This window comes from Lepidochelys kempii, chromosome 22 (assembly GCF_965140285.1).
Source record: "Lepidochelys kempii isolate rLepKem1 chromosome 22, rLepKem1.hap1, whole genome shotgun sequence".
Taxonomy (NCBI): domain Eukaryota; kingdom Metazoa; phylum Chordata; order Testudines; family Cheloniidae; genus Lepidochelys; species Lepidochelys kempii.
Genome location: NC_136401.1, coordinates 10,268,987 through 10,338,985, shown reverse-complemented (window position 1 = coordinate 10,338,985; position 69,999 = coordinate 10,268,987). Strand labels below are relative to the sequence as shown.

General features: G+C 43.5%; 2 protein-coding genes and 1 pseudogene across 3 annotated transcripts; all 3 read right to left on the bottom strand.

Annotated features, from left to right (window-relative positions):
- Window positions 1-12,284: 12,284 nt before the first annotated feature.
- On the bottom strand, window positions 12,285-21,751 carry LOC140901556 (transmembrane protein 45B-like; annotated as a pseudogene).
- An 11,427-nt stretch (window positions 21,752-33,178) lies between these two features.
- On the bottom strand, window positions 33,179-37,502 carry LOC140901681 (transmembrane protein 45B). The gene is made up of 5 exons (XM_073320925.1): window positions 37,319-37,502; window positions 36,714-36,926; window positions 35,297-35,481; window positions 33,943-34,088; window positions 33,179-33,308 (listed from the first exon to the last, which is right to left on the bottom strand). Exons 1-5 carry the CDS (start codon window positions 37,500-37,502, stop codon window positions 33,179-33,181), a joined length of 858 nt encoding a protein of 285 aa, XP_073177026.1.
- A 13,892-nt stretch (window positions 37,503-51,394) lies between these two features.
- LOC140901629 (transmembrane protein 45B) lies at window positions 51,395-58,885 on the bottom strand. 2 transcript variants are annotated; one of them, XM_073320827.2, is made up of 5 exons: window positions 58,687-58,885; window positions 57,601-57,813; window positions 55,289-55,473; window positions 54,644-54,789; window positions 51,395-52,002 (listed from the first exon to the last, which is right to left on the bottom strand). In XM_073320827.2, the coding sequence occupies exons 1-5, from the start codon at window positions 58,868-58,870 to the stop codon at window positions 51,885-51,887; spliced, it is 846 nt and encodes a 281-aa protein (XP_073176928.1). In that variant the 5' UTR covers window positions 58,871-58,885; the 3' UTR covers window positions 51,395-51,884. The 2 variants fall into 2 exon arrangements, with proteins under 2 accessions (XP_073176928.1, XP_078705988.1); XM_078849862.1 differs by having other exon boundaries at window positions 51,395-51,950; window positions 54,598-54,789; window positions 58,687-58,870.
- Window positions 58,886-69,999: the final 11,114 nt, after the last annotated feature.

Here is a 69,999-nt window from a genome sequence, read left to right as displayed (position 1 = left end):
GTCCCTGCCCACTGAATGGGAAGATGGCACCTCAGGTAGGGATTCACAAAAGCCAGCACACCAGATTGTACCTCACCTAAGCTAGCCAATGGCAGGTGCCAGCTAAGGGTGTGCACTAAGCCCCACCCCTATCTGAAATTGGGCTGCTGCAAGGCAAGCCCTTTGCTATTCTAGGCTGCAAACCCTCTCTTTTCAGAGTAACAGCCGTGTTAGTCTGTATTCGCAAAAAGAAAAGGAGGACTTGTGGCACCTTAGAGACTAACCAATTTATTTGAGCATAAGCTTTCGTGAGCTACAGCTCACTTCATCGGATGCATACCGTGGAAACTGCAGCAGACTTTATAGACACACACATCATAAAACAATACCTCCTCCCACCCCACTGTCCTGCTGGTAATAGCTTATCTAAAGTGATCATCAAGTTGGGCCATTTCCAGCACAAATCCAGGTTTTCTCACCCTCTACCCCCCCCCACACACAAACTCACTCTCCTGCTGGTAATAGCCCATCCAAAGTGACAACTCTCTACACAATGTGCATGATAATCAAGGTGGGCCATTTCCTGCACAAATCCAGGTTCTCTCACCCCCCTCCAAAAAACACACACACAAAGCCCGTTGCCAACTGTGCCCACATATCTATTCAGGGGACACCATCACAGGGGCTAATATCAGCCACACTATCAGAGGCTCATTCACCTGTACATCCACCAAGGTGATATATGCCATCATGTGCCAGCAATGCCCCTCTGCCATTTACATTGGTCAAACTGGACAGTCTCTACATAAGAGTAAATGGACACAAATCAGATGTCAAGAATTATAACATTCATAAACCAGTTGGAAAACACTTCAATCTCTCTGGTCACGCAATCACAGACATGAAGGTCGCTATCTTAAAACAAAAAAACTTCAAATCCAGACTCCAGCGAGAAACTGCTGAATTGGAATTCATTTGCAAATTGACAGGTTTCAGAGTAACAGCCGTGTTAGTCTGTATTCGCAAAAAGAAAAGGAGTACTTGTGGCACCTTAGAGACTAACCAATTTATTTGAGCATGAGCTTTCGTGAGCTACAGCTCACTTCATCGGATGCATACCATGGAAACTGCAAATTGGATACTATTAATTTAGGCTTAAATAGAGACTGGGAGTGGCTAAGTCATTATGCAAGGTAGCCTATTTCCCCTTGTTTTTTCCTACCCCCACCCCCAGACATTCTGGTTAAACTTGGATTTAAACTTGGAGAGTGGTCAGTTTGGATGAGCTATTGCCAGCAGGAGAGTGAGTTTGTGTGTGTATGGGGGTGGGGGGGTGAGAAAACCTGGATTTGTGCAGGAAATGGCCCACTTTGATTATCATGCACATTGTGTAGAGAGTTGTCACTTTGGATGGGCTATTACCAGCAGGAGAGTGAGTTTGTGTGTGGTGGGGGGGGGGTGGAGGGTGAGAAAACCTGGATTTGTGCTGGAAATGGCCCAACTTGATGATCACTTTAGATAAGCTATTACCAGCAGGACAGTGGGGTGGGAGGAGGTATTGTTTTATGATCTCTGTGTGTCTATAAAGTCTGCTGCAGTTTCCACGGTATGCATCCGATGAAGTGAGCTGTAGCTCACGAAAGCTCATGCTCAAATAAATTGGTTAGTCTCTAACGTGCCACACATACTCCTTTTCTTTTTGCAAACCCTCTCTTGGCATCCGGCATGTATGCAGTTTTAGCAAGAAGCTTAAGGGGGAAGGAGACCTTCCTTGTAACTGGGTGCAACGGTCAGGGTACTTACCTGGGATGTGGGACATCCTGCTTCAAGCTTCCCCCTTTCCTGCTGGAGAAAAGGGATTTGTCCTGGGATCTGCCATATCCCTGGTGAGTTCCCTGGGGCAGGCAGGGGTCTCCCTCAGTCTCCTGTCAAAGCTGTTCCCCTGTTGAGCAATAATGAAATAACTGAAACTGAGCACAAAACCATGAGTGATGCTTTAGTCTGCTGCTTAGAGCATGTATGCGGGAGATGGGAGACCCAGGATCCAGCAGAACAGCTTCAGCAGCTCAGACTGCCCCATAGCCCAGGGGCTCTCACTCTTTTCCTTTCTGAGCTCCGCCCCTCTCCCTCCAACATGCTCTTAAAAATTCCACAGCCCAGTTGTGCCACAACCGTTTTTCTGCATATAAACGCCAGGGCCGGTGTTAAAGGGTAGCAAGGAGGGGAATTGCCTGGGGCCCCAAACTAAAGGGGGAACTGCAAAGCTAAGGTGCTCAGGCTTCAGCTTCAGCCCTGGGTGGTGAGACTCGGGGCCCCAGGCTACAGTTCCATGTGGCAGGGCTTTGGCTTTCTGCCCTGGGGCCTAGCGAGTCTAATGCCAGCCAAGCTTGGCAGACCCCACCCGGAGCCTTGGTTGAGGAGCACATTGGTTAGAGCCCGGACCTGAGAGGTGGCAGATCCCAGTTCAAATCCCTGCTGCCCTGCAGGTGGTAGGGGAACTTGAGCCGGGTGGGGGGGGGTGTCTCACACACCCCTCATGAGTACCCAAACACCTGGGCTACAAGTTATGAGGTAGCAACTCCTCCTCTGTTTTGGGTCATCTCACCGATAGGGGCCCAATCCAGCAGACGAGGTCTGAATGTGCTTACCAGCACAGTCCCCACAGGGAAGAGTCAGAGGAGCAATCTCTCTTTCTCCATCCTTGCTGAGGGGCTGCAAGGTGCTTGCTCAGAAACAGGGGCACCTGCAGGGCGTGGGAGCAGGTGAGCAAGGTTTGGTGAATCCCAGCAGGGCCTAAGTCCTTTTGTGAATCCAGCCCACTGTCTAGGTGTGGGTGTGTGTGTGTGTATTGTGGGTCACTGAGTAGCACCATGGCTAGTTAGTATAATCCGTACACACCACATTATTCTCCCACTTTGCCCCCACTGCCCAGCTCATGCCAGAAAACAATGGCGTCATTGAAGACAACAATGAGGAGTTTCAGAGTAACAGCCGTGTTAGTCTGTATTCGCAAAAAGAAAAGGAGTACTTGTGGCATCTTAGAGACTAACCAATTTATTTGAGCATAAGCTTTTTCACGAAAGCTTATGCTCAAATAAATTGGTTAGTCTCTAAGGTGCCACAAGTCCTCCTTTGCTTTTAACAATGAGAGTAGCAGCCACATAGTGCCAGCAGACGCACCTGGTGCTGAGCATGATGTTTCCATCATCCGTCTGGTCCCCGTCCGGCCATTCCCATGGTGGGTAGAGCACAAATAAAATCAGTTAAAATAAAGTGGTATGTTATTTTCTGGAGAAAAGAACCTAACCTAGCCTCACAGGTATTTAGGCTCCTAACTTCCATTGGTTTCAACGAATGAGCATCTGGGTTTTGGTCTGCAAAGCAATCACACCTGTGTGTTTGGCATCAGCATCTCACCCATGACCGTTATTTTGTTGGCACAAATTCAGCTTTAGGATTTCACTGTGCAGATCAAATGCTGGAAGCAGCTGGATGGGGAGAGAAGCCCTTGTTTGCAACACACAACAACTGTCAAACCTAGTCGTAAATAGTTACAAAGAGGATGTGAAGGGTAAGTGGAGTTAAATGTGGAAATCCTATATTGGGAAGTGTACAAATCTCACTAACCCCAACCCTTGGAAGCTAATAAATAATGTACTGGAGGGTGGGGACACGGGACTGCCTCCCCCACTTTTGGCCCTAGCTCTGCAAGTTGTGGGAATAGGGAAGCTAATGTCTGGGAGGGGTCTGATCAACCACTGGTTTCACATCACTGATTCTGGCCTGGTCTGACCTGGAGGCAGAGAATACAGGGAGCGTTCTTCCTAAGACGAGCCTGCCTCTTGTTGCCATGGGGAATACCCATTGTGAAGACTGACTGACAAGGGGGGGGATTCATCTAACATTAATTATTTTATATACTTTTATCCGGTCATGTCCTCCATCTCCCCCCAGAGTGCTCAACAGGGTCACAACCAGGATGATGTTACGGGAACAGAATGACTGACCTGCCAGAACCAGGATCCAGCCTGAGGAGAGCATGGGTGCTGAAGAGCTGCAGGACAGGGGTGGTGTGGGATGAACACTTCCAGCCAAAGGCTGAGGGCATCACCGCACAGGGCAACGATCAACAGCAAGTGGACGTGCTGCTGCAGGGCGGAGCGGTTACAGACGTGAAAGTGGAAGAGGAAGTCTGCCAAAATTCAAACCCTGTTGTTCAAGTAATAATGTCACTGAGCTGGTGAATCACCATGGACTGGTTCCCAAGTGTGCATGGGGGTTGGGCTACCATAATGGTGTTGCTGTGTTTTTTCCCCCCCGGTGCATGCATGTGCAAACTGCTCCTCAGGAAAGGTAAATGAGCATGCCACATGCTCAAGTGTGATGGAACAAATCATAGAGGGGATGGGTGCCCCCCCAGAGATAGTCTACTCGCGTTGTAGGGAAAGGGGTAACCCATCCTACATGCTAAGAAAAGCACCACCACCACATTATTTACTGTACCTGCAGCCATGTGGTTTGACTGTTTCCCCTCTATGTGAAAACCCCGTAGTGATACACTGGGTTACTAACCTTCAACAAACGTAGCCTGGGAGAATAGAAAGCGATCCAGCCCCCGGGGCTACTTGAGATGGAAATAGGTGAGCATGTCCACCTTGCCTGGGAATAGGAAGGAGAGGTACATAGTCGAATGCTGCCAGGTGTTCATGGGAACCCAGGTACGCTCCTTCCCAGGGTACAGATGCAACTGGAGGCCAGTGAGGACAAACTGCTCAGCCAGCATGCCTAGGGATAGAGGCAAACTCAGGGTAGAGCAATAGTCTAGCTTTGGCAACTCCATGCCAGGACAGGGTGACAGAGGATTAATATCCATTAGCTCAAATGCATATACCATAGGTAGTGTTTCAAGGCACTTCATGGGTTGGGTTGCAAAGGAGGAAGGAAAGCATCGGTACTTTCCTCAGGCTCCACCCACTTAAGAGGTTTCTTGCTGTGAATGGTGTAGGTCTTTATAATATGGTCATTCCCCATCTGTCTTGCAAGTACTAATATTTAGGACACTTTACATGCCAGCATCCATGACAGAACTTGCCAGCATTGGCAAAGGATGCTAACAAACATGTGTTTTAAATACTCGTATTTATATGGAATGTAGGAACCTAGGTTCCATTGAACTTCATTGGGATTTAGGCTCCCAAATCATGTAGGGGCCCTTTTGAAAAATGTTATCCATAGTCTAAATTTTCAAGAGAGATTAGTGATTTTGAGTGCCTCTGTTTTCAGGTGAGATGAATAGGGCGCAGTTTTCAGAAAACAATGAGCCGTCTGAAAGAACAGGCCCCTTTAAGAGGCATTTTGAATCCATAGTTAGGCACTTAATGGGATGATTTTTGGAAGTGGCTGAAAATTATACTTAGATGCATGTTGAGAATAATTTTCCTAAGATTTACCATGACTCAGTTTCCACACAAGCATTCCTCTATTAATGTTGGGTGCATCCAAAATATCAATATATGCATATACACCCTTATAGTGTATATCCTAGTAACAATACAGTTATAAGCATTGGCCAAATATTCATAACTGCATCGGGTCTGGGAGACACCTTCCCACCATGGCGTGACTCCAGAGGAGTAAGGAAAAGCTCTGACAAAGAATCCCTAGAAAGAATTGTTTTTATATACACTATAATGAACAAATGTCGTCGTTACTAGACTTGAGCTAAAGTCAGCTGAAGCAGTTTTAGGGTTGCACTCTGCTATCTTCAAGGTTTTCCCCTTTTCTCACTTTGCCATATTTTTTCCAGCTACTGGACTAAGCATTTCTAATCAATAATTTACTGTACTGGTTGCCCAATTAACCATGTTTTTTTATTTCCCAAACCTTAAATAAGATAACACTGGTATTCCAAAGGGTCGCTACAAAGTTTAACACACACAATCCTGCTTTCTCGTGAGTCCATTTCTTTTGGTCACATGCTTTGGGCCCATTTCTCCCGGTCATAGCCAAAGTCAATTTAAAACCATAGTTCACTCAGGCCAAATACGGACCATGTCCCTGCAGTGCACACAAATCCCATTGAAACTTCTTTTTGCTATCAATGAGATTTGTGCTCCATAAATCACTTTAGGAGCTTTTGAAAATTGCACTGTAATTATGGAGTGATGGGCCTCTTCTTGAAAATTCTGGCCATGTGTTAGGTTGGGCACCCAAAAGCAGAGGCACCAAAAATGGCTACTGACTTTGAAAATGAATTATTATTATTATTATGGGTAAAATTTTCAACAGGACCTAAATAACTTAGCAGCCAAAGTCCCATTTTCAGAAAGGACTTAGGCGCTGAGGAGCCGAAACTCAGTGCTCCTGTCATTTAGATGCTTTTGAAAATATTACGCTATATTTTATACGCCCACACAAAATATCAATAGAATTAAAGTACCCCGACGTATGGCATTTTTTTAAGCAGGCCATGCTTGGGGAGTTTGAAGAGTTAGCAACAAGCCATTTTTAAGATATCGGGATCCAGAGCCATACTGGACACCTTGAATCCAATATTTTACAGCACCTTTATAACATTATACCTAACACACAGGTTAAACAGTTTACTTCATACTTTCAGAAACATAATTTTGCATATAGCCTGAGAGGCACTATGAACACAGAGGCCCAACGCATTTTTTGCTATGCCAAGTCATAAGGGAAGGTGTAAATAAGACATTTAATGGAACCTTGACCACAACATTGAAGAATGGAGACACTAATTGTCCCTCTATAATACTAATACATACACAGGTGCCCTCTCCTGGTAAACTATGGGGCGTTATGGGTCAGTTTTGTATATTGCTGTGTCTCAGCATGTTTTTTTGGTAGTAAACATTATGTTAGATTAATATGAATTTGCTTACTGGCAGCAGGCAAGAATTTAAGAAACTTACCCACAAAGGAGAAAATAAGTTTGCCAGCAGCGTCAACAAACTCCCGACTCTGGTAACACCTGTTTGTGCAGCAGGTTTTATTTAGTCTCATCAGCGGGTAGTTCAGAGACCACCACAATCCAAGCATAAGGATTAAAGCATCAGGAAGGGCGTGGCCACCAAAAATTCCTCAGCTCTACGCCAGCTCACTGGAAACCTGGACCTAAAAGGCAAAACCAGGCATTTCAATAGCTCCATGTACAGTAGTGCTGAGCAAATAATGGATTGATTTTTTTTTTTTGATTGAAGCTGACCCTGGGAATCCAGGGGAAAATAAAAATCCAGGGAAATTTGAACAAAAACCAGTTTTTTTTGCTATTTTTTGTCAAATCAAAAATCTTGAAAACATTTGATTTTGAATCAACTAAACCATTTCAAACAGATTTGAACAGAATTTTGGAGAGTTTTCTGTTTGTTTCCAGTTAATCAAAACGTTTTGAAATTAATCAAAATGAATTTGACAAAAATGCTCTTGATTTTTTTGGTCCAAAAAAAAAAAAAAAAAAGAGTCGTCAAAAAAAGGTCATCCAGGTCTACTGTTCAGAAGCCTTAATTTCTTGATTTCCAACGTTTGGCTTCTGACAGATAAAACCTTCAGAGCAAAAGAAAGGAAAATGCCTGAATAAGGTAAATTCTGCCCTTTAAAAACAAATCCTTTAGGAATAGGCGGGGCAGCATCACTAGGATTATAGACATTGTGAAAGGACAATGGGAATATGTTCTTGTGAGCTCTGTAATTAATGTTCTCCTTTATGATGTTCCCATGACTCTTACCGGAATCAGCAAAGTGATAAACACTGGATGGAAACATGCCCATTCCCTGTGGTAGCGCAAAGAATAAGGACTCAGGTAGGGTCCCCTCTAAGGAAATCCATCATGTCATTTAGGGTGAGAAAGGAACCATCTTTTTGTTGTGTGTTTGTACAGCGCCTAGCACAATGAGGTCCTGGTCCGTAACTGGGGCTCCTAAACGCTACAGTAATACAAATCATAAATAGCTTTATTCAAGTTGACCCCTCTTTAGGGGGCAGTTCTGGGAGAAGACAATACTCAAATGACAAGTGTCTGATTTTCTAATGTGATTGACATCATTAGCTGTGTTTTCTTCAGTTTATTGCTCTGTTGACATTTTTAACCAGGCGGAAACACAGGCCCAAAGTCAGGGTTTGCTGTAGGCAGCATTGTTTTGGCAAGTCAATTTTTTTCCTTTCAATTCTTCTTCTGTCCACCAAAAGGGAAAGGCTGGGAGGGGCCTGGGCAGCATAACCAATAAATACATCTGATCAAAACCAGCCAGAGAGACCCTGGGTAGTCCCTGTGCCCATCACGAGAGGCTGGAAGAGGCTGCCTGCCTCAGCTACACTGTTTAGATGGCAAGGCAAGCACCCGGTGCGTGAATGGGGTGTATGTGTGGGGTGGTCACCCCCTCAACCCAGTCTCTGAGAACTCCTCTTGAGTACTTATATGGATAAACAGCATATCCAAAGTTACAGCAGTTAGTACTAGGAAGAAGAGCATGGGAGTAGAGCTAAAACTTCATGTTTCTATGTACCCCCATCTTACAGAATCTCTCGACCTCAAACCCCACACACTTTGGCTGAGGGCTATGTGCATATGAGTGAATTTTGAAATCAGGTGACTCTGCATAGGCATCACTGGCCTAATTAAATGGACTTCCCCAGGGATGTCTCACCACCCAGGCTCTTCACTCCAGATCCATCCTAAGGGCAAACAGTCCTGTCAAACAAACCTGGTTCTTCAGAAAGTCTCCAGCACATCCTTCGTAGCTATTAGTGCCAACTCCCTGGCCCTTCCCGTTCCCTTACAGGGCTTTCAGAACCAGCCCAGGACTTAGAGTCCCTTTTATATGGGAAGAGATTTACCAGTGCTGCCTTTGCTACTCTGGACACTTTTTCTCCAATGCAGAGACCTAGGCTGTCATAAATATAAAGGGAAGGGTGAACACCTTTAAATCGCTCCTGGCCAGAGGAAAAACCCTTGTCACCTCTAAAGGGTTAAGAAGCTAGGATAACCTCGCTGGCACCTGACCACAATGACCAATGAGGAGACAAGATACTTTCAAAGCTGGAGGTGGGGAGAAACAAAGGTTCTCCCTGTCTGTGTGATCCTTTTGCCGGGAACAGAAAAGGAATGGAGTCTTAGAACTTAGTAAGTAATCTAGCTAGAAATGCGTTAGATTCTGTTTTGTTTAAATGACTGATAAAATAAGCTGTGCTGAAGGGAATGTATATTCCTGTTTTTGTGTCTTTTTGTAACTTAAGGTTTTGCCTAGAGGGATTCTCTATGTTTTGAATCCGATTATCCTGTAAGGTATTTACCATCCTGATTTTACAGAGGTGATTCTTTTACTTTTTCTTCAATTAAAATTCTTCTTTTAAGAACCTGATTGCTTTTTCATTGTTCTTAAGATCCAAGGGTTTGGGTCTATGTTCACCAATGCAAATTGGTGAGGATTTTTATCAAGCCTTCCCCAGGAAAGGGGGTGTAGGTTTTGGGAGGATTTTTTGGGGAAAGACGTTTCCAAGCGGGCTCTTTCCCTGTTATATATTTGTTAGATGCTTGGTGGTGGCAGCAATAAAGTCCAAGGGCAAAAGGTAAAATAGTTTGTACTTTGGGGAAGTTTTAACCTAAGCCGGTAAAAATAAGCTTAGGGGGTTTTCCATGCAGGTCCCCACATCTGTACCCTAGAGTTCAGAGTGGGGAAGGAACCTTGACAGTAGGGAAAATAACTGAAATAATTTAAGTTATTTTCAGTTATTTCACTGGTGTCTGTGAAAAGCCAGCATGTGCGCTGTGAAGTTAGGCCATTCTGGATACCACAGCATCAGTTCAGTCCCTGTTTATGCATGTTTCATCTTTTCATCCTAGTTTCCATGTTCAGTCCAGAAAACAATAAATCTTGGTGTCCTTTAAGCAACATTTTTGGTATCTTTCTGAGGTTTTCATTGTCTTGATATCTTAGAAATATATCACTGTTTGCTTCTGAAGTTTCTTTTGAGTTAGCCTTTGATTTTAATGCTCTGTGTGCTCTTTTGACTTCAGGATTTGGGACATCAGCTTCTCCGCTAACACAGTTTTCAACATGTTGTGGATAAAGATAAACATTAGGCTCCCCTTCCTCTTTCTAGTAGGTGGAAATTAAAATTTCTGCTCCAGTCTTCCAGCTCATTGGATTCTAGCTTCAAAAAGTTGCCACCTTCCTTGGGCCTTTGAATATCTATTTCATTTCCTACTTCTGCTGTCTAAGCCACGGATTCCGCTTTAAGCTTTCTTTGCATTTGGGTTTGCATTAAATCTAATTTGTTATGGGGTTACAGAGACAGAAGATTTTTATCTCTGCAACACAGTTTGTCTTGATTCTGCCTCAAATTCTGAAGCATACTAATTATGTTGCGTATGTCTTCTCAGCCTGGTGCTTCTCCTGGTGCAATACTGGGGATCAGCTCAGAACCAGACAGAGGTTGCTTTATGAATTGTGTTTTTATGAAAGATACTTAATGGTGCCGCCTAATTTGCAGGTGTTTGCTTTTCCTGATGGTTCATCCACCTCTTTGGGTTTGCCAGAGGATGTTCTTTTTGTTTAAAAGTATTTGGGGCAGCTCATGTTTTGAGTGAATGCAGAGGCATGGTAGTATGTGTCTGCCCTAGTGCCTTCAGATATTATCCATAATTAGAACTGTAAAATATACATGATTAGATCTTAATTCAAAACACTGCTATACATAAGGCTTCAGATCTTGCCTACCTTTCTCAGACAAACTGTGCCACTGAAGAGATTGAAATTTGGCCCAAATATTTTGAATAAATGGCCAAGTATTCAAAGAGCAGTTGCTCGTGCTAGAGTTAAATTGTAGTTTTTGGCCATCCATTCTTTTATTTTAATGATCCTTTATGATGCAACTCACAAATTTACAGAGAAACCCTCTGTAAGCAGCACTTGCACGACAGTTACACCAACAAATTCCCATCTCTACATACCTACTAGTGAACAAATAGAATAAACTCACCTGAGGAACATTTCTCAGGCCTGATCTACAGCAATTATAGCCACTCAAGGGAGCTGGTTACAACACAATTCTTAATTTGTTGGGTAGCCAAAAGTTTATACATGTTCCCTAGCCTTGGACAGGCCCAAGTGTAGCCCTGTTAAGGAACACAACTAAGATCCCGTCTGCTTAGCATTGAAACTACATTATAATTGGGTCAGCGGATAACTGGGTTCTTGACTCGACTTTAGCTGTAGCATTGACAGCTTGGACACAAACAGTTACAGCTCTCAAGCCTGAATCCCATGCCTGCAAGCTGAACTTTGAAATGCCACCTTATAAAGCATATTGTATCATCTCCTGAATAAAGGAATATTTAATACACCAGTCTTGTACTCTGTATAGGTAAACTCCACTGAATTAAGCTCCCTGTGGTCTGAATCACACACATGCCCCTCCATGAGTACAATTGGTCTTGGAAAGAAGGTGAGTGTATCTGTGCTTTTAGAGTGAAATTCACCCTTGTGCAGAGGGCCTGCACAAGGCCTATGCACTGTGTAAACGCTCAAAATGGGACTTAAGTGGGGCATAGGCCTTCTACTATTATTTATATTAAAGTAACGCCTACAGGCCCTAACTGAGATTGGGGCTCCATTGTGCTAGGTGCTGTACATACATCTAGGGACAGAATCCCTGCCCCAAAGAGCTGTCAATCAAGGCAAGATAGATAAATGGTGGGAGAAAGGAAGTATCCACATTTACAGCTGGGGAATAGAGAGGCATAGAGAGACTTGCCCAAAGGCATGCAGGAAGGCAAGGTCAGGAACTGAATCCACATCTTTTGAGTTCCAAACTAGTATTTTATCTACAAGGCCCCTTTCTGCCTATTCATTGCTTAGGGGTATCTGGACATCCATAGAGTATGTGTGAAAAATATTTGCAAATCCTGAGCATTTTAATGAATTTTAGCATGAATAATCATATGTCTGAAAAACTCATACCAAAAAGTGGATTATTTGCTATTCACTTATTTGTCTTCTGATTAAAAGTGTCAGTCTTCAATTCAGAGAGCAGAAGCAAAAGCCAATAACTTAGATACCCGCCCCAGACACATACAATAGCAAACAGTTACTTTCAGAAACCAAGTATGTCCCCAGAAATCAGGAAGGATCCATTTGTAAATGATTTGGGAAAGGAGAGGGCATTCAAACATGCTTACAATTTGCAGGAACACCTGTACGTTGTCTTTTTACTTGAAAAATATCTTGCACTTAAAATTCCTCAAGATCTTTAGGAAAAAAAAAGTTGCTTGGATTTGTTGTCCTTACTCTTCATCTGATCCATCTAAAAGGACAGTGTAGGAGCAGGTGTCTAACTTAAATTTCTCGATTCCATTCTCTGTGCTTCTAGAGTTTCTCGTGCATCTCTTAAGGCAGCTGTAACAAACAAATGTTGACCAGGTGCAATTAAAAAACAAATGCTGATGCACACCAGAAAGCATGAAATTCACTTCCCTTCCTAGGGCTGGCACAACGAACGGTGAGTCCTACTTTAAACTTCTTTCAAAGAGTAAAGTGGGTTTAAAATGGCGTATACGTTTTGCACTGACCCTCTTGCAGGGGGTTGAATTTCACCCACCATGGATATATTCACCAAGGATTTACCTAGGGGCTCAAAATTCCCTTCTGCATTTTAAAGTAGTTTTTGGACTCTCACCACATTTGTCTAGGTAAACGTAATGTAATACGAAACGTGGGGCTCTTTGCTAGTATTTCCCCCATATGTCCCAAAATGACCATAGTCCAAAAGCTGTGACTTTTCGGTTAACTGCTTCAGTTCACAATTCCTCGCCAGAGATTTTTTTTTTTTTTTTCAGTGCAGCTAGGGCCAACCCTCCCAATACTCCATATAATCACACATATAAGACTGAACCTGGGATGCATTGAAGTATTGGCCACGGTGAAGAGGGTTAAGCAATTCAATGGTATTCTCTGCTCTAATTATAAAGTATGTTTTCCTCATTCCCTTGTGTGATTGGCCTCAGAATTTCTATAAAAGCAGCAAACACTCAAAGCAAAACATAAGCCCCTCAGCGTATCATGGAACTGAAACCGCTCAGTACCGATTGTGTGTCAGTAACACAAGCCCTGGCTAGTTACTGTATAATACACAAAATATTCTGCCACCCTTGCCCAGCACCACCACCTACCAGTAAATGATGGTGTAGTTATAGACAGTGAAGAGAAAAGCCACTGCATCGTGCCAGAAGCAGCACATGGTGATAAACATGATGTTATCACGGTCAGTCTGGTCCCAGCCTGCCCCTGTCCCCTCTCCCCCCCATGGTGGGTACAGCACAAACCCAATCTGGTTAGAATAAAATGATATATTATCTTTCATATACAGAACCCTTGTCAGCCCACCCAATGCCTATCATCCTTCCACCTCTTCCTCCTCCCATTACAATTAAAGGTGATGGATACTGCAGAAAGGCATTTTCACAAATATGCCATCAAGCTTTTAAATTAATTTCCTTCAACCGTGCCCTTCCCTTTCCATAAATGTTCTGTGACCAAGATTTTCCTGGCATGCATGAACAAAGCCACATGCACGAACAAAGCCACATGCACGAGTGTTTCAGCAAAACAGAATTTAAAATTTGCATGGGCAAGTGTTCATGTCGGGTGCGTTTGTGTCAGAGATTGAACCACCTCCACATCAGTGGCTACTTTTGAACACTTAAGTGTCAGCTCTGCACCAGGATGTGGCATCACTGATGGTCCCATTCCAAGTGCCCAAGGCACAACCACTACACAAATGGCTTTTCAGTTCCCTTGGGGGGGCGGGGGAGGGAAAATAATTTACAGTGTTTCATTGCCCTCCACCTCAGTTAAAAAGGAAGGGAGGGGAATAAAAACATGAGCTGAGGAAAGGGATTTAGAAGAAAAAGGAATTAAATTGATACATTAAACCTATTTTTTGAGAAAGCTGCTGTTACTCCATTGTCATTTCTGCCCTGGCTTCACCAGTTACTGCTTCCAGTTAATAACAACAGAAAAAACTATACAGATGTCCCAAATGTTTTCTGACTGACTATCTCAAAGCACTTGCGGTTTTACAGATCGGGGTCTTCCCAGGACCTGAAGTACATTTATAATCAGTCGTAGCTATTTATCTAGATAGCTATGTGACTCGTACAGTGCTTGACTCCTTAAAATAAGAAGCGTCAGAACAAAGCGCTGGAACAAAAGTATTGGAAGTACACCATTCTGGCTCCCCAAAAGAGAGTGTTACCGCAGTGTTCCAGCAACAACCTGAGCGCTGGGCCCATGTCACTATAGCATCTGAGTGCCTGGTGAAAATTATATGCTATGAGACATTCATGATATTCCCCAGGACAATAACATGGTGATCAGACAATGCAATCACAGAATTAATCTTTTTATGATAGCTAATTACCACACAAATGCTTATTTGACTGCCCATTCATTCAATACCGCAACATACAGATAAGCATGAGCATTCTCAGCTGGAACAGCACTTATTCAGTAATACAAATACCATATGTGATTATTGCTTTCTGCTAAACCTGAAGGTAAATATATGAGAAATCTGCTATGGTCTAGAGAAGGAAGAATTACTACAGTCATGCAATTTAAGTAAACCTGATAATGCTCCCTGAAATTTATACCCTGAATGGAGGGAAGGGATAGCAATCTCCGAGAGCTTGATATAGACAGCTTGATATAGACAGCTTGATATAGACATAAGCCAAAAGTACTTGGTCAGGACAAATGACCTGCCAGAACCAGGATCCCTGGGTGAGGACCATGCTAACACTGAAGAGCTCCAGGATGGGTGATCTCCTATGAACACTTCCAGCAGACAGCAGATGGCAGTGCTAAATATACTGATGAGCAGTAGAAAGTGGATGTGTTGATCCAGCCCAGAGAGGTGCAGGACATGAAAGTAGAAGACACAACCTGCCAAAATTCAAACTATGTAATTCTGCTTCATTGTTCCTCTTCTAGCCAATCAGCCACCACAGGCCCCTGGAACTTGGGCTGCAATTAACGAAGTATACTTGTCATAATTCTGTGATCTGTGGATTTGGAACTCTTCATGGACGGGACTACTTTACATGTCTGTAGAGCATCTTCGAATTAGATAGGTCTGATTAATGTAGTTACACCAGAGGGGTGCTCTTCTGAGATTTTCTCCTTGATTTCTTGGGGTGGGAGGGGAAGAAAGAACTACCCCTCTCCCCACAGTATCAACGAAAGAGCCCATATAGTTGGACCTGTTCTGCACTATGTAACAGCTGATCTATTTCAGCCCAGAGGCGGATTTGTTTCACTGGTGGGTGAAGTGATTCTTGTAACTATAATGGGTCAAATTCTGAAGTCTTTATATCAACAAAACTCCATTTTCCTTGACCCCCAATAAGAACTCAGTAAAAACTGAGGAAGGACTTCAGGATTTGGCACGAAGTGTGGGAAGTTGTGTGACTTTTGGAGTGGGTGAGATAATTTTCTAAACAATGAATTACTTAATTACCCTGAATAAAATTTACCAACTTGAATGGAGTCATTCCAGGGAGGATCACTGTGTCTGTTCCAGTTCTAGGAAAGGCGATTCCAACCTGTAATTACTATTTTAAAACTAGACAGATTATTGTGGTTTTGGGTGGCAGAAGATCCATGGTGTTTCATCCCGTTAGTGCATGCATGGATGCAATTTTTACTCAATTTTCATCGGGGAGGAGGAAATTGTTCCCCCTACTCTTCCCCCAACCTTCAGCCCACACCTGGGAAGAGGAAGGGAGGCAGAATGGAATCTGAGGCTGCTTTATCCATCCCTCATCGCTGGCTGGCTCTTTAGCAGATCAGCTAGGCAGAGGGGGGGCCACTGAAGTTGAAACTTGCTGCTCCTAGGACCACTCTATTCCCTCCTACTGGGCAGGCAGGAGGCTGCTTTCTGGTGCTGGATCAGCTGTTCACCTCCCAGCCCTAGCTCTGAGCAGAGAGCAGGGGCATCCCAGCCAGCTTGGGGAGGGGGGGCGGGGAATGAGCTAGCTGCAGCAACCCCCTCCTCCTTCACGAAGTAGGGTGTGGTATGGGAGAGGTGAGTCCGTCCCTGAAAAATCATGAGATTTTTTTTAAAATCACTATTTTTAAGACAAAGTAATAAACTTGGGATTCTTTTTACTTGTCTTCTGAGCCTTTAGGGTTCACTCCCTTCATGTTTTCAAAAACTTTTTTCTGAAAGCACAAGAGGTAAAAACTTAATTAATTAGTTAATTAGTAGCAGTAGTTAAATGAAAGCTGGGAGTCTCTTGCAATAGCACGATGCCAACGCCTGGAGCTTTAAGAAGAAAAGAGTAGACCCTTGATAAAATCACAAGAGAGTTGGCCAGGCTGGAGTTGCTGGGCGTGGGACAAAGAGGCTCAGGGAGATTTGGGGAGGAGATGTGTCTGAGGCGGGGGGGAGGGGGAAAAGAGAGCTTGGCATTGGGGAGGATGAGGTGTGGGGCAAGAGGGACTGGAAATCTGGAAGGCAGAGTGAGGGAGGGGATGTTTGGGGAGAGCACTATTCAGAGCCAGAGGAGGAGTCACTAGGGACTTTGTTATTGTGATATATTTCAAGTGGGAGGTGCTCAGATACTGCCCTGAGGGCTGATTATACAACATGCCAAGAGAGATCATCACATGCCAATGGCTTCTGTGGAGCTTTGGGGGACTGTGATTCCAGAGCTTAAAGAGATCTGAAAAAAGTGTGTGTGTGTGGTGGTGGTCGGGGGGGGGGGGGGGGGTCTGTCATAACCTGGGAGCAGCTACTTTGGTAAGACAGCACTTAAAAGGTGAAAGTGAGCCCCTCAGGGAATGTCTACAGTGCAGCTGGGAGCGAGCCTCCCAACCCAGGGAGACAGCCTCCTATTAGCTTGAGAGCCCGAGCTCCAGCTTGCACTGGCAACACCCATGCTGTTCTAGTCAGTGCCTTAGCTCAAGCCCCCCTAGCACAATCTGTGTACCCAGGCTGGGAGGCTCGCTCCCTGCTGCAGTGTAGACATACCTCAGTGACCCTGGTCATTTTAATTTATTGGGAGGGGGGTGTCAGAGACTCCCTGCCACACACACAGTACCATGGGTCTCCCCACCCATAACTTGGATGACAAAATGTCTCCACTGGGTTAGTGCCATTCCAGATAGATCTGGCAGGGCTGGAGTGTCAGGCTTCGGGGAACACCGCACTTGGCGAGCTTTGCATCCTCCTCCTCCTCACCTCACTCCTAAGATTATAAGCGGGAGCAGAGGTTAACTTAGTTCTACCAACAAATCTCCTTTAGAGGTAACCCCGTCCCTCTGCTACTATGGGTATGTCTACACTGGAGATGTAGGTGTAATTTCCAGCTCAGATAGACATACCCATGTTTTTAATAGCAGTGTCGCTGTGTCTCCATGGGCAGTGGGACTGCTTAGCCGTCTGATTATAATCCTGTCCGAGACCCTAGGTATGCACTCAGGGCAGCTAGCCCATCCTGCTGCCTATGAAGCCATGGCTACACTGCTATTTTTAGCATGCTTGCTTGATCAGAGCTAGCATGGACATGTCTACCCAAGCTGAAAATTACACCTTCAACTCCAGTGGAGACACACTCTGAGTACTTTACTAACGGCCACCTTGCAAAGCGATGGACCAGCACAGCATTCAACCTCAAGGAACCTCCAGCCAGCAATCAAACCATCTGGACCAAGAAACTGACCTAAGTGTTTACCCTCCTTGAGAATACATAGAGTGCAGCAGAAATGGCAAAAGGTCTCAGGGAAGCAGTGATCGGAGTACTTTGCATAATTACATTAAGTGGTATGGTTAGCATAAACAGAGCAAAGGGACGTGATGATATAAAAATAGCATGGACATCAAAAGTTATGTAAACTGAAGCCTGAGCTTGCATATTGTACAGGTTATGTCAGACACAATGCTTACTCTTAGTTAGATGGTTAGTTAATGTGCAAAGGAATAAATATGCTAGAGTATAAGGACATAGTTGGAGACTCTCAGGAGAAATCCACCATGACCTGCCTATGCCTCAGGAAAAAGTAATTGATCAATGCCTCTTTCTGTGTGTCTGCCATTCATTGCTTTTATCATAATTGGGAGAAGAAGAAAAAAAATCAAGCCAGCAGCCTGTGCCTTATTTGAGAGAGCGCACAGATGTTGTGGAGTTGGCCAAGACAGTGCATCCTGCTCTCGGGCAAAGAAGGACGACAGAGAATAACAGCTAGTAGTTGTGGCAGATCTAAGCTGAAATGAAGGTTAAATGCAGAGGGGGAAGCATTACCTACGCATTAGAAGGTTGACACCAAACAAAATCTGGCAAGTGCTAATGATGGCAGATTTGCGGGGGTTAATGTAGTAGACAAAGCATATTATCTGAATCTGTTTCATTGACCCAAACTTCAAGAGTACACATCAGGGTCCTTCTTCTCATGTCTCTGGAACCACTCCCAGGGCTGGGGAAATCCCTTGCCAAATCCAAGAGTCAGTAAGGGCACATACTATGTTACAGGAAGAGAATCTTCACTCTGTTGGAAAAATGTCACAGATGCTGCTTTGACCTAAAAAGTTACCAAACCTGAAACCCAGCCCTCTTACAGAGCAGCTATTAGTGAAATATGATCTCTTCCGTAAACGGAGTAAACTCACATTTTTAAGGTACGATTCTTCTAGACCCCCTTGCCCGGCTAGTAGGACTCCCTTACTGTACAGGGCTGGAAGAACAATTTGATAACACAGGTCTGCTGACCACAGAACCATACCTAATCCACCAGCCCACAGTGGTTTTGAAGCAAGAATTTTTACACCCCCTACTCTTTGTCTCCCTCCCCTGTAAAATAGAGATAATGGTATTTTCCATAGGCATTGGCTAAAAATATGCAAGATTTTAGCTGCCCATGCTCCTGCTTGCCCTCCCTTGTGCTTGCCCCGATGATGAGTATCTTAAAGAAACACTTCAGTTAAATAGGATGTTGCCCCCAGATAATTATGGTATAATTATTACCTTAAGGTAGGAACCTGAGAGGCTTTTGCCTATGCCCCTGACAACACATGGGCAATCACAGTGTGCTAGGAGGCAGATACTACAAGCATGCCTATATGGTATCTGAGAGACAAAGTGGATGAGGTAATATATTTGATTGGACCAACTTCTACTGGTGGGCGAGACAAGCTTTCAAGCTTACACAGAGCTTCAGCTGAGTGATATCTGCAAACTTACCATTACCACAAACCCCCTCCATCCCCCCACAAAGAATTAGTCAGACACTCAGTGAACTGGATTTGAAGATCCCCTTCTATTGACTTGTTTCCCCATCACCGTGACAGGTATTTGATAGCCCAGCTATCGTGCAAACAGCTTAGCCTTATATCGGTGTTACTAACCTTCAATAAACAGTGCCATGAAGCGATCCAGCCCCTGGGGTACCCAGAACTGGAAATAGGTGAGCACATCCACTATGCCGGAGATCCCGAAGAACAACTACCTGGTCGTGTGCTGCCAGGTGGTTAGCATCACCCATTTGTGGGCCTCCTTATCGTAGAGATGTAGGTAAGGGCCACCGGGTGCAAACATCTCACCGAGCATTCCTTAACAGAGGCAAACAATGAGTTGGGCCTTCTTCCAAGTGAGGGCATGTTGGAAGGGAGAACGTTTTCAAGGTTAGAGCGACTTTAACCATGCATTGAGAAATCTATTTAGTATCATCAGTCAGTGTTTGCAGGGCTGCCCAGGGGAGGGGGAGGAGCAAAGGGAGCATGTTTTGCCCCTGGACCCCCATTTGAGAGGGCCCCAAACTGCAATGCCATGCATCAGATCATAATGCCTGCAGCATTATGGAGCAGGCCCTAGTCCCACAGGGCAGGAGTTGCCACTGTGAGGTGAGTGCAGGGCAGACTCGCTTTCCAACCCTGCTCCCACCCCTCCTCAGTGGTCATTTTTTGGAAGGGTAGGAGGCTTCAGTTTCAGATTTTGCCCTGGCCCTCCTTCCTCCCCCCAAAACCCCTCTGTTGTTTTGTTTGAGCTGATGCTTCTGAATGTGAAAGACAAATAGCAGTGGCAAAAGCCAGGCATAGTGCAGCCAGATGCTGTGTAAGCTTCCCTCCCACCCCAGCTCTGCCTACATCCTGCTATCTCAAACTGCAGCAAAATCCTACAATTCCAGTCTTGGGTTTCCACACATAGGGGCGAGAATGCATCTTAGTTATAATTTGCTACTCCAGCCGTGGGCCTTTTCAAAAGGCCCAGAAAGGATGGTCATGTATCTATGGAATTGGATTGGGGGAAAAAAGAGAATTTGTACAGAGAGTCTAGCACACTATGGCTCTGATCCATGACTGGGGCTTCTAGGCACTGCCATAACACAAATGAATAATAGATACGAATTCAACTCCTGGCACTGCCACAGACTTCCTATGTGACCTTGGGCAAGTCACTGAACCTCTCTGAGCCTCAACTGCCCTGTCTGTATAAAGGGAAACTACTTCAAATTGATGCTGTGAGGGTAAATCCATCCAAATAAATCCAGATATTATTGTGATGGGTGAGATATACATCTGCTAGATGGACAGACTGCCACTTGTGCCAGGTTTTATTATATGCTCAACAACAGCTCACTATAGACTGGAATGAGACCAAACTTGTTTGAACACGACTCAGGATTCTAGAGATGACAGATTTCACACTAAACCATCTCTAAGCCACCCAGTCTCCTACCTGTACTCCCCACTCACTCTGTTTTGTTTTGGATCATGCCCCTGTTCATTGGGTATTAAAGAGTATTGATTTCTGGCTACTTCACAGTTGACTCACTCCTCTGCCCCTTCTTGAGCCCACATAATCCTGCCATTTTCCTGCCCCACGCAAGGGATAAGGAAACAAGTTAAATTAAGAACACTCCTGCCTGGGTTGGCGAGGATGTGCTATGGTTTTATTGTGGGGATGGCAAACTATATCACTGGAATTACAGCCTCAGAAATTAAAGGTTTCAGAGTAGCAGCCATGTTAGTCTGTATTCGCAAAAAGAAAAAGGAGTACTTGTGGCACCTTAGCGACTAAATTTGTTAGTCTCTAAGGTGCCACACGTACTCCTTTTCTTTTTTCAGAAATTAAAGTATTTATATTCAGTGGTCACACAAAGATCAAGGGCATAGCAGGACCAAAACCTTGCATGATGTAGAAATTTTAGGACACCTGCATTCCCTAAAAATGTTACTTCTCTGGACGCAACCTCCCATGCCGGGGAAAAGGGGGAAACCACAGAGAAGAATCTTGCTGAAATCACTCATGCGCCAGCGACAGCCCGGTCTGAGTCCAAGCAAGTGTGTGTGTCTGGATGATTTATATAATAACTAACTCTTGTCAGCAATTATTGTTGGATTTGTGAGCGGCTGCTGGGTGTGGGTTGGTGGACTGTGATAAACAGGAGGTCAGATTAGATGATACTGTGGTTTCTTCTGGCTTTAAACTGTATGACACATGGATTCGTTTGAATTATTCATTGAGAGCGAGGTAATCCCAGAAGCTGCAAGCGAGATGATAATTGTCCTTACCCAGCAGAGCCCAGAAAGCTTTGGCCATCCCTCTAGGAGCTCCAGTCTCTGGAAGCGCAGGTTTGTGCAGACAGAGGGCTTCATCTTCTGATTGAAGTATTTCAGCGGGCATTTCACAGCCCACCAGAGCCCAAAGAGCAGGAAGAAAGTTCCTGGAAGGGTGTGTCCTTGGAAAGTTCCCATCACAGAGACAGCTCTCAGGACACTTGGATCTATGAGGCAAACAGCTTATGTAAGAACCCTAGAAGCATGAAGTGACTATTTATATTTGGGTTTTATACTGCTGCCCATTGCCATAGTCGTCTGAGCTCCTAATGGTAAAATGTTTTATGAGGCATCTTGTTAAAACATTGGCAGCCCCTCACTCCTCTTCCAACATTTTTCCAGGGTGAAATGATTCACATCCTCCCATCCTTAAAAAAATCTCTATGTAATCTATTGAAAGTCATGAGTCAGACTGCCCAAAAATTAGGAGATTATTTTAAACAAGAAATAGATTTTTTTTAAAAGAAGTGATAAATTGGGGTTATTTTTATTTGCCTTTTGGTATCCAAATCCTTTAGGGTGCATTCAGTTCACATTTTCATGCTTTTTTCTGCAACCATAAGGACTAGAAACTTATTTTGTTTTTTAAATGAAAGCTGAGATTCTTCCATGGTCACATACTTCCAAGAGCTGGAACCTTAAGAAAAACATGAAATATCACAAGATTCATGATAAAATTGCAAGAGATAGGAAGACTACATTCATAAGCCCACCACACTCTTGTTCTTTAACTGATACATGCGATCATGGCTTGACTTTTAACAAAAATGTACCAATCCAAGGCAGTAGGCACAGATGAAATTTAGTTAAAAATAATTAAATTCAAATGTAGTCAGGGTCCATAATTAAAGCCTTCCCAAAGCCAGCAAAACAGGAAAGCATAAAGACAAGAGTATTGTAATCAAATACCTTTGATCAAAACTAGGAATGGGTGAACTTGTTCCATCTAATTTCACACACACCTTGAATGGCGTGAGTTCAAGAGGTCAGCTCCATCTCAAATCCACTCTAGAAGCGAAGGGATGAGTTAAGAGAGAAAAATACAGTGAAGGAGAAGGTGGGAAAAGAGCAGATTGCAGACCACATTAAAGAAATGCAAACAACAAATGCATGAGAAAACAGAGCAAACGGGGAGAAAGACAAAATCCTAATGGAAACGACACATTATCTAAAAAGCACCCACTAGTGGCAGCTGATGGGGGGGACGGTCCGCTTTTCCACACAGCCCAAGTTTTCCTTCAGCTAGAAAGCCATGAAAAATTGAATCAGCTTTGGAATAAAGGTGGGATTTTCCCATTTGTTTTTTAATAGTAGAAGGTGGGGGGAAGGAAAGGTTTGTGAACGCAAACTAGCTTTACAAGCCTAAAATAACATCCTGAGTTGGGAACAAACAAGGACTGAAATTTCCTAGGGGAGTGGGGAGATTTAATTATTGGGTTCACTGTACCTAATTACCACCACTTCATGCCGACTTACGTAGGGGTCTCCTTTTCTCCAGATCCTTTCCTGGCAAAAAATAATCCTGACAACAGCACAAACCCTGATGCTTCTGAGAGGTCTCCAGTCTCCTTAAAGAAAGCATATGTCTCCTTGCTCTTGTGAGTACTTCTAGGCTGATAGCCCTAGCCCTTTAAATAGACACGGACATTCCCCTTTCGAGTTGGAGGTTAATGGCGGGAAAATTTCTCCTATGCTTTCTGCGCCAGATGCTCACTTCCTAGCCTAGCTCTTGCAGTGATCAAGGTGCCGCTGTGTCTGTAACGATCTGGATTTGAGCAACAGCAGCAGAAGCACATGCAGATGAGGCTGTGAAAGAACACCGCAAAAAAAAGACTCCATACCGCACCCAACCTCACCCACGCCACTCAACCCACACAGTTGTTGGGGTCTGTTGCTTGGGGCTCATTTTACTAACCTCTTTCCCAGTTTAAAAAAAGGTAGTCCTCTGCTGCCAGTTTCGCAGAGGCCTCCAACTGCTCTTCCACACTGGCCTAAACCACACCAAAGAGTGACACTATTTATCACAACATTTCCCAAAGTGTGGGGTGTCTCCCCCTAGGGGTGGGACATAAAGGAGTACCCAGGGTGGGGTGGGGTACAGAAGTGTTATGCCCAAACCTTTAACACCATAAGGTGTAGGGAGAGAGAGGTGCAATTCATTTCATTTTTCCAATGGCACTCAGGGTTCACGTGTTTGGGAAATGCTGCTTTGTGGTAATTTTTTTTTTTTTAGCTTCCAGATAAACGTAAACATGGTGCTGCAAAGAAAATTAACGCGCATGAGGCATGAGAAACAACCATGGAGGGTCGTCAGTATCCAGGAATGTAGCAGTTTAAAGTGATTGGCTGTTTTGTTTATATTAAAAGAGAAACGATGACAATGAGAGAATCACACCAGAGGTAGGCCTGGTTCTGGAAAGACCAAACAATTAAAGAATCAAGACAAAGCCAGAAACACATGTTCACTGGACATGGGCACAGCAGTGACAATGGAATTTGCCAAACTCAGGACGTTCTGATTGTTACACTTCACGGCAAAGAGATAGGTTAGGTAAAAACATAAAATACTCTTGCTAGAAGGTTACAATGTAACATGACTTTATTTCTTAGAATTCAGAACAACTCACAAGAACCCAAAACACAGAGAGAGAGAGAGAGAGACCTCCCAACAGTCTTGGGTTTCATGGCACAGACCTACTTTGACCCCCAAAACCCTCCGTCCCAGTTGAAGCAGAACATTTTCTGCATACAGGGCTGCCTAGTGGGGAGGAGCAGTTTGTCTCAGACCATCCCTTTAGAGAGGGCCCCCAAAATGAGTGGCATTGCAACCTGATGCATGGGGTCTCAGTGCCACTCATGTTTGGCCTGACCTCCATTCTGTCTATGGAGGGACAGCTTGGCCAAATCTGAGTGGTGGTCACAATCCCCATGTGCTAGGTCGCAATGCCAATCAAATTTGGTCAGTCCATCCCTCCATCTCCAGAGGGGCGGATGTTCCAAGCCCGAGTGGTACTGCATCTCACTTTAGCCTCTTGAAACAATGGGAGATATGGAGAAAGCAGGCTGCTCCTTAAAACAGAGAGGCACAACCCACCTCACCTTAATCTAAGATAGCTGGCTGCAAACTGTCGGTCTCTGATTTCGTGCTTCTGTACAGAGCCCCCTGCCTGCAAGCAGGGCCAGGAAAATGCTTGAGAATATGAAATGAAAGATCACAATTTTTACATGGTTTTCAATATACCATATTGATGTATCTTGATTTTTAGTAAGGTTTTTGACACAGTTCCATATGACATTCTTATAAGCAAACTAAGGAAATGTTGTTCAGATGAAATTACTAGAAGGTAGGTGCACAACTGGTTGAAAAACCGTGCTCAAAAAATAGTTATCAATGGTACGCTGTAAAACTGGGAGGGCGTATTCTAGTGGGGGTCTCACAGGGGACTGTCCTGGGTCTGGTACTATTCAGTATTTTCATTAATGGACTTGGATAATGGAGTGGAGAGAATTTTTATAAAATTTGTGGATGACACCACGCTGGGAGGTGTTGCAAGCATTTTGGAGGACAGGATCAGAATTCAAAATCATCTTGGCAAATTGGAGAATTGATCTGAAATCAACGAGATGAAATTCAATAAAGACAACTGCAAAGTACTTCACTTAGAAGGAAAAAAATCAAATGCACAACTACAAAATGGAGAATAACTGGCTAGGTGGTTGTATTGCTGAAAATACAATGGGGGTTACAGTGGATCACAAATTGAATATGAGTCAATAATGTGATGCAATTGCAAAAAAGGCTAAAATTCTGAGGTGTGTTAACAGGAGTGTCGTATGTCTGACATGGGAGGTAATTGTCCTGCTCTACTTAGCATTGATAAGACCTCAGCTCGAGTACTATGTAGAGTTCTGGGTACCACCTTTCAGAAAAGATGTGGACAAATTGGAGAGCATCCAGAGGAGAGTAACAAAAAAGATAAAAGATTTAGAAAACCTGACCTATGAGGAAAGGTTAAAAAAAAATCTGGGCATGTTTAGTCTTAAGAAAAGAAGACTGAAGGGGGAACCTGATAACAGTCTTCAAATATTTTAAGGGCAGTGTCATAAATATAAAGGGAAGGGTAAACACCTTTAAAATCCCTCCTGGCCAGAAGAAAAATCCTTTCACCTGTAAAGGGTTAAGAAGCTAAAGGTAACCTCGCTGGCACCTGACCAAAATGACCAATGAGGAGACAAGATACTTTCAAAAGCTGGGAGGAGGGAGAAAAACAAAGGGTCTGTGTCTGTCTGTGTGATGCTTTTGCCGGGGACAGAACAGGAATGGAGTCTTAGAACTTAGTAAGTAATCTAGCTAGGTATGTGTTAGATTTTGATTTCTTCAAATGGCTGAGAAAATAGCTGTGCTGAATAGAATGAATATTCCTGTCTGTGTGTCTTTTTTGTAACTTAAGGTTTTGCCTAGATGGATTTTCTATGTTTTGAATCTAATTACCCTGTAAGGTATTTACCATCCTGATTTTACAGAGGTGATTCTACAGAATGTGCCCCCATCTCACAGAACCTAGCACAATGGGGCCCTGGTGCATGACTGAGGCTCCTAGATGCTACCAGCATAGAAATATTGTAATTATTAAACTGCATTTTAAGACCTAGCATCATAGATTTACCTTCTAAAGTAATGTATAATGGCATTAATTGTAAGCCAAATTTTAGATACAATGAAAAAAATAGGCATAATATATGAAAATTATTTAATCAGTATAAATACAATTTATCTTTTATTCGTAAAAATCAACGTTCAAAGGATCCATATAATCAATAAAATATCATGTAAATACTTTGCCTTGGTACTAGGGTGACCTGACAGTTACAAAAATCGGGACGGGGCAGGGGGCAATAGGAGCCTATATAAGAAAAAAGACCCCAAAATCGGGACTGTCCCTATAAAATTGGGACATCTGGTCACCCTACTTCGTACCCAAATATTTTATTGGTTTATAATGGCAGATATAGTGGTAAATTTATGCATTTTGAAATATTCTATTTCACATATTCTGAAAGTATATTTAAAATAAAATTATTTGCTCAAGCTCTGATGAACCTGAAGTTTAACGAGAATGCATTCACCTAGGAATAGAGTGCAGTGGACAAGAATTAAATGCAACTGTTGGAGGAGCTTTTAAGTCAAAAAGTTATACTGTTATTTTGATCAGATCTGATTTTAGACTGCCACATCTCTGCTGATATTTTGTAAAATCCTGCAGAGACCCGCCAGGTTCATATTAACATATCTGGGTAATGATTTCATATCTAATGTTAGAACAAAACAGCTTGTAAGAGGGACTATAAAAGGCAGCCCTTTTTCACATCCGTCCATACTAAATAAAGTAAATAAATAAATAAATAAATAAATAAATAAAGGCAACTAACTAACCAACCAAATAAGGCTATAAAATTTATAGCCAATTTTGTTATATTTCCTGGGCTTTCCTAGAAACATTCAGTATCTCATTATGACTCTCCGTTAGCAATTTAGACATGATGGCCATAGGTTTATCATTTTCCCGCCTTTTTCAGCCAGATCTGACAGACTCTGTGGGGGCAGCTGAAGGCCCAATTTAAGCACTTCAGGGAGGAATTTCTGAAGCAAACAAATAATATTTTCCCCTTCAGTGGTGCCTGGTATGAGATCTATTTTCAGGTCATTCTGCTTCTCTTCATATTTGTCCATTCTTTTTCAGTGAGATAAATTTCACCCCTAAACTCATTAGTTTACACAGCAGTTTGTTATTCGTTTTCTATATAAGCCAGATGAGATTGAATACTGAAGGCCTCTCTAGAAAGGACAAAAATAATCTTTGAAATCATCTCCAATCTCTGCCAGATATTTTCAGTGCTGCTATGTCTTGAGTTAGACTCTGCAGGTCAGTGAGCCAGACTGGATCATTTGTTGGCCTTTTTAAACTCACGAATCTCTCTTTAATTACCCATATTTTATCCAGTCAGTTAAGATTTAGCTTTTGAGAGAGAAACTTTGTCAATTTGTCCAAAAGATATTAATTTAGAATAAACTTGTGGGTGAGGAGTAAGGACATCCAACATCAGGCAGCCATCTTGCCAGGTACCATAAAACATGCTCCCACCTTTGTGCAATAATTTTTATTATAAAACACACAAGGTTACGTTGTGAAACCATCCATAAGTTACACTCATCACATTTCCTTCTCTACATCCCGATTATTGACAAAAAGAGAGAGACAAAGATATTCATCTGAAGAATGTTCCTCAGACCCCATTTATGGCACAATTATAACCACTCAGGGCACACGCTTACAAACACAATTTTTAAATTTGTTGCGTAGATGTGACCTTGACCACATTCTTTACCCAGGCTTGAATGGATCCAACTTTAGCCTTGCTAATAAAACAGATAAGTTCCCATCAAAATGACAAGTTGGAAACACTTTCTAGCGGGTTCACTGGACAACTGTATTTTAATCAGATCTTGACTCAGCTGCAGCTGTAGTGTTGACAGGTCATTTGGGGATGTAGTCCACATTACGCTGGACACAACCACTTTGTGACTTGCCTGCTGTATGTGCAAACTAACCTTTGCATTTCTACCTGAACAATGTACTGAAGCACATTATACCAGTGATTCTCAACTGGGGGTATGCAAGAGGTTTTCCAGGGGGTACATCAACTCATCTAGATATTTGCCTAGTTTTACAAAAGGCTACATAAAAAGCACTAGCGAAGTCAGTACAAACTAAAATTTCCTACAATGACTTGTTTATATTGCTCTCTATACTGAATTGTAAGTACAATATTTATATTCCAATTGATTTCATAATTATATGGTAAAAACAAGGAAGTCAGCAGTTTTTCATTAATAATGTACTGTGTCACTTCTGCATTTTTATGTCTGATTTTGTAAGCAAGTAGATTTTAAGGGAAGCAAAACTTGGGGGACGCAAGACAAATCAGACTCCTGAAAGCGGTACAATCGTCTGGAAAGGTTGAGAGCTGCTGCATTCTACAACAGTGATTTATACAACACTGATTCCTTGAACACCCACGAATCTAGCATTTCCTGGTGCCTGAGTGACAGGTGCGCTCCCAATGAGAACAATTTGCATTGTTAAGCATTTCAGTGCTTTTATTCGTATAGCACCTATTAGTTTAGAGTACACTAATGTAAAATGCTAGCTGCGCCCTTTTGCTTGCTTGCTGAGCAATGGCAAGAGCAAAAAAGAAGCTGTGTCAAAATTTCAAATACCTGTCCATTTTTCAGAACTGAATTGAGGGCAAAGTAAGGAGATGCTAAAAGACGCTGGCTCTATGACTAACAATCTACAGAGGTGAATATTAAAACAGTCACAATTCAGTAGTGCCAGTCATAAAACAAACCCCCTGATTCACAAATAAATACTGTCATAAAAAAATTGTGATTCCTGTTGAATCATGTTATTCAATGTGAAGTATTCAGGAAACCACTGTGTATTTGTGATGCGTTCACAACCCTCCAAATCTTCAAAAATTATAACAGGAATGAGTATTTGTCCACAAAATTCATCCCCTTAAATGTATTATTTACTGTTCAACTAATTATTGATTATTCTCTTGTTTAAAAAGCTTCAGTCATCAAGTCAGGGAGCAGAAACAAAACTGTGCGACCAAGACAACCAACCATACAATAGCAAATAGCCGAAACAAAATCACAGACTGAAAATTAATCTTCCAAACTACTCAGTGAATACTTACTAAAAACCAAATTTGATTTTTAAAAAATAATTCTGACAAATAATTTCAATTTTTATTTACATTTTCACAGTTGCACAAAATATTGTGTTTTAAGCTTTTTTAAAATTATTTTTAGCAGTTAAATTTTCACAGTTGTGGGAAATATTATGCCAGACACTGGGTGGGGAGGCCAGACAATTATTTAACAGCAGCAGACATAGAGATTCAAAATGTTAAAGCTTTATCACCGTTAAAACACACTATTAACATGACATGTCAAAATATATAAAATAAATATCCTTAAATCAAACTCTAATCAGTTTTCAAGCAGTATTTTTCTTAGTTTACCTCTCTGTAAACTTCAGTCATCCTTGATGAAACTGCTTTTCCCCCACCAGTTTGTATGTGTGTGGTGAAATCAACTTTTACTGATAAATATCTAATCCTTCCAAGTCTAAATATATTCTGACAGAAGAGGCTCAGTGTTATGTTTTGGCACACACACAGAGAATTAGATTTAAAAAAAACCCAATTATACTCTTCCTGGAAGGTTGCAACATAACACTACTTTATTTCCTAGAATTGAGAACAACAACAACAACATGCAAGAATCTAAAAACAGAAGGAAAGAAAAACAGGCTGCTCCCTACCACAGGGAGGCACAACTCACCCCACCTTGCTTTAAGTGAGCTCTCTTCAAACTGACTCTTCTGTTCTGCTTTGCTATAGAATCTTCTACCCTGCAAGGAGGACCTAGAACACCCCTCACCGCTGATGCTCCGACAGGGATCGCTTGCAATTCCAGCACAGTCCTCAATACAGCACACCTAGTTCATGAATTATTCATTAACCAGGGATTGGATCCTGCCAACTGCTGAGTACTCTGGCTGCATCCAATGAAACATTTAGGCATGTGACCAACTTTAAGGCCATAAATATTCCATTGATTTTGATCAGATTACTCTCACATGCTTAATGTTGAGCATGTGCTTAAATGTTTTACTGGGCGGAGCCAGTGAGCTCAGCACCTTGCAGTACTGAGCCTCAAAAAAGGGGCTTAAATTCATGCTGAATATTGGACAAAATTTTCACACATAGAGGCTTCAAGTTAGACACTGAATTGCATATTTAGGCACCCAAGTGGCCTAATATGTCAAGATGCAGCAAGAGGTGCTACAGATGTATCTGAAAGCCCCCAAATCAGCTACCTCTTAAACAGCAGCACCAATAACAGGAGTAGAGAAAGGCAAAAAAATTTCAGTGCATACTAAATTTGCCAAAGAATGCATTTTTCAGGGCACCAAAATTATCTGTGAATTTAGGTCAAATCTGGCAAATAGTTTTGGTTAGAAAAAAAAATCTGGAAAAAGCATCTCCAGTTTTTAAATAAACCATTTTGTCATTTTTTAAAAAATGACTTTAAAATGAAATGGCAATTTGAATTCACATTCAAAACATTTCATTTGACCAAACAATTTGTTTGTTTTTGTTTTCTCCGTTTGGCAAGAAAAACTAAAAACCTTCACTTTCAGTTAGAAGCTAAACAGTATTTTTTTCAGCTCAGCAACTGAACTAAAATAAACAAACATTTTTTCACTCAGCTATAGTCGGGAGTAAGGAGAAGATTTTCAAGGACAGAAAATGCATTGGTATTTCCATTGAAAAAAAGACAGGAAAAGAAGCTGAGGTGCTTGAAGACATCAAAGCTACCTTGAAGTAGTAAATGTAGGCCAGAAGGATCTGAAATAGGGATGGGGGAATCTTCTGAGACAGGCTTGAGCAATGACTAAATACAGAGAGCAAGGCTAAGAGGAGGGAACTGTTTCTTGACCATAACATTAGAATCAGTGATTTCTGTATGTGGAACTGCCGAGGTGCAGATTTGTCCATCTCTGTTCAAGGTTAACAGGACGTTTTGTACAATTTGTAAATAACTGGATGACCTAGAGAAGACAACAACTGGGATGTATGCTTTCAGCAGCAGTAAATCAATGCTATTCCCCGCTCTTCTTGCAAGTTTTGTATCTTCTGGCTTGCTTTTTCAGATTGCCCTCAGATTTTCAATAAGCAGCTACCCTCAAATAATGTCCAAATCTACGTATTTTGTTGCCTTGCATCCAGCGAAGATACGGAACTCAGCTAACCGCTCTCGCTGTACCGGTCTAAGGGAATTTAGAGAGCTTTCTACCTATTGTGGCTCACTGTCACAAACCCTGGCTAGTTTCTGTAATATACACACATCCAACAATTCTTCCCCGGCCTAGCCTCACCACATACCAGTAAACAATGGCGTAGTTTGTGGCAACGAGGAGGAGAGCACCCACATAGTGCCAGCTGAAGCACATGGTGATGAACATGATGTTTCCATGGTCAGTGCGGTCCCAGGCTGGCCCAAGGTGGGTATAGCAGAAACCCAATCTGGTTGGAATGAAGGGATACATTATCTTCCAGAGAAGGAAGCAGGTCAACTCAGCTAACTGCTCACGTGCTGAGCGAGACCCTGGGGCTTTGTTTGCACCACTTTGCCCAGTTGTGGTGGGTGGAGAGGCATGCCTTCAGGGAAGGGGAGTAAAACATACGCAGCTTGCATTGTAGTTTCACTCTTTTCTGTGGTATGACTTCAAGCGGCTTGTGCCATGCACAGTAGGCAGGTCAACAGCTCTTTGTGTTGAACGCTGCAGAAAGGTCTTGTAGTAGGAACATGCAAATACTGCCTGTATCCATAGCCACAAGGAGGGTCGCATGCCTCTAACAAATCCCCCCAGCTCCATACATTAATTAGCAGTCTGGATAGGCTGACAGATAAGCACCACCTAATTGAATCTTCTTGCTTGGTTCATTTTCTCTTCTCTCTGTTCCCACTCCGAAGTGTATAGAATCATGGAAAGCAGAGGTAGAAAAGGCCTACCTAGCCCCAGCACATCGAGTTCATGCACCCGAGCTTGTGCAGGAATGAGCCCTGTAGCACAATTTTCAGTGATTCCTCCAGCATGAGTGGCACTTCCTTTAGGAGACTATTCCATAGCAAGAGCTCCCAGCCTGGAAATTTCCCCAGATATTTAGAGTGGCAGGGGGTGGAGAGGAGTGCTGAGCTAAATTTCAGAAATGTTTAGGATGGAAAAAAAAAAATTAAGACAAGTTTTTTTCCTTCTTGGTGCATTAGCTCAAGGTGTGTGTAAACATGCCTTTTTAAAATACTATTTTTATTTGTAGACACATGTACTTGAAAATTATATAATTAAATTATACCGTACACAAAAAACAATGAAATATACCATATTAACACACGAAAGAGAATGATGACCTTCCTGTATATCTCCCAGTACTCTAGCTGTAATCCAGGGGTTTTGGTCAAACCCATTTCAGGGTAGTTCATGAAATGCCAGTCTACGGTTTCGAACTCTACAGTTCAATGCTAAATCTCAATTCGATTCGGAAACTGGATTAGCTGAAGGGGGTGCAAATAGCTTAGCCAACCACGTAGATATGAAATTCCAAATGCCAACTTGCTCATGCAGTGTAGTCATAACATTAGACTGGGTGTAGACATTATCTATAGTATTATTTTAAAAAGGAAAAAAAAATTAGCACACTTTTCAGCTCTAAAGGGCATCTGCAGGGATGGGGGGGGCGGGGAGAGAAAATTCTTACACCTTAGTTCTGTACATATTGCATAATGGGACATTGTACACACTCTCCTCCCACCTTAGATACCCCATTGTAAAGTCTCAACTTTATTTAAAATGGCAAATAAAAATCTCATCTTAAGTGCTTTAAACAAGGTGGACAATCCTCAGGAAAGCAGAGAAGTCAGCCAAGTCCTCACTTTTCATCCAACCCATCCTCTGGGAGAAGGACGGGTTCAGGGCTTTGGTTGGTTTTCCGTAAACAAAACCCACAGTCCAGTTCGACATCGATATTTCCGAAGTTTGCCTGACATGCCTTTCTGTACCTGCATTAAAAAAAAAAAGAAAATAAAAATATTAATGTGCACACTAGCCTGATGATGAAACATTGATCTAATTAGTAACTGATTTGTGTAAAGTCACTAGGCTTTTTGTTATCTTTGTTACATTAAAAACTGTTCAACTCTTTGTAACATGGGATCCTTCACCATCATTTCTCCCATAAGAACATTTAATTTAGGCATATGCTTTTAGTCTGGTTATGTTAACCTGGTATATTCAGCTAGTCAGACTGTTTGTGTCCTAAAAGCCCACTGCTACCAGTGTCAACGATGAGAGAATCAATTAAATATTTTCAAGCAACAACAATTAAGTTATTATGGAAGCACCCACCGTAAAAACACGTGGTTACCCATCAAACAGCAGCAGCTTTAGGTGCTTATTTGTTCTGATTCTCTCCTGCACTTGATACGTACATGTCACTCCCATTGGTACTAATCTGAATTCTGTGCACACAGCGAAATGTGAACAGGTTAATCAGCATAGCACTGCAGTGCTATTAAAAGTAGTTCTAATTATTGCACAAACTATCAGCCACTGACAAATAATGACTAGTTACTGTAAAGTAGACACAAATTGTTGTCTAGTCCTGGCATGCCACTGCCCCGCCCCACCACATACCAAGAAGAAAAAACAGAGTTGGCTGCTGTGACGAGAAGAGCAGCTGCGTAATGCCAGAAGAAGCACATGGTGAGGAATTTGAAGTTTCCATGGTCAGTCTGGTCCCAGCCTGGCCCTCCCCACGGTGGGGACAGCACAAACCCAATCTGGTTAGAAGAAGAAAAAAATGAACCATTTTACAGAGAAAGACAGGTATCAGCCCCTCTAGCACATCTCGGTTATTATGGCAACATCCACCCATTGACTAGAAGCAGAATGCTCTTGGCTCACTATCAAACCACTGCCTGCACCAGTTCTCCCTGCTTGCAACAACCTCTTGGCTTGACAAACTTTTTTAAACAGGGGGATTTGTTAATGTTACATCAGTCTCTAACTCTTTAGATGCCAGAAATGAATACGCTCACCTTTACAATTCTGAACAGAAGGACGGACGCTGGGCAAACCTCAACCTCGCCTCCCCTCCCCCAAACCCTTCTCCTGAGCACTAGAATTTGTCTAGTCCACGGTGCTAGACACAAGAAGATTAGAGAGGTTTCCTAGACAAGAAATATTATATAGAGTGGTTAAAACAAACGTTTTGGAGTCAGACGACATGATTCTGTGTTTGAGCTCATTAGCAAAGCCTCAACACTGTTTTAAAGGCAGGTGAATGCTACGACCATGAGGGGGGGACACCCAATTCAAGATTTTGTTATACTTGCAGTGGTCAATATTGCATATATACTCAATTCTCCATATAGTAGCTGCAGTGCAAGAGAAGAGCATAAAACCTATGGCTTATGTGGTGAAATATTCAGGGCAATCTACAGAATCCAGAGATTAAATCCTTTTGACAATGACTTAAAATGCCTTAAAGAATTTTTTATTGGTCTTACCATGTCCTTTCCCCACAAAGCGAAACTGTACTACAAGAGCTGCTAAGCAATACAAACACAGATGGACATTCCTTCCCAAAGTAGGAGCTAAGTGATTTTTAAAGATCCAATGGGCAAAATTCACCCCTGGAGTAAATCCACTGAAGGTAATAGAGAATTTGGCCCAATGTGTCATTACCAAATATTATCTGGAAGAATGAACAGCTATATAGTTACATGGTATTTACTAAGAAACACCCAACAAGATCACCAATAATTAAAGGATACTAACCATTGGTCTATAATGAGTAATGTTAGCTCTTTGGGGCTGTCTTTTTGTTCTGTGTTGGTACAGCACCTAACAGAATGGGGTCCTGCTCCATGACAGGGGCTCCTAGGTGCCGTCACAAAACAAACAATAACATCACTGCCTTCTCTCCTTTCCTTGTCCCCTCCGAACCTGAAGTTCAGCTGAAAAGTATCAGATCAGAACAACTGACCTGCCAGAACCAGGATCCCTGGAGAATGAAAAAACTGGTTCTGAAGAACTCCAGGATGGTGTGATCCCGCAGGAACACTTCCATCAGGGCACAAAAGGCTCCGCCAAATATAGCGATGAGCAGCAAGGAGTGGAGGTGCTGATCCAGAGCAGTATTACTGTAGTCATGGAAACAGAACAAGAAACCTGCCAAAAATCAAACCACATTACATAATAATTAAATTGTATCAAGACAGTGAGTGAAGAGGATCATCAGTGACCATAGGCAGCGTGGGTTGCATTTAATGCAATAGATAGATACATTTTTTTCTGCTTTATGCATATGCAACTACCTGCCCATTAGGCAAAGACGGATATTTGAATTTTATGGGACAAATCAGGTGAGAGCTCCCCACTCTGATAATCTTCAATCATGGGGAGCGGCAAGGAGGACAAAACATTACACTCCATAGCACCAAGCTTAAAAAATTGCACCCCAAGACTATCTGCTTCCTCCAGCAAGGCAGAGCTTAAAGCTTCTTTTGCCCTAGTCTATAGTGTCTGCCCGATAGGGCATCAGATGGGTGCGTCTGCAGTACCCACTCCCTGTCCAAAACAGGAAGCAGCAATAAGAGTCAGTCCAAGTCTCGGAGCAGAACAGTGAGCTTTATACTGGAATGTCTTCCCTGCCAAGGATCAAGCCAAGGAAAAGAAGCTCCATTTCGGTCACTGCACATCACCATAAGTCACCACGAGAAGGATCAGGTCCTAACACACAATCAACCTCCTCCCCCATAATCACACAGGGCCATAGGAGAGGGGAAGGAGCTTCCTCTCCCTAAACCACCACTGCCATCTAGTGGCTGTAAAATATGCATAGCCTCCAAATATCCAACTCATCACTGCAGGCAGGGCCCTATGCACGCCTGTTTCCCATGCCTCCAAAGCTGGTTCTGCCTTTCTGTGATTATTATTAGAGCAAAGTTTGGTTCCCCTCTTTAGTGGTCACGTAGCGGACATTACAATTTCTATGGCTGCCTTTGTTGTCCGCACAATATGGCGGAGTTGGGATGCTGCACCACTAAAAACAAAAGGGCCTTGGGACTGTTTCATTGCCCTGCTGGACGCATGTAATTAGAACCAGGAAAAATGCTCACAACAACAACACGAACACAAAACCTCACAGAACTTGCCAGGATTCATTGCAGGTTCAAACCTTGGGCCACATGCATTGAGAGCTTCAATTGAGGCTCTGAGACTTTTCACATGAACCTGGGCACCAGCCACAGTTTCATATCCAATCCCATCAAAATGTGATCCAGTGACTCATGAAGCAGTTTATTAGCTCTCCAGCTATGTTCTCTCAACCAAGTTTCTGTCATCTGAAAAGTTCAAGTCAGCCAAATAGTTCAGCCCTTTTGTCATTACTTACTACTCACCTTCAGTAAACATAGCCACAGACAGCAAGAGGCGATCCAGTCCCAGAGACAGCTTGAGCGGGGAATAGGAGAGAACATCCACAATGCCCGAGAGGCCATAGAAGAGGTACATGGTCATGTACTGCCAGTTAGTCAGCTTCTCCCAGCTGTGGGTCTCCCCACTGTAGAGACCCATGTGGGGGCCGTCGGGGACAAACTGCTCAGCCAGCATCCCTAGACAGCAGAGGCAAATACAGATGATGTTTTTTTCCTTCTAAATGAGGATAGGATGCAGAATATCATCCAGGCTGAAGAGAATGAGAAGTCCCAATGGAGTTTGTTTAGGATCACCTATTGGAGACACTTCCTGGTATGCAATTCATAAAGCATGCTTGTAGGGTGGTGTAGGGTTTGCCTGGTTGTTTTTGAGGATGCTGTAAGACTTCTACATAAAATGCTAAAATGAAGGCCACTAAGGCATCTGAAAACAGAATCATCCATTTTCTGCCACGGGGCAAGTCCACAGAATCTCTGATGAGAGAATACTTGCAGCATGGGAATGGCAGGTTTTTCATGGGCCATTGGGCTACTTGGGAAAGTAGTAGTGACTAATAGTCCATCCTTACCTGCTACAGCAAGGAAAGCTTTGGCTGCCCCTTCGAGGATATCCAGTTTTTGGATCCAGCGGCTTGCCTGACTGTCTGCATTCAGCGTCCGGCTCAAGTATTTTAGTGGGTATTTCACAGACCACCCGAGCCCAAAGACCAGGAAGAAAGTGCCCCTAAGGGCATTGCCTTTGAAGCTTGACATCACTGAGCCAACTTGCTGGATACCTGGGCCTGAAAGGATAACAATGTTCAAAGTCACCCTGTCATTGATCACCCTGACAACAGGATGACTCAGAGGAGCCTTGCCTCTCTAGATGCAGTGTCCTGGAGTCTGCAATGTTGTCACACCAAGGCACTTGGCTTCCTATGAAATCCCAATGCACATCTCTGTCCTTATAACAGAGTGGTAATCAACAGTGATTAGAAAAGAAATACAGAAAGAGCCACGATACCACTGGAGGAGAAGGGGGAAGGATTTGCATAATAAATGGATTGCCCATGGCAGGGGCTTTTTAATGCTATGGGAAATCATAGAATCATAGTACTGGAAGGGACCTCAAGAGGTCATCTAATCCAGTCCCCTGCACTCGTGGCAGGACTAATTATTTAGACCATTCCCTTGATAATATTTACAGAAGAGCAGGGCAGCCAGATGCTTTTTAAATGGGAAGGAAGCAAAGTTATTGCTGGCAAAAAGTAAGTAGGTAAGATTTTTAGGAACATTAACTCCCTTCAGGCAAAGTAATTAATAGGGTGCGAGTCCAGCCAGCCAGGTTGGATGTGATTTCTTAATCGCTCCAGAGAACTTTGGCTTCATTAAAACTTGAATACTGAACAACCGAGATAAACAAATGAGATTTCTATAAACTTAAGATGACCAGACATCCCAGGTTTTGGGGAACAGCCTAGAATCCCACGTACAAAAATGCAAGGATCACAGAGCACATATGGAAAATGTAACAATGACTACATTGGCACGTCCATGCATGATTCTCACATCAAGCATGTGAGATGCATTGACACCAGACTTAGAGATTGAATCTTCAGAAACAAGGAGACAGTTAATGTCTGAGGGCATTGTTTTCTGTGTTGGACTCACAGAGCAAGGCCAGAGGTGGGAACCGGTTGACATAAAACAAAACAAACAAAAATCAAAACAGAAGAAGTTGAGATCCAATGAGCATTTCTGGCCATGGGAAACTGGGAAACTGTACACTTTGAGGAATATTAACTGGCACTCAAAATCTAGCAAGAGGTCCAAGAAACTCGTGCAGCGAGCACAGGAATGCACAAGGAGTTATCATTCAAATGCTTGCTACAAAATTCTCATGCTGTGCTTTAAATAAATATTCTCTTGGGACAGTCTCATTTCCTCTTAGTACCCTCCTGCTACTTAAACCTTCCTTTTGCCATTTTGTACCCTTCCATTCTTCTTCATGCATTCTCCTGTGTCATTCTTGTACTGGGAAACACGTCCCCTTTTGTGCCACACAAACCTTCCTCTCTTTCATCAGATCTTTATCACTCTCCTTCCACTAAGACTAATAATAACCCACCAAAAAGAGAGACAGACACTGTACTCTGATGATATTGAACCTTTCCTGTTTATATCATATGTTAGTGTCCAGTTTATACTGTGAACCCCTTGGGGCAGTGATTATCCTTATGGAATGTTTGTAGAGTCCTGAGCACATGGGCTGTCAGAATCTAGATCGACAACACCTTGATACATTTTCTAAGTCCTCCCATGCTCGGAGTAATTAGGTGTGCAATTCAAAATTAAGATAGGGTGTGGTATGGATAGGTACTGGAGATGAGGGATGAGGATGGCTTTACAAAACCTCAAAAGGTTGGGTTTGTGTTTTACAAAACCCAAGTCAGGACAGATTGGCTCTGGCCTCATTTTCTCCAAGTGGAGTTGATTAAAATAAGTGATTCTGGTTTTGGATCATCTTTACACCTATATGCTCAGATAAAAGCATTATCCTTTATGCCACCAGGGCCTACCTTTCATTCTTACTTAGAACATCTATGTACAATGAGTTATGATGGGTCTCAGTTTAAAAAGTAACACCTAAAAAAGTCCCCATTGACACGGCACAGGAACACCCATATATTTCTCATCACGGACAGAGGTTAATAGTAGGGTATCTTGGAAATCAATACTAGAACTAATTGTATTCTGTGGTCCAGCTGGCATAAATGGTCATAGCTCCCTTGACCCAAATGGAGCTGTGTTAATTTATGCCTGTTGATGATCTAGCCCGGTAGACACATTTATCAGTAACTTGGCATATGGAGTGAATGGGGAGGTTGCAAAAGCTGCTGTGAAATATTTAGGTTGGAGAAGGATTGTGAAGAATGACAAAATGAATTTAAAAACCTTAATGGGCAGCCAGAATGGCAAAATAAAATGTAAAATAGTAAGTGTGAATTAATGGACACAGAAAGGAATGTTTTAAGCCACTCAGAGTAGTTGGTCTGAATGAGATTATCTTGCATGCAGAGGATTGTGGTGTTATTGAAGATGGCCATGTCTGTTAACAACTCTGTGCACTGAGCAATCTATGTATTGCCATAAGTGAACAAGATGCTTTGCAGAGTAATAGGAAGACAACGTCTCCACCTCAAAGAGCTTACATTCCAAATTAGACAGATAATTATAGACAATGGGTCAGGAGTGTGGGGAAGGGGAAAACACCTGGAGAGGGGAGGAGAAAGAGTCACTTTTTTTTGAGAAGACTGTATTTTCATTCTTGCAGGACATGTACACTGTAGGTGTTTGTTTTGCATTTGTGTTTCCCCAAATATAATTAGGGGTCAGAGAGGAAATGGATTGCACCTGAGGGGAGATAAGTGGCAGAAGCGAAGACAAAGAAAGTGACTTTTAGAGAGGGATCTGAAAGCAGAGAGTCCATTAAACACAATGTGTGTCATATGTAAAATTATATGTAAGCTCTTTGGGGGCAGGAACTATGTCTTATTTGTTCATTAACACACTTTGCATAATTTTAGGTACTGTACCTATAATAAATACAACCCTTTCTGGACTCTGAACTCACCATTTTGACAGATAATAGTTTAGAGGCACACCAGTTGGAAAGACAGGTTTTTTTTTTTTTTTTTAAGAAGAATTATGGTTAGCACCGAGGTCAGACACTTTCAAATTACTAAAAACAAATAAACACAGTATCTTTCAACCAGCCCCATTGCACTAACTGTGAAGCCTACTTCATCACATCTCCTGCTTTATCAGCTGTGTAATTTAGATATAGATCCATGGGGAAAATGGACTAAATTCTAAGCAAGTTGTAGTTTAGAAACAAACCCAGATCAGCTGCAAAGAATCAAAAACTTGGCTCATATTTTACAGTGAACTAATCTGCATTCCAATAGACTGGGAATATGGCTTTGATCAGAAGGTATCGTTATCTGAGTTTCCCTTCTCTCTGTTCTGGCAGACTGCAATGCTTTTGAGATTTTGAGGTCACTTGCCTGATAGTCATATAAGACACCTGCATTATCGCCCTAAAGAGCGTTTCATCGTTGCATTGACTGCTGTGTTCAGTCTCCCCGTGTTCTGTTTTTTAGCTCTTCAGCTCCAAACCCTGATCTCTTTTATATGCCTTCTCCCCTATCTCAAATACCCCAGGACCTGTTCACCTAACAGAGATGGGTTCAGCTTATTGCTTACTTCATAACAGGGCACTGGTGCAACAGTCTGTGCAGAGAAATGTGCTTTGTTGCATTTTAAATTAATCAGGGCTTTACAACCTCTTCCCCCAATGGGAAAGATAGGTGCCTGTGTGGGAGGAGAAGCAATAGACGGGACAATATGAACAGCAGTTATTTCTAGAGAGGAGTTTGGACCAATCCCCTAAGATCTGAGCAGCCCTTAACTTCATCTGTGGAAGGGGCCTGAAATACTGACAGTGTCTTGGAACCTGCCCAGCTGTGTTGATAAATACCAGCCTAAGCCACAAAGCCCTTTGGCCAAGCTCTAGAGCTCAAGTGGGCCCATTTAGTCATGAACATTCACAGGGCATTGCAAATCCCTTTCCAATTTGGCGAGGTTCACATCCCCTTTCCCAAGAACAGGGTTTCATTTGCATGGGAGGAGGGGACACGGCTGTTACCCCTGCGAATAGCTGAATGTGCACGTACCCATGACTCTTGGTTCCACAGCGCCTGCTCTCTGCTCAGAAGGATTCCAGTCAGCCCATCGGGGGACGCGGCAATGTGAATTTTTGGTGACCAATCACAGCACTTATAATGAGAACCGCCATGGTAAATAATTCACATACATTCATAAAAATAAAAGCAAACAATCAGAGCCTACTTGTGGATAATTTGCCAAGAGGAGAAAGAGAGCTCCTCAGCTGGTTGACTGCCATGCACACACACCTGGAAGCATCTGCTTTCTGGGTGTTGAGCTGCTGGCTGACCTCGCCCAGTGGTTAGGCTGGTGGAGGGGATCCCTTAGGAAGGAGCGACCTTCAGCTCAGCATAGCCTTCCAACATCCTCCAAAAACCAATCGCTGGAAGATCCTTTTCACTAAAGATCACTAAGTTTAAGAGCCAGACAGTGACTCTTTTGGGGGGTGGGGTGGGGAAAAAGAGGGGTTAACCATGGGAACTCGAAAAGACCTCCTGAGCATCTCTTCATCCCAACAGCATGAAACGTATTCCCAGCTTGTTCCCCCTTGCATCTAGATCACCCTTCCTTCCAGCTCCCTAGACCTTAGAAAACTCAGAAAGCCAGGTTCACACACAGACCATTCAGCATCTCCCCATGGAAGGGAGGAGGAAGGGGAATTTACCTGTGCTGTCTGCACTGCCTGCTTCCTTCCTGCTGCAGAGGTGAGGTGCACCTGTTCCCACTTGCACTCCAGATGTGAGCAGCAGCAGCGGTAAGAAGAAGTGAGATGGAAGTCCCAGATAAGGGGAGGAGTAGAGCAGGGAGGTGACTCTCCATCCGGATGCTCCACCCTAAACATCTTCAAAACAGATCAGAAAAGGTCTGAGTCAACCAGTTTTCACAATGATTGACACCTGTTTGCTGCTGTATTTCCTAAGGAAAGTTAACGTTCTTCTGTCATTTCACCATAAAATTAAAAAACAAACAAACCCAACACTAAATTTTTGTTCTTGTGATAACCTGGCTTACTCAGGTTACATCATATTCAGGTTTTGATGACTGAAGATAGCCTGGTCAGTATTCTGACTAGTCAAGTTTGTTGCAGTTCAAAGGGATGGGAGAACTCAGTAGCCTTACAAGTTGGAAGCTCGCAAAATTTTTCGGGCCTGAATTCTCAGTTACATTAATGCCCCATCACATGGCTTTGACAGTGTGAAGCAGGTGTAACTGCCAGAGGGGTGCAAGGGGGTGGGGGTAGGAGTTAATATAACTGAGAATTCAGGCCATGGGTTTCATAAGTTGAAGCAGAGAACTTGTGAAATCTCCCTCCGTCATAAAACACTCATTCATTTCTATGAAGATTCAATTATAAAGTCCTCTTAGTCTATCTATAAGCACTCACTTCTTTCATCTAACATTCCACCACTAACCCTCCACTGAGCAGCTGCTCAGTATCATCATACCCACATTAAACAAAAGATGACGAGTTAATATAGCTACTTAAACAATTGCAAAGGTCTCATGAGTGTAACATCACAAGTAAATACAAAGTGCTCCTTTAAGCTCCTTTCTGACCCCTCAAAGTCTTTATGGGCTGCATATAGAAAAGGTTGCGAGCTCCTCAGGGCAAGAACCTGGTCTTATTTTCTACTTACAGAGCATCACACCCCTCTATGGTGTTTTAATACAAAGCAGCGTGGTAATATGCTTTTCATGCTTTTGTTTAGGACCAAAAGTAAGATCCAACCAGAGACCAGGAGGCTTACAAACGAGCTGGCTGCTGAAGCGTACTGCATCTGCGTGCCATGTATTAGTACATTTTTCAATGCAATCCAAGTACGGATGGCCAGGGAAGCCTCCCACCCAATGTAAAATACCCAAAGCAATACTTCACTACTAACACTAGGCCATCTCCTACCAATGGCCTAGCCTGTAGCTATCACCTCAGATAGCTTTGGAACGAGAGCAATACGTCTCAGGTTCTGAGGAAGCACCTTTCTCTCCCAAGTGCTGGTTCCATTATTAGTGGTCTGTGTTTACCACAGGTGCCTATTCTCACTGGGGTGCGGGTGGTGGGTTGGTGGTGGCAGACAAAGGTGAGGGTAACATCACAGAAGTTGGTCCAATAGAAGATGTTACCTCACCCACCTTGTCCCTCTAATATCCTGGGTCTCACGTGGCTACAACACCACTGCAAACCACGACGGTGAGGACAGCCCAGGAAGCGATAGCCTCTGTCACTTCACCGCCGCACCAGCGTACAGGGACACTAGCGTGGTCAGCACCCCAGTTGCTAAGCAACACAGCTGGGAGATGGAAAGCATTCACTTCTGCTTTCATGACAGTTGACAGGCACTAGCATCAGCGGAGGCCATCCGGGAATAGTCAAGGAAATCCAGTTGGTGAGGCTGGAAGAGGTGCTGGGAAGGAGAGACTTGGAGCTGTCGAGCTGGGTGGAGAGGACAGCAAACACCGCTGAAGCAACTATCCTACCCAAGAGGAAAGGTGGAAGCGGTGGCAGGTGCCTCTGGCAAACAGCAGCAGTGGAAAGCGGCCTCGCAAAGACTGGAGCTCCACATCTTCCAGTCTCTCTCTACTCCCAGATGTGAGGAAAAGACGTAAGGGGGACAGTTCCGGCCACAATGAATTCTCTGCACAAGGGAGGCCGGCCAGCTCTTTTAGCCTGAACTGGAGAGAAACCCAGCATGGCAGAGTGAGGCAGGTGAAAACAAGGGAGGATTTAACAAGAAGCCTGAAAAAAAAAGAACCCCATCCCTCACCCCTGCATGTGGTTTCACCCAGGCTTAGCCTTTAAGACCCTGAGAGAGAGCTGGCCTGGCATCCCCAGTGCAGAGAAAATACAACAGAGAGACTCGGGTGTGGAGAGGGATCCTCTCTCAGCCCTGCTGTTTGGCACCAGAGGCCTGCCAGTTTTACCTCAGAGGTGCCTCAACCTCCCTCGGGGCCTGAGCACCACAAACAGGGCAGCTGCCCATTACCACCGATCAACGTCGCTATCAGTGACACCGTGCCCGGTGGTGGCAGCGAGACTGCCTGGGGAGAGCTCTATTCCTATCCCCGCCTTACGCTTCTTGAGGGACACTGAGCAAGTCACAGCCTCCCTGGGCCTCAATTCTATAGATAATAATATAACCTAGCTCTTACACGGTGCTTTTCCAGCAGTGATCTCAAAGCATTTTTACAAAGGAAGGTCACGATGAATGGACTCTGATTCCAAGGCCAGAGGGGACCACTCTGATCATCTGGTCTAACCTCCTGTACAACACAGGCCGGAGAACTGCCCCAGAATAATTTCTAGAGCAGAGCTTTTTGGGGAAAAAAACAAAACAACAAAAAAACAAACAACAAACCAATCTTGACTGGAAAATTGCCAGTGATGGAGAATCCCTTATGGCCCTTGATAGGTTGCCCCAGTGCTGAATTGCCCTCACTGTTAAAAAATTTATGCCTTATTTCCAGCCTGAATTTGTCTAGCTTTAACTTCCAGCCAGTAATATACATTTCTCTGCTAAATTGAAGAGCCAGGACTATAACCCAGGTCTCTCCTGAGTCCCGGTCCTGTCTTGCACTTCCTTAGTGCCTTCCAGCTGCCAATCTCATGCCCCTTTAAAAAAAAAATTAATTAAGCCTCAACCTCCCCTCCCTGGAAAGCAGGTTGGACCTAAGCCCATTTCACAGGTGGTAAAATTGAGGTTGAGCCACTATTAGGGAAATGTAAGTGGAAGGCCTAACAGCTGGGAGGAAAGGAGATGCAATAAGCAGCAGCCAGCTGCCAAATTGACACTTTCAGGCTTAAGGGGCTTTTCTCTGCCAAATGTAGAGGGCCAGTGATGAGCAAAACATGCTAGGATAGGTTTCCGTAAAAGGGTGACTCTACAATAGTGTGTTTCAATCAGCTGTAAAGACAGGCAGTGGCCAAGTTTCCACTTTCCTTTGTGGGAAAGGGACCTGACTGAAGGACTTTCCCAGGCTGGGGCAAGGCATAGGAAATAGCTCCATTTTTTAAAAAACAAAAAGGATGTTTTTATAATAAAAACCAAAAAGTGAAGTTCTGACAACAGCTTGGCAACATGAGGTGGACAATACCGCCACTATATTGCGCCTGGAGATATTAATGCACATGTTCCTGGTCCTAGACTGGTCAGTAACAGAACTGGGAATTGAGAAGCCAGAGGCTGAATTCACCACTGGTGTGAGTGGCCGCACGTCCGCTGAAGTTTTATGCCGAGCTCAATTCTCCTCCCCAGCCTACCCTTGTGAGATGACCATACTTGAAGTTAATGAAAAAAAATTGTGATCACGTTTGCCTACTTCACAGGGGAATGGGGAGGCTGATTTAATTAAAGGTTTAATTAAAGGTTAATGAAATGGCTTGAGTTCGGGAGATGGAAGGATGCTAGGGAAGTGTGAATTATTATTGCTCACACAGGCCTGTCAAACAGGCAATATAATTGGTGAAACAAGTGGTATAAGTGTGGGCAGGACTTGTTCAGCTTCCTACACTTTGATTTCAATCTTGCATAAAAGAGGCAGTGAAGGCAGGTGGTGGTGGATCCTATCTTTAGTTGAGGACATGAAATGAGTCCTGCATGGACTTTCTGTAGTAATATTAGACTTGTTGCAGTATTGTCTTCAGGTGGAGCAACAACAGGTTTCCAACTTAATTGCCTTTTGTTTTTGGTTAATACTGTTAAGATTAAGAAAGTGAGTCAGACTTAATGTTACTGATATTATCTTAAGATGATCAACAACATCCTCCTACCCGATATTATCAGATTACTCATGTCCGCAACAGGCACCTGTGGTAGCAACACCAGCCACTGCTCTGGAATGTGATCTTACAGCAACTCCAAAGTACGTCTACAAGAGTCTAAAGTGGGGAGCGGGGAAAGGATATTATCACATGTATTAAAGTCTGTGTCTGCCTTCTCTGGAAGGATAAATTAGCTACATAGATGTTCCCATCAGAGAAGGAAATCAGGCCATGTATACACTACAAAATTATGCCAACTTAACTTATGTTGGCATACAGCTACCGCTGTTATTAAATCACTTGTGCATGAGCACACTTGGCTCCTTGTGTCGACCATGCGTGTCCTCACCAGGAGCTCTTGTATCGATTGTATTGTCAGCGTGGGGGCATACGGGGGCAGCTCCTGAAAGCCAGTAACAGTCAATGTAAACAACACAGTGTTTACACTGATACTGCATCAACCTAATAACTTTGATTGTGACTCTAAGCCACTTGGGAAGGTGGGGTCACTAAATCAGCGTAGAGAGGCACTTATGTCAGCAGGAGCCAGATTTAAATGAAGACACTTCCACAGCTAGTTCGACACAAGGCAGCTCATGTCAACTTAACCGTGCAGTGTAGACCAGGCCTCAGAAATAAGAAAGCAGACAAAATGTGGCTAATGTGGGTTTGTGTCTTAGTATATTTTAAATCAACCGTAAACAAATAGTTGAGCATAAGATTTCGAAGTAAGTGGCTGATGTTAGCATTTAAACTGTGCAAACCAGTTAGTTCACTATTTACTTTAGTCATGTTTTGGGAATGGTATAAACAATGCAGGCTGGATAAAGTTGTTTTGATTTGCACTGTATTAGTTCCTTTCTGCAATAGCAGACCTGTGGCAGGGGAAACACCTGTAGGAATGCCTCCCCTTAGCTTTTGACCAATATCAGCTTCTGAGGTCCTGGATGTGATTAGGGAGATTAAGGTTCTGGATTGCGATTTGGATCCATGTTTTGGAGAGGTTTATCATTGAGAGACTGACCATCAAACATTGCCTTATCAAAGGGGAGATTAACAGCATGAACAATCAGACTCATGCTCCAGGAAACATCTCTTAATGTGGACAGTTTTACTAGGGATCTCCTTGTCTTTAATCTTACCTTTTTTGGAGAAGACGGAGAAGGCTGTAGTGATGTCAGGTCTGCTTCATTTGGAGTCCTCAGATTTCCTTGATCCTCTACAGTCCAGAATTGGACCCATATGTGGTACAGTCCAGAATTGGACCTGCACTAGTCAGCGGTTGATTATCTTCTGACAGAGATCAAAATATCTGTGCTGGTTTCTTCAGGCCCATTAGCTGCCTTTCACAATGACAACATGTCTTCAGGGGCAAGTGGAGTCTCTCTGCAGGATAGGCTAGATGGAGTCCAGTGAGTGGTGTTGTTTTTTCCTAAAACTTCCCATCAAGAGGAAAGTGCTACACCCCTCCCCCCATTTCCAGTTTATACTAAGACTAGGGAAAATTGTGAGACAGATGGTTCGGGCTTGAGTGCTATTGTGATTGCTGCCAACTTGGCCAAAACACCAGGGACTGAACCAGAGGTAAAAACATGAGCTGCTACAACTTGAATAAAGAGCTAAGCCTCTCCCTTTCTGTAGACTGGGCAGAGTGGGATCTGTAACACATGCTTACCAGTGAGATACACTATTGTATGCTAGGACATTCATCTCTACATCTCCAGGTCATTGGATTCATGCAATGTGGTGTCACTCAGCTTTGTCAATAATTATGTAGAGGATGGAGCTTGGAAGAAAGTGATCTGTTAGGAGGCTCAGTCCAGAGAAGACAAAGTTAATTTCAGCAGGCATGGAAATAACAGTAAAAAAAAAAAAAAAGAAAGAGAGAGAGGAAATATTAGCCCCTTTAACTGAGATGGGGTTGGGGCAGGGAGCTCATCTTTTTTTAAAAAAACCCTATTGGTTGCATTTTGCGACCACAGGGGTCTGGCTGAATCAGTTAGCTGCTTCTGGATGTCCAGAGAAGCGGGTAGGGAAAAAGAAAAGCACCTTTGGCCATTGTTTTGGCTTTTTGTGCCGAGCAGAACTCGAGAGGGTCTTTTCAATATACTAGATTATTTCAAAGTGGGCCCATAGTTGAAATAAAATTTTCCACTCTCCTCGGAAAGTTAGAAGTCCCTTTTGAGATGCTGTCTAACAGGCAGTAGATGGGATTGCATATTTTCTTTCTCCCATTGCTAATTCCTCCCTCCCACTCTCCCAGTCACTAGATGTGATGATACTTTGGAAGAAACATGCTTCACAGAGAGAAAACAAGTTAGCAAGCATTATACTGATGAATCTTAAGACATTTTTAGAACTGGGGAGTCAATGAGGCAGAAGAGAAGTTATTCCAGATGGTAGGAACAGCAGAGGAAAAAGAAGCACTTTGCTACAAATGTGACCAGATTGCGATAAAGGATAGAAAAAGATGCTGGATGAGAACAGGGAGTGACAGAAAAAGCAATTTATTTGATCGACAGCAGCATGTATGGCCCTGAAGAACTGTAAAAAGACCACTCTCACTTTTTAAGGAGCTCTCACAAAGAGCAGAGTAAATCCAATGAATGTTTCAAAAATCAAGATCAATTTTGATCTTGATCCTATCTTATGAAAATAGAATTCAATCATTTCTTTTGGGAGAGGAGAGATGCAAGGTGATCATCATCTAAATTCTTGAGACATTAGTGCACTATACACCACCATCTTCTCTTCCAACCTCTGCTGCCACCACGTGGTCATTTAATTTTTAAATAAGCAGAAACATTCTGCAGTGTCACCTCAGTTCTACATATTATTCAATTAAGCTTATTTTCACCCCTTTGCAATTTAGGTAATTCATCTTGTCCCCATTTGGATATTGGCTTGCTTATGATTAGAGAAGAAACAAAATTCTGAAAGATGCTCACAGCAAGTTTTGTATCATTGTAAGGGGGAACGAATGATGTAGCTCATTTAGGTAAAACATTCCAGACACATTACTGCAGGGGGAAATGGTTTCTACAAAATGTCTATTGTATAAAATAGTTCAAATCCTTGCAGCTTACAGTTAAGGCTCTTGTCAACTCGATTAATTGGGAGAAGATGCTGTTTCTTGATTCTTTACACATCAATTCATTCATGCTTCTCCTAGTATTCAAGAATGCAAAATAAAGCTGTTCAGTGGAAAGAAGAAAAAAAAATGAGAGAGTAGTAAAGCTAGCATTCAGGTAAAGGTATGCGGTTAGTTTTTGCAACTTTGTTAATTAGCAATAAGGTTTCGATTCTAGACTCTTTAGACAGCATTCAAGTCTTCTCACCATGCACACACAAGCTCAATAGGACATTAACATGCAAGCCATGCCTCCCCTGGGTGCATAAACATACATCCACAGATAGATATAATTTGAGCCTATTGTAAAATAAATAGGTGGTTCCGTTAAGCCAGGACAAAAACAAAATCAATTTTCATTCTACTCCTAACAGTTATTAAAACACACTGTAGTCTGTGACGGCAGAGCATCATTCATATCCAAGGGATATAAGGATTTGAACTTTGGATGTTTGCAACACAAATATTTTTTAAAATTCTCCCTCAGCCTCCCCACAACCAGTGTCAGACCATTTCTATCTGAACTAGGGAGCGGCATTTCCAGCGTCCCTCTGGATCTAATTATCTGGCAAAGGCAAGTTGAAGAAAGCATAGAGCTTGGTCAGCAAGTTCTCTTAATGCCCTTCGCAGACGTTTCTCTTTGTTGTGTCAGAAGGGACCAGACACATAGCAGCTGCTGGTATAGGCAACAACTGAAAGTTCATTACAGTATCCTACTCACAGGGAAAATGACTTTCTGCCTATCCCTATGGCAGCCCAGAAACGGACTCCTCGTTCTTTCAGACCTAGAGGGAGGCACACAGGTTGGTGACAGAAAAGTCAAATTATAAGAGAGACAAATGCCCCAATAATAAAATAATGTAAGCCTCAGGGCCTGAAGATTCAGAGGGATGAAACTCTGCTCCCTCTAGAGAAGGGGAAAAACTATCATTATTTACATTAATTATAATGTTGCTTACCCATAATTCCACCTGAGTTTTGTTTCTGTGGTTGGAACTTAAGTTTTGATTTTATATATAAAAGGTTATTGTTGTATTCATTAAAGGACACAAGCATTGTGCAGTATATGCCTCGGCAGGAGCAGGTGAGCCTGACCTTATGGGTAGTGAACTTGGGTTTTGGCAACAAAACTCAAGTTCAACAAGGAAGTGGGGGCAGAACCCTTTTCCTGGAGACTAGAATCACTATCCCAGCAAGCAGGGACTCTGTCCAAGGCTCTGGTTTTACTCGGAGTTCCCCACCTGGAGATTCTGTGACCTGTAAATTTGCTGAACTAGGTCAGAGCCGACCAACAGCATCACAGAGCTGATTTCCCAGCAATGCCTGAACAGACTCACAGGGACTCACTGCTCAGCAACCCAGCAGACAGCTGCAGAGCAGATTTCACAGCACCCCCACCCACCAGGCTGGCACAAGCAGAGCAGATATTATGGAACTGGACCAGATAGCTCCATATCTGCAGTGGGACCTGGCTCAGCAGCTCTTTCAGAGGAGTATATGGCACCTAAAAAAAAACAAAAAAAAAAAACCCCAAACACACAACCCTCCCCTCCCCCCCAATCAATCATTGCTTGAGATCAGGAATGGGATTTAAGAAGCAGGAGAAAGAGGAACATGTCCCAGAAGCAACATTCATTGGGCAGGACAGCTAGACTCTAAATCAGCCTGTGCAGCACTGGAATGGGACACACATATTTGTCCTATCCAACCTTCAGGAGTATGGTTTACATCTGTCAAAAACCTGAAGTTGTGTTCAGATTACCTCAGACTCTGGGATATCCATTAGGGACCTTGTTCCAATCTACTTTACCTGGGAGGCTTTTCATACTCTGGTGATAGGCAGCAGTACAAAACCTGAAGACAGACAGGCCAAAGAGTAAGAAGGTAATGTTTAGTACCTTCTGTGCAATACTCAGCTTATAAACTGATGAATTACGGACACCTGGTCAAGTAGGATTTTTATTTCTTATCATTTCAGTCTTTGTAAGGCTTGCCTCAAAAATATAAAAAAAGACTTAAGCTGATAGACGTAGTACAAAATTTCAATAGCGTACAATTGAACAATGACAGTGCACATTCTTTGGCATAGGCCTGTGCTCTTCCTGCTTGGGGTGACCCTTCCGAATCCTTTACTCCACAAGGAGTCACTGGAGTTATTGAAGCCCAGTCTGGAGGTTTCTCCAACTTCGATTATCACAGGTCAGCCCTCCATTCACTCTGAAAATGTACCTGGGAGGTTCTGGTCCATCACTATGGCGGCAGCATAGACCCGAGATCCCATAAGCCAAACTGTCCTGACATTTGAATTTCTGCATTTGATTTTGCCATTAAAGAAATCGCTCAGAAGTAGGATATTTCAGATCCAAAGGGCTTCAGGGAATTTACAGGAGAGCAGAGATCACATCTTGAGTCTGTCCATACTGTTCAGCAGTAAAATTGCAGGATTTTCCTTCTTGATATTCCAATATAAATATTACTCGGATTAAAAAAAATTGATTCTCATAATCTTTAGGAAATAAAAGATATCAGCCAAGGTGCACCGTCATTCCTCATCCGATCCATTTAAGAGGGCAACATGGGAGCTTTTGTCTCTTTTCTGCTTCCGAACCTCAAGTCCAATATCTATTTCTCCATTGTTTCTCTTACATCTTTGAATGCAGCTGTAACACACAAACAATAATAGTCATGGTTACGGAAACCGCCACCCACCAGTGCTGCTTTGCATGCCACTAATATTAGGGTGGCAGGATTATATACATGGGTAAGAATTTGCTTGCATGGGTTGCAGTGATTTGTGTTATTCTGTGATGTTGAATGATTTCTCTGCTCTCCCCTGCATCAGGTTTTTCACGTGCTGTGACCCACGAACCAGGTGCTGAGGAGGAATGAAGGCGAAGCCTGGCTGAGCTGCATGAACACCGGTAAGCAGCAACGCCCCCGCCTTCCCGAATCAATTCCCTGTCAAAAGGGACCCCACCAGCCAGAATAGACTTTCTGGCACTGAGCCTCACGACTTCTGGAAAGACCCCAGCCTCATGTGCGATGAACTATGATATTAGGCACAATATAGGGAGATGGGGGCTGTATAGGGTGTGTCGCCTCTCTGCAAGAAGCACCTTACCCTGTGTCCGGGAGGAAGAGATCCCTCCCCATCTGTCCTGGAATGACACCCTCACCACATGCTGAAAAGGCAGATTTCACCTCTTACCCCAGCAAGCCCCTTGTTTGATACTCCTGGAGAGTGCCCTCAAAAGGAAGACCCCACTATACACACACACACAGTGCTCTAGGCATTATTTTGGGTTGTTCTGTGGCCTGTGTTATACAGAGGAGCGGACCAGATGATCACAATGGTCCACTCTTGTCTTGAAATTGATCAGTCTCCTAATGCCAACTATCTAGTGCTGCAGAGGGATTACAGGCATTGCATGGGGCTGGAATAGCAGGCCTGGTAATTCTGTAGCAGCTCCTCGGGCCATTCCCTGCAGAGGGATTGGCACGTGCCTATCGCTAACTTGTACAGAGAGAGCGACATCTGGATGGCAGTGCTTGTGATGCCAGAGGCTGATGGCTTCAGGGAACTGATCCATACCAGGCAGAGACAAGGCTGCCTCGTGCTAAGGGCAGGTGGCGGCAAGGTGACACACAGCCCTGGATACCCCTGGCGAGCATCACACTTGCACGTTCCAAACACTGCATTTAATGTAGCTACTGCAGGGCTGGCTGTGCAAGGGCAAGATGCTCAGACAAAATGGGCTTGTCCAGCATGCCTGTATTAGCTTGGTGCAGCCATTAGCGGGATACGATATTCCATACGTAAGTACAGATGGGATATGGTCACCTCAGCTGTGATACAGTGAAATGTTTCTCTGTGTGTATGGGGAGACATGGGAGGAAGAATGCTCCTGGGTTTCAGCACAGGGCTGGAAGTCAAGAGACCATGTTCTATTACAGAGCTCAGCCACAAATGTTGAGTGTGACAGCAGACACGTCATTAAGGGGTAAGTTTTCAGAAAGATGTTCCTCCTGTTGTAGGCACAAATTGTACTCACAGTGGTGTAAACGACCGCTTTTGTGCTCCTGGTATTGAGCCCAAATCGGAGTGTTCCAGATCTCTAAGTATTTGAGTGCAGGCAAAATCTGAGGGTTAGATAGTTCACATGGGCATATTTTAAAAGGTATTTAGAGGCCTATGGATGCTAATAGGCATCCAATGGGATTTTCAAAGACACTTAGACACCTGTCTGCATCTTTAGGCACCAATATATACCTTTACAAATCTGGCCCCAAACCTATTTTGTAGGCATAAAAATATATCTGCATATAGCAGCTGTAAAAAGGGAAGCCAGGTCTCAGCTAGGTTGAAAAATATACATATCCCTTAATCTCTTGTGGCTGTTTCTCAGTGTTGCCAACTCTCATGATTTTATCACAGGTCTTGTGATAATTCATGTTTTTCTTTAAGCCCCAGCTGCTGGAGTGAATATATGAGATTCCCATCTTTAAAAAAAAAAAAAAAGTTTCTAGCCTGTGACACTTTGGACAACTCATGTTTCTCTGTGCACGAGTTCCCCCCCGTAAAATGGAGATGAAAGTACTTCCCTATCTCACCGAAGCGTTGTCTGGATAAAGACAGACTGTGCGGCGCTCAGGTATTATAGTGCTGGGGCCATACAAAGACCTAAGACAGACGGATAGCCCTCCTGATTGCATGGAAAGCTGACCCTGTTGTACCAGGAAAGCTCAGAGACCAGGAAGCCTTAAAAAGAACCCCAACTTTATTTAACTTTTGAAATAATGAGATTTTTAAAGCTAAATTATGATTTTCTCAAGGCTAAGTCCTTTTTATATTTTTTAATATTTAGGGTTGGCATTATTTTGCTCTGCCTTCTAGACAAAGGTGCTGTGAATCTAGATGTCATTGCCATTTTAAAGTGCTTTGAAATCCTTAGAATGAAATCGACATCGCAATGCCAAGTGCTACATATTCCCAACAATAATTTGACAGTTGTTTCTTCTATACATTTTTTTAAAAATTAAACCTTCACTTTCAATTGCCAGCCAGCACCCAGTGCAAAGAAATAAAAATGGTTAAGACTTCAAGAAGCAACTTTAGAGGCTTGCTGACATTGCTTTGAATCTGTGCATCTGGCAAGTGAAGGATACGCCTCTCGGCGTGCCCTGAAATTTAAAGACGTTTGATGCCACTAAGACTTTGTATTGCAGGTCATGATATGAGCCATTATACATCATGCTCCAATTGTTTCCCCTTCTTCCCCTGCCCTCCCACCACTAACATACCAGTAAGTGAGAGCGTAGTTGGCAATCATAATGAGAATAGCAGCCGCGTAGTGCCAGAAGAAGCACATGGTGACAAACATGATGTTGTCATGGTCATCCTCATTCCAGGCTGGGCCTCCCCGTGGTGGGAACAACACAAATCCAATCTGGTTAGAATAAAATGATTTGTTAGCTTTGAGGGGGAAAAAAAATAGGTGGATGCCTAACCCTCCAACCTCTAATATCACTTTACTTCACCCTCATTATTACAATGCTTCACTCACTAATGGCGTGATCTGACCCCCACTCATGCACAATGCTGGACTTGTGGCTCAAGCTCTGACTGAGGCTCAGCAGACCTGACTTCAAGTCCCATCTTTGCCACAAACTTGCTATGTGACCTTGGGTAACTCACTTAAAATCTTTGTTCCTCAGTTTCCCCATCTGCAAAGTCTGCAAAACGTAAAGGACCTGGGGCTAGTAGGTTTTCAGGACAATTGTTCATAGATGGGTTTTGGAGCACTTACCAAGTAAACCCTGAAAGATAATCCTTCAGTGACAACTGATTTGAATGTACAGTGATGTACATCCCTCCCCCACACCACATTTCCCCACCCCCAATGCCTAGTCTTAGAACAAATCTGAAGGTGTTGAACCAGAACTGACCTGCCAGAACCAGGTTCCCTGCAGGATGGTGAGGCTAGCCCTGAAGAGCTCCAAGACAATGTTGTCGCGGAGGAAGACTTCCAGCAGGATGCTGAAGGCCCCACCGAACACGGCAATGAGCAGCAGGGAGTGGATGTGCTTATCTAGCATGGGGCGGTGAAGGACGTGATAATAAAAGAGAAAACCTGTTGAAATTCATACCAAATTCAGAGTGGCATCATTAGTAAGGAACATATAGATTTTGTATTGCAGTTTTCATCAAAAAAATAAATAAAAATCTCGAAGCGGCTGGCAAAAGGAGGCGATCACCATTCCATTATCTCCATTTTACAGATGGGGAAACTGAAGCACATGGAAGCGAAGCAATTTGCCCAAGGTCACCCCGGAGAGCAGTGGCAGACTGGAAATCAAACCCAGGTCCCCATCCTGTGATAGTTGCTGGTTCACACATCACCAGCAAAACTAATAGGTTTCAGCTGCAGATCTCTGCAGAAAGCCCGCTGTTCCCCTGCTCCCACTGCACACATGCATGCACACACTCGTGAGTTTATGGCACTGGCAGGCAGAAAGAAATCTTGGCATATTAACTGAGCCAAGCTGCCATGGAACCTCATCAGGCCAGCTTTCCCCAATTATAGCCTGTATGTCAAGGCAACAAGAAGTTGTCTCAAAGCCTTTGAGCTGAGCGTACGGACGACTGAAGCAAAGGAAAAGAGAATGGCACAGCAATCCCTGTTTGAAGGTGCTAGGTCAACTCCCATCACCACCAGCAGTCCGTCCCCTCACTACTGAGTTTTTGCTCTCTATTGTACTTCATTAGTTTAACCCTCACTATTTCCTCCAGGAGTTTGCAAATGGAGATTAGCATGGACAGTGTCCTTTTAAATCCTAAGCCTTTGCAAATGATCATTTCAGTGTCTGAATATCCATGTCAAAAGTCATTGATATCTATTCTCCCTCCCCGCCACACACACACTCTCTCTGTTCTGCATTCTTTAAAGTCATGGGAACAGGAGGAGGAAAAGAATCTCGAGATGTTCCTAGACACAGTGGATTCACTACCAACAGGAGCTCCATTCGCACATGGCCATTGGCTTGCTTTGTTCAAGTCAAGTGAAGCCTGAAATCCTGGTTCAAGATGTGTTGACTTGAAGCCAGTGCATAGGCCACTTGGATTGGACAGGTGAGACGAAAGCAGGCAAGACCAACGCTGCCTACAGTGGAAGTATTTGCTCTCTGGGGGTACACATGACACAAGGACAAAACTCTATAGATGTGAGGCAAGAGTAGCATCTACCAGCTGTTTGTGGTAACAAGGGAACTCAGCCTGCTGCTTCATACCACAAAACCATCGTCATCTGAGGAATCCATGCCAGCCTATGGCAAGTATTGTATGGTTTTAAAGCCTGTTAGTAATCATGAGGCAGTTGCTATTGAAATAATGGCAGGATCTTTAGCTTTATCGGTGTCAGTTACATTATACTCCCTTATCTCTACACAAAGAGCTCACCTGCCTGATATTCATTGCTGGGCATCAGAAAGGCCCTCGCTCTAGTGACAGTGCAAGAAGTGACTGGCCCACTTCTTGTTGTGATAATAGTGTGACACATCCTGATCCCAGCTCTAAAGCCATGCCCTGACCAGCGCTTCCAGATTCTGGCCACTTAATTTCAGTCTTCAACTCTATCTACTTCCATATGACGTGAATTCAGCTAGGAAACCTGAAATCTCCTGTGGTCTTCAAACCGCCTCATAGTCAGAGACACAAAGAAATCCCTTTCACTGCAGAAAAAAGTTCTGGTACAATAAAGCCAGATTGAGGTCTCCTCTGATTTAGACGTGGTGGCTGCCCTTCACATCTCACTAGAGGTGGACGTTAAGTAACACCCCATGCCCCAATTCATCCCAACTTTGCTGAAGTTCAGAAGTTGGCAAGATCCAGTGTCTCTCAGCAACTCACCATTAATTATTCTTTCATGATACTTCCTGTGTTTTGTATCTATGAGATCCCCAAACTTTCTTCCTGAACCCAGCTGCTTCCAGCAACATCTGGAGATGTTTCCAGCCATTTCAGAATCCAATTAACAGAGTTTATTTCAGTGATATTTTGTGTAGTTTCTCCAGACTCTTAACTGTTTTTCCTCAGCACATTAGCAGGTTTTACAATCTAGTTATCCTCCTAGCGGTAGACATTCAAAGCTGTCTAGTGCATCTATGTCCCCAACTCCCATTAGGTTCAGTAGGTATCTGTCAAAATCCTCTGAGCAGCTTTGGGAATCTCAGCCCTAGCTGTTTGCCATCAGGCTACTAACCTTCAACAAACACAGCCACCGACAGCATAAGACGATCCAGTCCAAGGGGCACCTTGAGCGGGGAGTAAGTGAGCACATCCACCACACCTGAGAGTCCATAGAACAGGTACATGGTCGTGTGCTGCCAGTTCATCAACTTCACCCAGCTGCGTTCCTCGCCACTGTAGAGATACAAGTGGGGGCCATCGGGAACAAACTGCTCAGCCAGCATTCCTGGACAGAGACAAATACAGGGTTACATGTCCTTCCTTTTAAGGGAGGAAATTAAAAAAAAGAGGGAAATCCAAAACCAAGAAAAGGAAATACCTTTTTCATACAATCTGTGATTAGACTGTGGAACTCACTGCCACAGGAAATCACTAAGAACAGGAATGTAACAAGATGCAAAAAGGGAATGGATATTTATATGGATATCAAGTTATCATAATTAGTGAAAACAACATTTTTGGAAGGGAGATTAAAGCTTGTGCTTTACAGCTTAAGCCAATCTCTGTTAGAGACCAAGGTGAGACCTATCTTGGGGACATATTATTACAGATCTGGCTACTGCAGAGTTCTTGCACTATTCTCTGGCTCATCTGGTTCTGACTACTGTTAGAGACAGACACTAGACAAGATGTACCCGTGGTCTGATCCAGTCTGGCAATGTCTATGAGGAACAGATTTGAAGACAGAACATTCTCCAGGCTGGAGAGAATGAAAAAGGCCCAGTAGAGTTTCTCTCTGTTTGCCAGAAGCTGGGAATGGCCAACAGGGGATGGATCACTTGATGATTACCAGCTCTGTTCATTTCCTCTGGGGCACCTGGCATTGGCCACTGTCAGAAGGCAGGATACTGGGCTAGATGGACCTTTGGTGTGACCCAGTATGGCCGTGTTTATGTTCTTATGCTTCACATCACCCATTGGAGACACTTGGTAGTGTGCAGTTCATTGGGCCTTGTTTATATATTGTACACGTAGGATCAAATTTACCCTTACTTTTATGAAATTAAGGGGCTGAAGGGTGGGTGAAAAAGTCAGACAATAATTGTAGCATGGTGAATTGTCTTGGGTGGTCGGGGATGCACTGTGTTCTAATCCTTACCTATCAGGGCAAAGATGATTTTGACCACTCCTTCAATGACATCCAGGCGTTGGAAACAGTGGTTTCTATGGGACTTTTTATTCACCTTCTCGCTGAAGTACCTCAGGGGGTATTTCACAGACCACCAGATGCCAAAGAGCAGGAAGAAACTGCCTGGGAGAGCATGACCTTTGAAATTTGCCATCACGATTCACCTGCTGGTGCTAAAAGACAAGGAAATAAAAGAAAAGGCGTACTTGTGGCACCTTAGAGATTAACAAATTTATTTGAGCATAAGCTTTCATGAGCTACAGCTCACTTCATCGGATGGATAAAAAAAAAAGACCATTGAGAGAAGGGCTTTTACAATCTCCCTAACAATGCAAATAAGCCTTGTCCATGGGACATGACCACAGCTAGCTCAGGAAGAGAGCTCTGTTTTCACATCTATTTCAAGATCATTTTACAACCCAAATATTTGCTTTTCACATTGTCATTTTAAGAGGCAGTGGCATAGCAGATACATTACGCAGATTCCCCATCGTCCAAGCGCAGTCACTAACTGGTAACCCCATGCCCTGCCAGCAGTGCCCCTACCAGAGAAGAGAAGAGTGCCTCCCTCTGGCTGAGCTACCAGGACTAGGCTAATCTTTACTCAGATACTGATCACACACACTGTATATCATGATCAGTGATGCAGAGCCATTTGTAGAGGGATTTTGGCCCCTGTGACTCTGGACCCAAGAGGAAAAGAATCCTCTTTGAAACTGACCAATATCCCTTCAGAGGAAGCATTAAAAACAAAACAAAACAGAGTTAGAGTTAGAATGGACCTTCCATACATGTAGCATGGGCAGAGATTAGCATGAAACTATCTAGAGGCTCCACCAGGGTATATTGGACCGGTGAGCTCTGAATAGCTGTGGACTGCAAAGTACTGTACAGGTCCAGATGAGCTTCTGAGCTTTGTGGTGTACATGCACCTGTGCGGGTGATGGAGCAAGTGCATCACTGCAAGAGGAAAAAGCATGCAAGAAGTTGAAACAAGCCATCTTGTTGGTAGCCCTGGGAATCCACAGCACATCCAAACTGCCTGGCAGGCAATGCAGTCTTGATGTCACTCCTCACTGTATTGTGTCTTAAGGACAAGAGAAGCATCTCACCATTTCGCTAGTCTGTGTTTGAACTTGAAATAGTTCTTGAAGCCTATTTTGAAGGATGGCTTGCGGGCAAGGATGAAGCTCTAGGATGGAGCTGCCAAATTAGTAGGGTACTGTGGCAGATTTGCAAAAGCTTCAAAGGGGAAACACACAGGGGTAAGAAAAGAATGACAATGCATTCACTGGCATTAAACCCTTCCAGACAACAATTCATCCAAACCCATTGCCTCTGATCCAGTTTGTGGCTTTTGCAAATAACCAAATAAGAACAGAGCAGGCAGGGCTGCTACACAAAAGACCTATTCAGAGTAGAAACACAGGGTCACTTTTGTGGTGCAAGCTCTTCCCAACACTGGCAAGAAAATAAATCTAAATACAGAAGCCACCGGTTCACTGTGCAATATGAGCCAGTGAAGGAGGCCATTACAAACATTATTTGTTTAAGACCAAACGCTGATGATTTTCATGGTGTGTGAAGAACTACCGTCCCTGGATGCTGTACAGAGATTTTTAATTTAAAGAAATAATCTGTTTCTCAAAGCTCAAATCTTCAACAAGAGAAGTCAGCTGGGTGCCAGCTACCATTGCTTCCTCTGGGCCATAGCATATTTTACATGGCTCTGGATATTCAGCTTCTACGCGCTCATGTGCTGCACACTCCCCTATGGTTCTTCGTATAGCTCCAGGCAATTACTGCTTGACTGAAATGCTACACTCTCTGTGGGTGAAAAGTGCTATATAAGAATTGGGTATTAATATACTGTACCCACAGCCCAGTGTGCATGTGGCTGGACTTGGACAGTGAAGAAAGCTCAGATATCAGTGAATGGACTCTCCCTGGTTCTGCACAACTTCACTAACTTACATTTCTATGGTATGTTTTATGGTAAAGATGCCCCAAGTGCTTCACAAAAAGATAAGCCTGTACCCTTGCAGGTAGATTACTTTGCCTACCAGAGAAGTGTAGCCACCTCAGGGGAAGAATAGGCCAACTTTAACAGTGCAAGGCAACAGTGAATAGTTTGGGGAAGGAACTGCAGCAGTCATAACCATTTGACATATGACTGCCATTGGGCTCTCTCCTGGCTATGAGGAGGTCTTTCCAAAGTGGGTTTGTGTTGTTAATTGCTTCTTCTTTCTAATCCACCCATCACTATATTTCCCCTTTCTCCTTCCCTTGACATAGGTCAATTACAAGAGCAAGACATCACAGGTTTTGCATCAATGCTTGACAGGGTATGTATCCTATGTATTTCAGGCAGAGCAAAGGCTGATCAGAAGGAGTGACACAGACCTAGCTAGGAGGGTGGGAGAAGGAGGGAACATTGAGGAATGATTCACTGCGTGGGTGGCTGACCGACAGGCAGGGCTAGCCCTGTGCTGCATGAATGACCTTACACCTACTCTGGAAGTGGTGAGCCATTTCTGGAACGGTTGCAATGGAGCAGTCCACCAGCAATCTAAACAGAGACCTGAGCTCATGTCTTCAGTGTTCCATGCTTTATGTTGGCTGCTGATCCAATTTCAGGTCCATTTCAAGCTTTTGCCCTTATCTATGGGGCTTTAAATTGGCTAGAAAAATGTGGCTGTGTCAGGGACTGTCTCTGTCTAGTCACACCCCACCATGGCCACTTAGTTCAATGCAATAGTACGGCTGATGGCGCCTGGGCTCCAATTAACTTTCTCAGCAAAGGCCCCCAAAAACTGTTGAAATTGCGGACACCAGAGAGCAAGCTGAGCCTGAATCTTACATCCTTCAAGGTACATTGCAAGACTCATCAGTTTCCTTGGGTCTTCTAACGTACAAGCTGCAGATTGACTGCAATGATTTACTTCTGGAAGTAACCACCTAGGACTTCTGTTAAGGAAATGACTCTAAACAGAAGGGACAGAGCAGGTCTTTACATGGAAGGAACAGATGTTACACAATGGCAGACAGATGTGAAAATGATGGAGCTCTGAGAAATGCCAGCTGTAGTGCAATCAGGGTGTGAGATTGCGCCACTGTTCCTTTCCTCTGCCTCCATCCAGGGAGGGAGCAGAAAGGTGAATACTACATGGGAGGGGCTCATTTCACAACTACCCACACCCTGCCCTGGAGGCATTTGGTATTGACCTCAGCACGGCAATGAGGCCATCCTGACACACCTGCTTTTATTGGCTCCCTGGAATAATCAGGATTAGTCAGTGGCCACAAAGAGACATGAAGATCTGCCAGATGCCAGTGGGAGTACAGGGCCAGCAACTTTTCTGTTACAAAAGAAAGGAAGATGCTGGCTGAAAGCAGCCTGAGCAGAGATGGCCTATGGGGAAGATATAGAGATGGGTCCTTCCTATAAAAAGGCAGTGGCCACTAACTTCTCCTGCTGATGGGTGAACTTCAATATGGTCCAGAGCCTCAGCAGACCCAAGGGATTTAACAAGGCTGGACTGACCCCTTGCAGGAATGGCCTCGTGTTATTCTGAGCTTTGGCTCTTAGTCCTTGATGAGTGGAACTAGGAAGCACAGAGGTGAGGTTACATGTTTAATTTAAACCTTCCAAAAGGTATAGATCACTTCTTATTTGGCCTGGTTGCTGTATTTCAAAACAGTCACCCTGGGTCCTCCACACAACCCAGACCAGCTCATGAAGCCCATCTGTCACTTATAATCCCAAACCTGTTACCCATTTCCCCCCTCCTTGTACGTCTCTTCTGTCACAGTTTCAGGGCAAATGCACCAGTATTCCCCCTCCACTGTTCTTTGAGGCTTCCCGGTTAAAATTTCCGGCTCCCAGCAGTCATCTCTCTGGGGCAGAGACCTGAGTCTCACTGACTCCTGACAAGGGATTTTAAGACTGCACAGCTCCCTGGATTGGCACTGTGATGTCCCCAGCAAGCCAGACTGCCTAAGCAGGCCAGCATCCACGCTTTGCTTTCTCTCCAAATGCTACAACCAGTATATAACCCGCAGTCACAGCTCCATCTAAGCAAGCACTTTTATTCTTCAGATAAAAGCTCCACAGAGAAAATGCATTAGAAGAAGTTCCTACTTTCATGCTAAAAAGCTTACCAAAGGTCACACCAACCTCGGGCTTTGGTAGATTTAAGTCCTTCAAAAGCCACAGCTGGGTTTTCCCTGCTGGTTACAAGTTTATATCAGTCTTGAATTCAGAACCAGAACAAAAACTGGGCAGATCAGCTGTTTCTTTATGCAGTTTGGGCCTTTGATCTTGGCCTCAAGTAACAGGTAATCAGCAGACAAAGACCCTCTCCTCAGGATAAAGCTTTAAAAAACTAGATTTTTGCATGACTGGAGTTGGGTAATTTGCATTAACCTCTCCCTAGGGATGCCCCAGGAAATCCACTTCATACTTATTGTCTCAAAAGTCCATACTCGTCTGGCACATTTTCAAGATAGTCTTTTGAACTCCCATTTCTTACATCAGGCACATCTCCCCCCTGGGGAGGTTAAATACAATCCCTGCCCACAACACAAACTTACTGCAATTAGTTTTTTCAAGGATATTGCAAGAAATTGCCATATCTAGCACATCTTCTTGCCAGTCTCCCCCTTCACCAAATAAGCATCTGGAATTGCCTTCAAACTTCCCCTTATTGATGCAGCTTCAGACCACCCATCCTTTACCTTCCATCTTCCCTACTCAACTGCAATAGCTCCTCCCTGCCATTTTCTAACCACATGCAAGATACCCCTCAAATCTTGCACCAATGCTGCTTAATAAGCTGCTGTGCTGAACTTCCTACAGAAGAGGAGGCCTGAAATCTCCACTGCAATGAACTGGTCCTTCTACAAATGTTGCATCACAGGCATCCTTACTATTGACGAGTTCTAGTGGGGAGGGAGAGAAAGAGTAATATTTCCATGATGAAACACACCAACTCAGTTTATTATGAACCATGTGGTCTTTTGTTAATTACCTGCAAGTGTTCAAAAAACAGCTGGGTATTTGTGAGAACGTTTGCCAATACCAAAAGTTTTGTGAATTTCAGCACTACTTATTCACTGAGAAATTCATAACAGCGTCATTCCACAATTAAAAATGGTCATCTGATCTGGAAGCAAAAACATGACATGACTGATAAAGTGTTTTTAAGACAGCACATCAACTGAAAATGATTTGTACAAGTGGCGCAGTGAACATCCTGATGTAGTCTAAGAAAATCAGATTTAGCCCATGAACACTAGCCAAGCAACAGGTTAAATGTATAATTAATTTTATTTGTAAGATATAGTTTAGCTAGTTCAACACCCTGCATCAAGATCCTAACCCGGCACAGAAAAGCGTGCAATTCAGAATTCATTTGAAAATGGAGAGGATAGGTTAAGGAGAAAACTGATTTCAGAGGTCAGCTTCTATTTGTGTCTGGCATGGCAAGTTCTGACTAAGTGCAAAACAAAAGACCAAGAGGATTGTTAGGAACAGAGGAAGAATGAGCGCAAAGTTGTGAATAGGAAGGTCACTGGTCTTTAAGGTAAAGACAAGTCTGAACTTGGTGGATGAGTGGAAGGTAGTGAAGAGATGCAAAGAGACACTAGCAGTCAGAGCATCAGGAGGGTGGAGTGGGGAGAGAGAAGATTTTGACAGCACGATTTTGGATAGACTCGAGTGGGCACAAAATGGGATGTGGAGAGTCCAGAGAAGAGGCAGTTGCAGCAGTCAAAGCAAAAGATGGACAAGAGTTGGGGTTATAGGAACAGAGAGGGAAAGAGGATTTCAAAAGACGGAATGCAGTACAGTAAGATTTAGGGATAAAAAAAGAAAGGTGTAAAACAGATCCCTCAGTTTATATAGAGTGACAGGAAGGATAATACAGTTACAGATCTTGAGTGACACTCTGATGTATGACCATGCTTTATTATATAGCACCACAGTTTCAATATCACAGAATGAACTTTTCACCTCTTAACATAGAGAACAGCAGGTTGAGAGTCCCAGTGTTTCACTTAATCATGGAGCACACGCACATCCAGTTACATAGGTGAATCAGGGGATTGGTTTCCTAGGAGAATTGTAGCAATTAAATACAGTATGTTCCTGTTTGCCTCTTGCTAGTTTGCTTAACAAGGTGAAGAAACTGTTAGCTATTTGATCTAGCCTTGAGCATATGTCAGGAAGACCATCTGGCATAATTACAGATCAGCTGTGCCAGGATGATCAATTACGCTTTTTTAATTAATAGCTGAAGCTGAAACTCAATGCACCCAAATGTTTCTCTTCTGTTTATTAGTCTCTCTCTCAAAAAGAGACTTACATTTAATAGTAAGCAGCAGCCATATATATCTTGCTGCTTTGAATTAGTTTATTTAAATAGCAAGCAATGATGAGATGGGGCTGAACTGCAGAGTTCAGAGCTGGATCTGACCTTGCAACTCACCATTCCCATCCCCTCAGCTCACCAACTCCACAGGGATTTTCACACAAAATACCATCAGTATAGGCTCACCAAGGCACTGACTGGAAAGTTCTCAGCAGCCTGGCTCCATCAGAGCTGTGTTGCTATGGAGCTGGGTAGTGGGGCCTAGGAGGCAGTGCAGAAACACAGACCCTCTGTGCAGAGAGCGCTAAGCACCAGCAGAGGACTCAACGTCCTCATATTTTAGGGCCCTTTCCACTCCACTACTCAATAGGGGCAGGGACCACCTTTTCGTTCTGTGTTTATACAGCGCCTGGCACAATGGGGTCCTGGTTCATGACTGAGGCTCATATGTGCTACGGCAATACAAACACCAACCAACCAACATGGCCAAAAATCCACAAAATCCTTCTAAAGATTCTGGTCCCATGTGGGTTTCCCATCATGTAGAGGATGTCTGGGGCTAAGATTTTAAAATAGTTGCATCACTGTAGGGCTTTGACTGGCTGAGACTTTGTTTAAATGGCAAAGTTGCACTGGCTTAGTTTAAATTGGTTTTTAAATTAATTTAATTAAACCTGTGGTGTTCAATGCTTAAGGTGCTTCCAGGAGCAATTCTTTATTCCATATCTTGTTCCAACGGGCTGGGCATAGAAATGTAGGGCTGGAAGGGACCTCCAGAGATCATCAAGTCCAGCCCCCCACGCTGAGGCAGGACCAAGTAAATCTAGACCAACCTGTTCTTAAAAATTTCCAGTCACGGAGATTCCACAACCTCCCTTGGAAGCCTACTCCAGATCTTTACCTACCCTTATAGTTGGAAAGATTTTCCTAATATCTAACCTAAATCTCCCTTGACAAGTCCATTATTTCTTGTCCTAGCTACAGTGGACATGGAGAACAACTGATCACCATCTTCTTCTTAACAGCCCTTAACATATTTGAAGACTTATCAGATCCTCCCTCAGTCTTCTTAGGACTAAAGATGCCCAGTTTTTAAAATCTTTCCTCATAGGTCAGGTTTTCTAAACCTTTTATCATTTTTGTTGCTCTTCTCTGGACTCTCTCCAATTTGCTGACATCTTTCTTAAAGCGTGGCACACAGAATTGGTCACAGTACTCCAACTGAGGTGAACAAGAGCTTCACAGCACCCTGTCTAGATTATCTTTCTGGAAAGCCCTGCCCTTAATGCCACAAAACCAGTGCAAATCCCCACGTGGATGCTTATTTCAGTTTAACTTAAACGTGTCCCCAATCAACTTAAGGTAGAGCAAAATACGCCACCCTTACACCAAACTAAAAGCATTCACACAGAGCCTTGCACTGGTTTAAATCATCGCCTTCAGTTAAACCAGTGATACTTTCTCACGTAGACGAGCCTTGAGCGTTATGGTCATTGTTCAGTGCTGGCTCTAGTTTTCTTACTGTTTATTGTACAGTTACTTCTTCAGCTGAAGAGGTAGAGGACTTTTCTTCCATTGCTGAGGTCCTGGGTTCCATTCCTACAAAACCACCAGATAGGAGCTACCAATAAAGATATATTGCTATCCCTGCAAGTAGCTCTTATACGAGGATATTTACTCCTAGAATGGAACTAGCCCATACAATAAAATACTATTGTCCTGCATATTTGACAGCAACGTTGTGGCCAGCTGTTACGAAAGCAATGAAAGACTGCCTCACTCCACAGCTGAAGGGGAGAGATTATTGGCAAATGAGTACATTTGCATTTTGTGTTTAATGAGCCAAACACAGAATCCTTTACCATCAATATTGGTACAATCCAACAGTTTTATGTATTAGGCACGTTATTTCCTTGGAGACACACCAACCACCTACCCAAATTGCTATAAAGAGGCCACATACATATACACTATGCAGATGGCTGAAAATATAAGCTTTCTGGGTAAATAGATGACCACACAATAAGCCTGTATGAGAGCTCTAGCAGCTGGACATTAATGGCAATTAAAGGTGTGCTCCATAAAATGGGCGCTGCCAGAACGTTATCACCTCATCATAATTAATAGATGCACAGACACGTCAAGGCATGGAACGTTAAGGCCATATCCTCTGCCCTGTTAGACTGCACACAACCTGTTCCAGAATCAAAATGCATTTGCAGGAGAGTAGAAAATGATCTTCAGTGTATTTTTAAGCGCACCAAGATAGGACTAACATTTCCCCATGTGACTGACCCACCCTGAGACTAACAGAATGATCATGTGTCCTGACTCATCCTGCCCAGCACAGAACAGCTTGCAGTGTTTCTGTGCCAATGTCAACAGAGACTCAGGTAAGCACAAAAAAAGCAATAGGCTGTCAAGCATTTCCGTGCAGAGTCTTGCTCTGATTACTCTGGAGCAGGGAATAGGGCAGAGTAACCTGTCTGGAATATGTAACCACTGGGAATACAAATGAGCCTGCATGCACTTGTCTCTGCTGTTAACTTGTACCTTTTCTCGTCATTCACCTTTTGCCTATTGTCTAAATCCTAGTGCTCCATGGTCTGAGTTATTTGTTTGTAAAGTCCCAAGCACAACAGAGCCCTGATCCTTGTCTGGGGTCCTTCGCACTACCACGTTAGACGTAAGCCAAAACAGCCCAATGACTTCAGATGGAGTTGTGGGTGCTCAATATCTCCTGAGAAACAGGCCCAAGGCATCCCACCTTGAGCACCCAAAATTAGAGGCTGCTTTTTCAGAAATTGCCTTGCCCTAACTTGATTTCCTCCTTACTCTATTAGTCAGTTCACCTGCTTGTTCCATCACATACCTGATTCTCCACGCACTTTAATTACCGAACTTTGCTCTACTGCCTGTTTATTACAGTATTGTGCTATTAGTCGCCTTAATCATGGACCTGGGGCTTCTATTCTGATCACTTTCACAGCTCAGTTTGTTTCTTGTGCTGTTGCTAATTCCCCGTTCTCTCAAGGAATTAGCAGTGTCTGGACATAGCCAGCTGCTGCTCACCTCTGCTTCTGAATGCACCCCTTCTGGGTCAGTCTCTTCCTGCACCTCCTCTTTCTCCAGCTGCCCTCCTTTTCTTCTATTCCCACCACCAGTTCCACTTTCTCTGCCCTTCCCCATCTCCCACCTCCTTGCTCTGCCACTCAGTTCTACATCCACCCCCTCTTCTGCCACCACCAGAGTCAATTGCCCCAATTCTGCCCATCTCCTTTATCTCGCCCCTCCTGACACCTTGATCCCTCTGGCCCCTCACCCTTCCATTTCACTCCACACTCCTGATCACTTTAGAACACTTGTCCCATTTCAAGATAGATCACTCAGGCAAACATCTAATCTTTTATTGCGCCCCCCCCCCGCCTGCCATTTAGTGAAATGCAGACCCTTCTTCTCCTACCCAGCACTGTCATGCAGCAGCTTCAGCTTTCCCCAGGGTCATTAGGCTTCTCTCCTGCTTCTTCCAATTCACCAAAACTGCCTCAGAGGACCTCTTCATGGCCAAGTTTGGAGCCTCTGGAGCTTTCCAAGGGTCTCATCTGCTTTACTGGACCGCTGCACATATCCTCCTGGAATCAGTTTCCTTTATCCTGTCAATAACACTTCATCTTGCACAATCTGGTTCCTGGCTGTGTACAGTGAAAAATAAAGTCCAAAGTCCAGTATGCCACTGTACCAAATAGCTTACAGAGACCCACTCCACACCCTCCCATCTCACTCAAAATACGAAAATCACGCACATAGGTTCACACATAGACCATGCCCTACAGAAGAACCACACTGGTGTTGATGGGAGGTACCATGTCGGGTTGAAAACAGTGCCTATGGCTCTTGCGTGCGTGCATGGCGTTAGAAGGATCATTTTAGCAGTCTTAAGGGAACTGCTGGCCACTTAATTCAAGTGAATTACAGGCAGTCTTCCAACCTCAACATGAATTTAGCTCACTCATACATTTCACTAGCAAAAGCTGCAGGAAAGTCTCAGACAGGATTTGTGTGTCCGTCCTGCCACTCTTGGTGCAAGTGCATCTCTTGCAACAAACACCCAGTTTGATTCAGCTTCTAAAGTAAAGCCAGCCAAACCTCCGTGTTAATGGACTATTTCAACTCCTGCTCACCTGAATGTGTATAGCAATACTGCGCTCTTCACATCTGTTCCAAACATTCAGTAATTAGACTTGGTAGTAACTGACCCGGCAGTGTAATTGGACAAATAAGCCAGTTCACTTATCTGGTCAGATACTGTGGAGTCCTCAAGGTTTCTCTATGTATATTTAGATCTTGGTCAGCTTTTATAGAATAATGGCCCCCTGAATCAACACTATTCACTCCTGGTTCTAGTTCTGAAATACATCTGGAACGTTTAACTAGAGATCCTTTGATCTATGGGGGGACCCAAAGCTCAATAAGGCCTCCCATTCTCTCTCAATTTCATTCCCCTCAAGCAAGTGCTTTACTAGGGGAGAGGGTATGATTTCCAAGAGCCTCTCAATTCTTTACCTGCAAACTTGTTCAAAGGTGGGTGGAAAAGATTAGAAATAAAAGGGAAAGTTTGAATTTCTGTAGGTGCATGGTTTGAAGCCATGCAGATGGCAGTGACTTCTATTGCTGGTGATTAATTGCCAGCAGCTTAACAGAAAAAGAACTAAATCCCTTTTATATGAGAGCTGCTCACCCTTTCTCTGCCCCCAGAAATGAGTACACTTTTATTATTTACATGCTGAACAAATCTGAGTGCAAGTGTATGACAGGATTGCATGTGATGGTAGTGGGCAGAGCTCAACAGCCCTGAGGTTCACTTTCCATTTAGGTCTTATGTTCCTAAGAACTCATGGTTCACAGTTTCAGC

Excerpts from the sequence above, each read along its gene's own strand:
- LOC140901629 (XM_073320827.2), bottom strand. The coding sequence starts at position 58,870 with ATGGCAAATTTCAAAGGTCATGCTCTCCCAGGCAGTTTCTTCCTGCTC. Across the intron at positions 57,814-58,686 it reads AATCATCTTTGCCCTGATAG|GAATGCTGGCTGAGCAGTTT; the intron begins GTAAGGATTAGA and ends GTCTCTGTCCAG. Across the intron at positions 55,474-57,600 it reads GGTGGCTGTGTTTGTTGAAG|GTTTTCTCTTTTATTATCAC; the intron begins GTTAGTAGCCTG and ends GAATTTCAACAG.
- LOC140901681 (XM_073320925.1), bottom strand. The coding sequence starts at position 37,502 with ATGTCAAGCTTCAAAGGCAATGCCCTTAGGGGCACTTTCTTCCTGGTC. Across the intron at positions 34,089-35,296 it reads AGGGATCCTGGTTCTGGCAG|ATTGGGTTTGTGCTGTCCCC; the intron begins GTCAGTTGTTCT and ends TCTTCTAACCAG. Across the intron at positions 33,309-33,942 it reads AACTCTGTTTTTTCTTCTTG|GTACAGAAAGGCATGTCAGG; the intron begins GTATGTGGTGGG and ends TTTTTAATGCAG.